This window comes from Hyaena hyaena, unplaced genomic scaffold (genome assembly GCF_003009895.1).
Source record: "Hyaena hyaena isolate Hyena2069 unplaced genomic scaffold, ASM300989v1 scaffold_784, whole genome shotgun sequence".
Lineage (NCBI taxonomy): Eukaryota > Metazoa > Chordata > Mammalia > Carnivora > Hyaenidae > Hyaena > Hyaena hyaena.
In genome coordinates, this window is record NW_024081419.1 from 137,703 (window position 1) to 209,791 (window position 72,089).

At 38.6% G+C, this 72,089-nt stretch overlaps 1 protein-coding gene and 1 long non-coding RNA gene across 2 annotated transcripts; both read left to right on the plus strand.

Annotated features, from left to right (window-relative positions):
• Positions 1–35,379: 35,379 nt before the first annotated feature.
• On the plus strand, positions 35,380–48,135 carry LOC120221580. The gene is made up of 3 exons (XR_005525836.1): positions 35,380–35,586; positions 46,314–46,376; positions 47,886–48,135. It is a non-coding gene; the product is annotated as an uncharacterized LOC120221580 (long non-coding RNA).
• A 13,433-nt stretch (positions 48,136–61,568) lies between these two features.
• ISL1 (ISL LIM homeobox 1) lies at positions 61,569–71,629 on the plus strand. The gene is made up of 6 exons (XM_039219063.1): positions 61,569–61,596; positions 62,447–62,636; positions 65,332–65,591; positions 67,407–67,693; positions 68,907–69,074; positions 71,184–71,629. The coding sequence occupies exons 1-6, from the start codon at positions 61,569–61,571 to the stop codon at positions 71,298–71,300; spliced, it is 1,050 nt and encodes a 349-aa protein (XP_039074994.1). The 3' UTR covers positions 71,301–71,629.
• The last annotated feature ends 460 nt before the right edge of the window (positions 71,630–72,089 follow it).

The following is a 72,089-nucleotide window of genomic DNA, read 5'->3' on the forward strand; positions in this document are numbered from 1 at the left end:
GTCACTACTGGTATGGAATAGCATTGCCTGCTTTTTCTTCCAGTTGTACAATTGTGAATTCTATTTCCCTAACATTGTCAAAAGTGCACTGAAATACTTTGAACCACCTCAGGCAATAACTTTTCTTTAATATTCATCAGGAGAAGGTTTTTTAGGTCACTGAAAAGGGAAATATGAAATGCCCATCTTTATTAAAATAGAGAGGAGGATATAGAGGAGTAGAATCAAGGTAAGGATTCAAGTAAGTAAGAGAATATGAATTTCCCTCCAGGAGTAAGTGTCTGGTGCATATCTCTTCCTTATGTTCATTGTTTTTGTTGTTACTGCTGCTTCCTTTCCCTTCCCTTATCCCTCTTTACATTGAAACTACTTGTGCTGGTATGGGGTAGACAGCACAGTATGTCTATTGGACAAAGGGCCTAGGCTGAGTTGGGGTAGACTAAGGTTTCCAGGCAGCAAGTTTTTCCTGATAGCTTTCATCAGGCCCTGGAGACCAACATTAGCCTACATTTCAAATGTGTTCTAAAGACACAATGCATGCAAGTAGGTCACTAATCAAAATTGCAAGAGAGTCAGAGTTAGCTTTTGATCCTGCTCATTTTTCTTTTTCGGAACACTTGCTTTGCTGCTTTTCTGTCACACAGATCCCTGAGAGTGGCTTATGTATGGCTGTCCAAATCCACCATCTTCACCTAAGGCGACTCTTAACCAAATACTCCACAGTCCAAAACAAAATCTCCAGTGTTCATTCAACTCACTGCTATCTAAAGTCTTATTATTCTCTGAGCTCTGTTAATGTCACAATGTATTTATTTGAATCTGGGATTATATTCATAGGCATCAAGTTATGAATAACTGATACACAACATGTTCTGAAGTATCCACATGTAAAACAAGTGCCTACTAACATAAATTATTTTTGACTATTAAGATACCAGATTGGAAGATGAAGAAAGAGTACATATATAAGTCATTTGATCACTTTTCTCCTTCTCTTGTTATATGTATTAGTTAAGCCGCTGTATTAAAAAGACTTTAAATATACAGATAGATAATGCAGGACTGATATGAAAACACTGCCATCATTGACATGTGGCTTCCATCAGATCTAAGTCAACTTTTTCATTAGTTGCTATCTCCCAGTAAGCAGAAAGAGAAGGAAAAAATACAGATTGTTTTTACACCCATTCTATTGACTGAAGCATAGTCAAATGGTCACATAAACTACAAAGGAAGCCAGGAAATACGCTCTAGCCAAGAAAACATATTCTTAGACAAACCTGCCATTCTTTAAAGAATGTGACCATTACATTATCAAAGAAAAGGAGAGTGGGTAGTGTTAGGTAAATATAGGCACTGCCACACTATTTTACACTGTTTTGTAAAATGGATGGGGAATTTCATCCAGAAGACAATACTGTTAGGAAGATTTGATGTTGGTTAAACTATTACCCAAAGAGTTTGATTCCTGTATTGATTGCAGCCTGGTAAGGTTATTTCTTGAGGTAAGCCAAAAAAAGCTTCACTTGGATACTACCTCATATACTAGATTAACCAAAGATAGAGAATATATTCTCACCAGTTTTGAAGATGGCATAAACGTAGTTGGGAAAGTTAGATTATAAAATGACTGGAATCTAAATTCCATAAAATCTGGGCAGACTGAAATAATAAGCTAGAATTAAAAAGATAGGAATTAATAAATATTAAATGAAAAGTGACTTTAAGCTCAAAACAATTGTCCAAGTATAGAATGATTTAGGATCCATGGACTCAAAACTTAAGAGTTAACTTAGATGTAATGTAATATGTACCTCAATGTTCATAGCAGCACTTTCAACAATAGCCAAATCATGGAAAGAGCCTAAATGTCCATCATCTGATGAATGGATCAAGAAGATGTGATTTACATATACAGTGGAATACTACATGGCAATGGGAAAGAATGAAATCTGGTCATTTTTAGCAATGTGGATGGAACTTGAGAGTGTTATGCTAAGTGAAATAAGTCACACAGAGAAGGACGAATAACATAGGTTTTCACTTATATGTGAAACAGGAGAAACTTAACAGAGGACCATGGGGGAGGGGGAGGGGAAATAGTTGGGGATAAGGAAGGAGGCAAACCATGAAAGACTCTTGAATACTGAGAACAAACTGAGGGTTGATAGGGGTGGGGGAAAGGGGAAAAAGGGTGATGGGCATGAAGGAGGGCACTTGTTGCAATGAGCACTGGGTGTTATATGGAAACTAAACTTGACAATAAACTATAAAAGAAAAAAATAAATGTAATGTAATAAATATTTGTATTGAGACACAGCTGCTCTATAAGCTAAACCTATTCTTAAAAATCAGGTAATGATTCTGCTAAAAGTGGCATCAAATTGAACACATCTGCATTGTTCTCATTAAGATAAATGCCACATTTGAAGAAGAGTTTTACATGGATCATATATATACATACACATATTTATTTCATCTATAGAATAAGTCAAAGAACTATGAATATTTTCCTTGGAGAAGACAAGCCTTATGAGAAACAGTGAATGATAATAATCAAGTATCTAAAGACTTGCCAACAGAGTATGTCATTCTCTGGAACATTTGGGCCAAACTGGAACATTTGGGTTATACACAGTGTAGAGTTCTGACTCGGTATAGGGAAGTTACTTCCAATAATAAAACTTTTTAAAATGGATACCTTTGGAGAGGGCAATATTTCTAACCTGTATTCTTTCATAACCTCTAAGGGTTTCTCCCAGCTAGGATTCTAGAATATCATGATGTATCTTTGAACAATGTGATCTCATCAGCTTCACATGATGAACATGTTCACATGAACAAATAGTTCATCAAACATAAGATAGGGGCACCTGGGTGGCTCAGTAGGTTGGGCGGCCAACTGAGATTCAGGTCATGATCTCACGGTTCGTGGGTTCGAGCCCCATGTTGGGTTCTGTGCTGAAGCTCAGAACCTGGAGCCTGTTTCAGATTCTGTGTCTCCCTCTCTTTCTGGCCCTCCCCTTCTCGCACTGTCTCTTTCTCTCAGAAAAAAAATTAGCTAAATGCTGATTCTTGGTGAAATTTCCTAATAAATTTATAAAAAATTAAAAATTAAAAATAAAAATAAAAAATTAAATTTAAAAAATAAGATAAATGGTCTTCATATTTAAGTATTCCCACCACCAACCTTTCATATTTGCCATGACTTACCCTTCTATAAGGGTTTGGTTAAAACATATTATGGCTGTGGGAAAGTGAGCCAGCCACAACATTGAATATTCAAAACCTAGACCTAGAGACTTTTCCATGTATGGGGATTTGGGCATGTTAATCATCTAGCAATGCTTACTTAACATATTTATACAGCATCTAGAAGGAGACAATATTTTGCTTTGAAATCTAAGGTACGACTGCAAGTTATTAGGAAGCCAGAAATCATTCTTCAACTCCAATCTTAAACTGCGATATGATCACATGGTTCTTATTTCATCTTGGGGTTGTGGTGGTTTAAGCATGCTCTTCAAGTCATATGACTTGAGTTTGAATCATTGTCCTTGGATATTTTTAGTCCTGTGAATTATGTTGATTCATTTAGTCTCTCTTTGATTTTTTTCATTTTTAAATGAAGATAATGACCGATTCACAGCATTATCCTGAATGTCAAATGAGATAATCACACCAAACCCTTTATAAATTCTATACAAATAAGATGTTAATATTTTCCTGAAACACTGAAATGCTTTCAAAGACAAAATTTTCTCTTATTCTCTCTTTCTTATTCAACCTTATAGATTATCTTATCCTCTTTTCAATTTCAGTGTGGCTTTTCCCTGCCACCTGTTCATATATCTGAGCCATTATTTTTCCATCCCTATATTTGTTTCCCCGTCCACTCTCACCAATTAAAATGAAATTTACTTTTACATCAGCCAGAGGAAAACAATAGGGGAAAAGTGGCTGTAAAATAGCATATAAGCAGAATGCCAAATACAACTGCTAGCTAGGGAAATGCTAGCAGAAAGCTAGCTAGAGCTCAAAAACTCAGAAGAGTTTAGAGGATTCAAAAGATTCCAACCTATTAGTACCTAGAAGAGCTGAGTAGGAAATCTCCTAGTAGGAAAGCTACCAGTCACTGCAACACCCCCCACATCCTTCCTCATATGTTATCACCTCTTCATCTATCCTGGCTTCAGGAGTTTGTGTGACTGACACCAGGTAATCACCCATACCTTCGGGGGCATGTGTATGATGTGTGTCTTCTGCCAGTTACAGAAGCAGATAGGAAAGCGGAAATCTGAGTCAGAGAGGGTTGATGATTCACTTCTTCTCCTAAGTGGCAGCAGGGGCCATTTTGGTGACTAGGATGTTCATGCCAAGAAACAGAGTCTGCTAGCAAATAGAGGTGTATGACAGACTAACTTTTACCTCTGTAGTAAGTGGAAATGGTTCCTGGCAGATAGGGAAGGCAAGCCAAGGAAAAAGACACGTATACAACCCTACCTATGGGACAAGCATGGCCAGCCAGAAAGAGCCAAAGTGCCTTCACGGTAGCTCTTCGTGACCCTGCTGGGCTGCTATGGAGACGAGGTGACTGAAGGAAGAATGAGTATTCTAGGATTCCCTTCCTTAAATGAAAAGTAAAATGAGTAAAATTTTGAATTCGAGTGGCTGTCCCAGAAGAACAGCTATTTAGAAAGAGATTCTCTCCTTCCACAAGTAACCTCAAGAAATGCTCTATGATTTAAAAAGGACAATTGAAAGCTGATGTCCACAATTGGTTACATAAAAATACTGCCTCAGTCTCCTTTAGATCAGGTAAAGTTGTGGTGCTTAGAGTTCAGTATGAGTGTGAAATTGTGTAGAAAAATGATCTACCCTATAAGTCAGCGTGTTCTTTATCTAGGGTGCAATGAAGGTCACAGTCCTTTTAAATACAAATAAAAAATTTCAAAATATGGAAGCATAAAGTGATATTGGCAAAAAGAAAAATGATGTTGGAAGTATTCTTTAAGCTGCAGATTCTTCTGTGTTATTAACCCCAAAAGTCATAGTTGAAATGTTAACAGAATTTATATTTCCCCAGAAAGAAAATGCTGGGGTTATATTGTACATCTCAGTTGTATGGGCCGCATTTTCTAAAACTTCTCAGAACAGAACTTCAGAAACATCTTAAGCTTCCCTCTCTTGACTCTAGTCAAAATTAATTATTCATACCTGTGTGTTCCTATGGTATTATATGTTTTTTATCAAAGCGCTTATATTGAATTTAATCATATAAAATTTAAGCATGTAGTTTATCCACTGTAGTTAGTACTACATACTGAGTATAAGGGAATTCCATTTCTTCAATGTGACCCACATTCAAACATTCCTTTTATCATTGACTCATTCATTACTCAACACATTGTGCCAAACATTGTCCTACATACTTGGTAGAGCTTGCAAGAGATATTTAAGCACTATAAAAATGCTTCTTTAAGCCTAAGTGTCCATCAACAGATGAATGGATCAAGAAGATGTGGTTTATCTATACCATGGAATACTACATGGCAATGAGAAACAATGAAATCTGGCCATGTGTAGCGACATGGATGGACCTTGAGGGTGTTATGCTGAGCGAAATAAGTCAGGCAGAGAAGGACAAATATCATATGTGTGCACGTATAGGAGGATTAGGAGGAACTTGACGGAGGAACAAGCGGGAGAAGAAGGGCGGAAATGGTGGGGGAAAGGGAGAGAGGCAAACCATGAGAGACTCTTGAATGCTGACAAAAACTGAGGACTGATGGATGTGGGGGGAGGGGGGATGGGCATGGAGGAGGGCACTTGTGGGGATGAGCACTGAGTGTTATGTGGAAACTAATTTGACAATAAACTATTTGAAAAAAAATAAAAAAATAAAAAAAATAAAAAATTAAAAAAAATTAAAAAAAATGCTTCTTTTAATTCAGAAAGATACAGAGTATTTTAATAAAGCAATCTTTATTATCTGGGATTGAAAAAGGCCTCACAGAGAAAGTAGCACTTGACATGACTCTAAAGGAAGGATAAGATGTTGCACATGGAAGAGTTTGAGGAGATCATGGAAGTATTATACACACGTTGCACTCATATTTACAACCAAAATATCACAGAATCTATAAAATTCTAGGCACCCAACATATGCTAGCTAAATAAAGAAATGTTCTTTCTTCCATCCTACTGAAATTCTTACACTGTCATTTAAAACTGTATAATTTAGGGGCGCCTGGGTGGCTCAGTCAGTTGAGCATCCGATTTCGGCTCCGGTCATGATCTCACGGCTCATATAAGTTGGAGACCCACATCGGGTTTTGTGCTGACAGCTCAGAGCCTGGAGCCTGCTTCAGATTCTGTGTCTCCTTCTCTCTCTGTTCATTTCCTGAGCATGCTGTCTCTCCCCCTCAAAAATAAACATTAAAAAATTTTTAAAAGCCTGTGTAATTCATTCTAGATTCAGGAAAACTGAGAAATAAATTGTTAATTATCATCCAAAAGTATTCAACTCACTTGAAAGTTATAACCCTTAGCCATGTTTTTCTCCAATTAAGTCATTCAAATACTCTTCCATATAAATCCTATTTTCTAGCTCTTCAGTCCCCTTTGCTATCACCCTCTGTATCCTAAAATTGAAGCTGCATTTTATCCTCTCAGAAATATATTTTGGGCTACTTTAGAACCCCCCAAAAATTTAACATGCAACATTGTTTTCCCAAAGCTCCTGTTCTTCCATTTGTAACATGTTTTCTCTATGTACAGAGCTCTCATGGAGACGTTGAATATTTTATAATATCATTAGACTTTGAATTTAATTTTTTCATGAGGAACTGTAAAACACATATGGCCAAAAAGTTCGTCTGTGAACTTGATGACTTTTTCCTTTTTTACTTTAAAAGGAGAAAAATCACACTGTGAACTATTGAAGTTAAACTGGCATATTTCACCTCACCTTCCAAGGTAACATTGTGTTTTATTAAAACCTGGGAGTCAAGGCGCTCTCTCTTGGTTCAAGGCTCTTGCTACCTATGGGTCTTATTTTACATCAGGAACAGCTGAATTTCACACCTATATTTGCCACTCTTCTAGATCCTTCCTCCTGAGCTTATTAACACCATCCAGCAGCTACCTTGAAGATATACTGTCAGGAAAAATAAATGTTTTCTGCAAAGAGCAGAAAGGTTTTCTATTCCCGTATGTCAGCACTTCAGTTCAGGCCTATTGCCAAAAACTAATAGCATTTAAACAATAGTTCATTCAGGTGAGAGTTATGAAAATGCTCCTCTTCTGAGATGATTCACCAGATATTATTATTCAAAAGTGAGAAGAAAATTGGTTGATTTTGCATCTAAAAACTACTGAAGCACATTGCAAATGAAACTAGAGACCTGATTCCCAGTCCAAGTTTCACACGTAACTTGCTACTTCACAATGAATTTTCACATGATCTTTCAACATCTCCATTTTCTCATATGTAAAATTAAGATAATACCATCTTTTCACCTAATCGTTTCGAGGCTAAAGAGACACTGCATGCAGAATCATTCTAACATTGTAAGACACTGAGTATATGTCAGATATTATTAATATTCCAAGTTAGATGTCTTAAGAAAATAAAATATATAAATTGAGAAAGGTGACAAAAGAAAGTCATTAGTGGTTAATGGTTATTCATTCTGTCTTTGCATTTTGGGAAATTAGCTATTTATGTTCTTTTTGTGTGTGAACTTTCAACCCCAAATATAATATGAAAATTTCATATTATTATTGTCTCACTTTGTTTTGTTTTGATGATTCTTCAGCACTTTGTGGGGAGACAACTATTTGCCAGAGAGTTGAGTTCAGGGTCATAGAAAGTCACGGACCTGAGCTCTTTGGCTGACAGATGAATAAACTGAGTATAACACTCATTCCTGGCTTGAGACTAACATCTAGAATTAAAGGTGTAACCTTGTGTTTAGAACCCAAACATATGTGGGACCAACTATGATCTGATCATAATAAGGAAAAGTAAAACTGCCTATAACTCTGAATGCTGGTTTAGTACCAAATCATTGGTAAAGTTGATGAAGGTCACCTGATTTTAGTAAACATTTGAGGCTGTGCATACTTTTTACTTTTATTATTATTTTAGCTTCCCTGTACTTACTAATTATGTTATAATGAACATTATTCACGCATGAAATTTAAATAAATGAATAAATACATAAATCACCACCACCTAATCTTTAGGCCAAGCATAAATGCTATCGCCTCCATGACACTTTGACCAATCCCTTAGTCAACAACAATAGCATCCTCATTTGAATTATAGCTATTTGATATATACCTTATTTTTCTTACAAACTTAAAACTGCCTTCACAAATTCAATTCAATAAATGTCCAGCATCTGTGTTATGTTTATATTTGTATACCCTGTGTCGCTAGCACAGTGCCCTGTAATAAATATTTATTGAATCTGTTGAATTGAGAAGGTCATAATGACAAAACATGATAAATCATTGGCACCAACTACAACCATCTGGTATTATTTGATTAAAGAATTAGAAACCTAACACGGGAGGCATGAGGTTTCTTAAAATGAGTGAACAGCCAGTAGAGTTTTTGAGTAGAGGACTGTTCTCTATGCATGCATTCAGCTTCAGATAAATACACTTAATTGTCTGACAGAAAATGTCACCATAAGATATCTGAATTCAGAGAGAATACAGAGATTCCAACTACTGAGAAATCAATGTGATGAGTATCCTTGAAAAGGTTAAGGCTCTCAAAAAAGCTATTTTAAATCCTTGTTAGCAATGTTATTCTAGAGGGAGAAATGTGATTGTGTGATGTTTTGAGGTGATAAATTGTTTTATCTGGGGTCTGTTAGGGCAAAGACAGAGTTCATAAGAAAAATGTACTTCTGATTTATGTCCCTAAACTTTGTGGATTTTGTTTTGGCATTTAAATAAGTATTAAAATACATGACTGTGAACAGAAGGTCTTATTCAGTGATAACCTTGCTGCTTCTTCAACCAGTCCACAAGATATAAAGAGGGTCATTTTCCAGAATAAAACCCACTCTTTTGCTCGTGATTCATCATACAGATTGCTGGCAACTGGGGCTCTCTGTTCTCTAGCATCAAACATAGACCCCTGTCTTTGACACTGTGAAGTGATTCTGGTCAGTATAAGATACAAAACACTGAGGTCATGTTGTTTAGCTCAATTAGCTAGCTTTGTTATATGGATATCTGATAAATAAAGGGACACACTGCTCATACCCTTCATCAATAATTAGTTGTCCCAGCTACTGACAGGGCTGTCGGCAAACAACATTCTCTTATGGTTCTTTCAGGCATTGCCTCAGCTGCAGAAAACCACCTTGATCAAGTTCACACCCTTCAGAGAGAGGGTCCCATTAACTGAAAGACCAAAGCAAGATTATAAAGACCAGACCATTCCAGCCCACCTCAGAACAAGTGTGATAGGTAATTTTAGACCCAGGATTCCCAATGGGATCAGCCTACTTTGCACCCCAGTTTCTCCCTTCACCTAATCCTGCTTCTTTTACCTCTATTCTACAGGAATTGATTTCAAGATCACTTCTTAATATACATCCTGCACATTAACCTTCATGTTAAAGTTAGGTTTGGAGAATCCAATCTGCAATAGGGTAGAACAGACAAACAGAGAAGGTGACTTTTCTTAAGTAACAACACAAACAAAGATTCAGAAGAAATGATCATAGAAGGCTAGGGAAGATCCAGGCAGTATGAACAGTTTATAGGAATGTTCTCAGCAAGTCAGAGCATGGCATGAGTGGAGCTAAGTAAAGTAAGCTGTATGAAAGAGTGTCAGAAAAGGGAGAAGTCGGTGACTCTGAAGTTACACAGACTACAGGCTGACTACAGCTGATCACTGGTGGTAGGAGGGTATGATGGTATCATTGAGAAAGCAGAACAATAACAAGAGAAACATGGGTTTCGTGTGGTAATAAATGAAAACATAGTGACTGTTTAAAATAGGAGACAAGAGGGACACCTGGGTGGCTCAGCCAGTTAATCATCCGACTTCAGCTCAGTTCATGATCTCACGGCGTGCGGGTTCAAGCCTGAGTCAGGCTCTGTGCTGACAGTTCAGAGTCTGGAGCCTGCTTCAGATTCTGTGTCTCCCTCTGTCTCTGCCCCTCTCCTGCTGGTACTCTGTCTCTCTCTCTCTCTCAAAAATAAGTAAACATTAAAAAATTTAAAAATAGGACGTAGGGAAAATAAAATAGGAGACAAAAATTATGTTTGAGGCAACTGAAAGAATCAGCATGGATGACAAATTTGAGAGAAAGATGGAAGTTGGAGAAGCACAGGATGACATTAGGAAGCTGCTATGCCTGTCCCACCATGAGAAAAGCAGAATGTAAAATAAAATTTGTGTGTATCTGTGTGTCTCTGTGTGTGTGGGTGAAGAGAGAGAGAGAGAGAGAGACAGACAGACAGACTTAGGAATAATTTAAAAGAAAAAGATGGCAGGAAGAATTTTATCACAAGAAGTTGCTATATGTGAATTAAATGGAGAAGCCATCATTCCAAAACATTTTCTACATGCCAAAGATTGTTTCATCACTACCATCTATTAAACATCCAAATATACTCGGAATTGTACTAAGTACTTTTAGATACATTACTTTAATTATCATATTCCTGTGAGATAGATATGTCTCTTTCTGGGTTGTAAAGAAACTGAACTTTAAAAGGTTGGACAACGTATCCATTGTCACCCAGCTAACAAGTGTCACAACTGGAACTTTAACACAGTCCTACTTCAATTTAATTTCAGTCCTTTTAATCACTGTACTACCACATATATAAAATATAAAGGTTTTAATATTTTTTAAAACATTTCCTGGAGCACCTGGGTGGCTCAGTTGGTTTGGCATCTGACTCTTGATTTTGGCTCAGGTCATGATCTCACAGTTCATGGGATTGAGCCCATCAATCTCCAGTGGGGAGCCTGCTTGGTATTCTCTCTCTCCCTCTCTCTCTGCCCCTCCTCTGCTCATGTACTCTCTTTCTCAAAAAAAATAAACACTGAATTTTTTTCCCTTTCTTATTAAGTAACGCAAGGCAAGAAATCTCGCATCTTGCATCCATGATCGCTTATTGCTCCCAACCTGTTTTTGAACTAGACTAACCCTCTGCTATTATGTCATATGGATACAAGAATCCACAGGGAATAAATGATTGAAAACTAAGCCTTCCAGGCAAATACAAGTTCCCTCTTCTCCTGGTGACATAATCTATTAGCACATATGGGTGTATTCATTCATAATCCCATCTTTCTATCTTCTTAGTAGGTGTAGACATTCTTCATCTTCTACTTCAGCAGTTTGGTTCTTCAGAGACTCCAGGCTCTCTTCACTTGAAAGTTTTAGTGTCATTGAAAAAAGTAGAAGCCCGTTCCCAAAATGCTTTGTATCATTTTCTCTGGTATTCAGTACTCAGTGGAAAAGCAACTTTGCAGCAGGTCAGTGTTGAAAATAGACAAAACATATGCATTCTGGAAAAACTGGAACTGACTTTGGGCCAGGAACATAGTTGCATAACATGTGTAATAAAGATATACCCAAAGGACATATAAAGCAGTATTCATATTACATTCTTATTTGCATCACATGTTCTCAATTATGTCTAGAAGGAGATACCAAGGCATATCTTGAAATACTACCTTATTCAGAAGGACAGTGCTATGTACAATAGAGTAATTTATTGAGTGATGATAAACCTACTCAAACTTGTTGGCCAGTTGCCTTCTAACAATCTTACTCAGAGAACTCTTAGATATTTGTATTATTCTTATAATCTGACCATTTACTCAAGGTTGTAAAAGGAGCCTCTTCACAAACTTCTAAAACACAATCACATATTTAAATAGTCCACATATGTCATTATTGCAGAAGAATCTGGTGAAAACCCTAGAAACTCTTTGACACATTTATAAAAGGACACTATCACAACGTGGGAGCATCTTATAAAGTCAACATGGATTCATAACAAGGCTTCTTGATCACCTCCCATGATATGTAGCTTCCAGGATATAATGCGTATCTTATACACATCCACCTTCACCACAATAACTTAATTCCCAAAATCAATTAAAGGCCACAGACAAACTACTATTTCAAGGCAACATTCCATACAAATAACTGATTGGTTTGCTGCAGGGAAGCACAAATAGTGGGAAGAGTGGCATCACAGAGAATTGGGGGACTGTGTTCATTCCTGTACTATGGCCAGGGCACCTTCAGATAGAGTGCTACTGATTGCTGAGAATAAAGACATCATGTTAGTCAATAGAGCTTAACATTCTGAAAAGTGTCATCATGATGACAGTTCAATTGCATGGAATAATCATTTCAAATAGGAAATCAAGCAGGTTAGCGATAATTGCATTTTGTAAAACACACACAGTAAGCCCTCCAAAAAAAAAAAAAAAGATTCCCTGAAGAAGCATTAGGTTCATGTTCAGGCTTCTTGAAATCATGGAATGTGTATATATTTTGGAGAAGTAAATATTAGTGATCTTGAAGTAGCATTTGGTTAATGAGCATTAATATATGCTCATTAGAGACTTCTAGAAATCTTTAAATTCGTCTTTGGAGGAACACATGATAAGAATGTACCTAGTTCGTTCTTCTCACTCAACATTCAACTATCATATCATTCCTTGTGTGGATTTCCTTTAAAGTACACCCAATTTAAAATACAGAAAACCTTGGTTTGTAAGCATAGTTCACTCCAGAAACATGCTTGTAATCCAAATCACTTATATATCAAAGCGAATTTCAAGAACTATTGGCTCAGTTGCGATCATGTGAAATTCAGTATCACATACTACTTGTATTGCAAGACATCACTTGTTTATCAAGTTAAAATTTATTAGAAATGTTTGCTCATCTTGAGGAATACTCACGGAACAAGTTACTCACAATCCAAGGTTTTACTGTAACTCTTTTTCTAAAACATGACTCTGCTTTTATTGTTCATTAACATATCATTGATATATTCTTATATATTTATGTAATTGTTTTCTTTCCCAGTTTAAGCTCCATGTAAGTAAAATCAACTTTGGTTTACTTCACCACTGTATCCTCAACATCTGGCACACAAGAAGATCTCCATAGAAGTGTATAGAAAAATAGTTTTTAATTACTTCAAGCCTCGATGTTTTAATTAACATTTATTAAGGACATCTAATGTGCCCAATTCTTCATTATAACATATAATTTTATACTTAATCTTCATAACAGCCCTGTGATATGAGCAATAGTATCTACCTTCTATAGATGAGAAACTCAAGGCTCAAAAATCTTTTCTTTAGATTCTAGTATCCCCCATGGTACATAGCCATACAATCTATCACATGATTATATACACTTTTATTTTGGTTTCTAGTTGATTGCTATCTATAGGTGTTACCAACTACAATTTTTGCTTTTCAACTACAGGGATAGTATCTTCTTTTGGTTTTGTCTTTACATTAGTATTCATCTCAGTGGCTGGCAGACAGATATTTTTACCAGGAAAGTAAAAGATGCATCCCTATAACTGGAACAGAATGTGATCCAGAGGTCATGGATCACATGACCCTTTTATTCTCCAGGGAATGGATCCCTAACTAGGAACTCAAGACCAACTGACGTATGTGGTCTTACTCAAAGCTAATAATAGATATCATGCAATTCTCTAAGTTTTGGGGTTCTTTGAGGGAGAAAACCATTTACAGTTGCACTGGACCCGTATTCCTATATTTCAATATACTTTACTAATTATTCACATTTTATACCTGTCCTCCCTCTACTCCCACTTATCACAAAACTTCAGGAAAATAAGAAGATGATATCATCTCAAAAAAATTGGCTATTGCTGATGCAGGCTGTCTCCTGATATCACAATTTTGGTTATGTTTCTTGTTTTGTTACACAGGATTTATAAATAATACAATTCCTAGTCCTTGATCAGTAGCATAAAAATATTACTAATTTAAGCCTGTACTGATGATTCTAGCTTCTATTCTAGGAAACAAGAAAGAAAGTACCTTCTAAATCTAGAGCATGGAAAGTACAAGACATAGGCATGACTGTGGTGTTAATAATGTTAGCAGATATTCAGTGCTCAGCAAGCATCAGCACTGCACCAAGCACTTTACAGGCACTGATGCTTTTAATCCACCCAAATATTAGTGTCTCTATGTTTACAGAGTAGAAAATTGAGGCACAAAAAGGTCAAGTAACTGTCCAAAGTCATAGAGTCAGCTAGTGGTTAATCCAGAATTATGACAGATGATGCTGTAATTGGAACTGCAATCCTTAAAAATCAAGGCTGGGGCCAGTTCGCCTGAGGGCACCTTCCACCTCCAAGATAAATTCAGAATATGTGGGTCCTTAGATAAAGTACATTTCTCCCAACTGGAAGTCAGACTATATGTGCTTTTTTAGAGTGCTTGGTTTAAAGTGACTTAAAATCCTAGCTTTTAGATTATATTAAATAAAGACAAGAAGCAAAGATTATATGCGTATTGAAATATTTTATGATAACAGGGGGTCCTGGCTGGCTCAGTCTATAGAGCGTGAGACTCTTGATCTTGGAGTTCTAAGTTCAAGCCCCATGTTAGGTATAGAGATTACTTGAAAATAAAATCTTAAAAAAAATTGTATGATATGTATGATATATAGTATACTATATTTGTCGCAAACAGGCATTTTTGAATAGCCAAAATTCTTAGCACTGAATTTTTTTCCTAAATAACTTTAAAATTAATACTTCAAAGTAGATCCAGGTTTTCTCCATGAAATAGTTATAAATTTGATAGAATTATGCATTTCTTCTAAATTAAGATCCCGGGGTGGGGCGCCTGGGTGGTTCAGTTGGTTCAGTGTCCAACTTCGGTTCAGGTCATGAGCTCATGGTTTGTGGGTTCGAGCCTTGTGCTGACAGCTCAGAGCCTGGAGCCTGTGTCGGATTCTGTCTCCCTCTCTCTGACCCTCCGCTGATCGTGCTGTCTCTTTCTGTCTCTCAAAAATAATATAAACAAACATTTAAAAAATATCTGATTAAGATCCCTACCCACGAGAAATTTTCTTCTTTCTGGTTTTTCTAAAATAGAGTTCTAGATAACTAGTAAAACTGGATTGGAAGAGACAAAGTCTAAATTACCTAGTTTTGCTTTTATCAAACACCACTTTTTTAATAGGTAATTTCTTCCTTACTCATTATTCACTATTCATTACTGGTATTCCCAGTTTAATTTTCTTTTTGCTCTCTAATAAAAGAATTTTGTCAATTCCAGAGGTTATTATTAAAATATTTCACTGTATTTTTTCCAGAGAATTTGAATGCAGTAGGAAAAGGTCAAAGACTTACCTTAAAGAAGTAAAATGAATTTTCTTGGTAGAAAAACATAGCCCTGTGTATAAATCATTCTTTTTTTAAATGTTTATTCAAAGCATTTTTTTTCTAGTGTTTATTCATTTTTGAGAGACAGAGAGAGACGGAGCACGAGCAGGGGAGGGGCAGAGAGAAGGAGACACAGAAGCTGAAAGCAGGTTCCAGGCTCTGAGCTGTCAGCACAGAGCCCAATGCAAGACTCGAACTCAGGAACCATGAGATCGTGACCTGAGCCGAATTGGACACTTAAACGACAGAGCCACCAGGTGCCCCTCATTTGAATTACTTTTAAAACCTATAAATATAGGCTGAGTAACATATTTGCATACCAACTAAAATATAACTGAAAACCATATTATCATACTTTAATTGCTTTATTTAGAACTTGCATCTTTTAAATTAACTATAAAGTATCACATTTAAATTTTTTTGTATGTAGGAAAATGTATGTATTAATACTCATGAGACTATACTAAATAGATGTCCTACTTGGAAAAGCAAGGTAAGCAAAATCTATTCTTTATTTTAATATTAAAAGAAGAAGGAAATCTGGTAAAGGAGTAAGCTGTCAAGTATGTAACTCATTTAAATTGCTACCACGTTTTCCTTTGTTTACATGACAATGGCACTCCCCCTCTGTAATAATACAGAACACTTTTCCCATTTTCAGAATTCTTATCTGAGAATCACACAAGCTCTAAAACTACCATGTGCCCTGTCACTCAACCAAACCTACATCTTCCCGTTTACAAATAAGGGGAATGAAATATGCTGTTAAAATCTACACTTTCAGAGCAGTTTCTTTTACAATACTTTTCCGGGATGTTTATAAGTGCTCAGCATGTGCTTAATATCTTATCCTAAGGTTAGATTATTTTATTTATACATCAAGCACAACACATTCATTGAGCCAGCAAAGCAATGAGGTGAATGTGCTATTCATCATTCGGATCTGATGAATTATTAAATCTTAACAATTTGTCCTGTATTCAACTTATTTAGAAATATGGAAAAGCCAGATTTCAGAGGTATGCTTTTAATGTATTCATTTTCCACCTAGAAAGTTATATCATTAGGTGCTGAAGAGAAGGTATCTTCTATTTTGGAAAAACGTAATTTTTAACTTATAAATGATCAGAGGAGGCTTTGAACAGTTTATAAAGGGACATGGACAGGAGTGTTAACAGAAATAAATAAACCTATTTACTAATTGTAATATAAAGTGGATGATCTAATACTAACTTAAAAGAATTTGATATCCTCTTTATGCACAGATTTTAATTAATACCACATTTTGTGTATATTCTGTGTATATATTTTGTGTATATTCACTGGTGTTTTTCCCCAGGAATTTAACACGGACAGGTTTTGACTCTCTTTCATAGGCCCTAAGTCCTTCAGATCAAGAAATTCTTTTCTTCACTTCAAGGCATCTAATTCCACACTCTAAACACAGTAGGAAATGGATTCTTGTTAATTAAGGTAAATCTGTATGACAGACTTCTGACACTGTAAGATATTCTCAATTCATGCAGAATTCAAATATTTTTAAGAAATCTTTTCTATTAAATATTTGCAGAAATCTGATGTTAGCTTTTCAAGGATTATGGATATGATCATCTAAATGTGGTCTTTATATAGGCTATAAGATGATAATACTGGTTTAACACTTTTTGTAAAGTGGAAGTTGTAGGGCTCCTGGGTGTCTCAGTCAGTTAAGCTTCCGACTCGTGATTTCAGCTCAGGTCATGATCTCATAGTTCATAGGTTCGAGCCCTGTAATAGGCTCTGTGCTGATAGCATGGGACCTGTTTGGGATTCTCTCTTCCTCTCTCTCTACCCCTCCCTCACTTGAGTTCTCTCTCTCTCTCAAAATATATAAATAAGCTTAAAAAAAGAGTAAGTGGAAAATGATGCTAATTCAACAAAGATTGATGGAATGCAGGTACAGTGCTACGATAGGAAAATAGCTTACAGTCTAATGGTGGGCGAATAATTCCAACATTAAATTATTTCAATATAATATAGTGTCCCACCTGAGTTTTCTCCAAAAGTCACAGCCTTGAATGAAGACTTGAATATTAGCAGTTTGCATGGGAATAAGATTCTGGGTAGTAGATGTACAGGATCAGGGACACAACCATGCAGGGATCATTTCAGGAGCCCTATAAAATGCATTTCACAACTGTGTGCACTGATGGTCAAAAGGGGGAAGAACTTATCTATCAGCTCCAGTTGCATGTGACTGCACCTGAAATAATTTCAAGAAAATTCAGGTGGCATATGCATAAGTGCTGGCAAGTGGCCATAGCCATTCTATGCAAAGACATCAGAGAAGTCCAGTGCAGTAAAGGAGAGAGGTAAGAAGCAGAGAACTAAGGCAAACTGCATCCACAGTAAGCCAGTCAAAGATTACTTGGATTCTGTCTCCTGCTGGAACATTAGCTGAAGTACAAGGCAGAGCAGAGAGAATAAAATATCCAGTACATATGGTGCTAAGTGCTAAGATCAAAGGTGATATAGAAGCAAAGAGAAGAAAATCTTTTAATGAAATTTGGGATTTAAGAAAGACTTCTGAGATAATATCATGCCCAGATAAAGAACATAAAAATGTAAGACGATAATATCACATGCTCAGAATGGAATTGTACCCTAAGGATGATGGTTAAGAATATCAGGCTTTAAGTACTCTAAGCAACAAATTCAAAAAGAACCGCTGGCTGTTGAGACCAGCCACCTCACCACAGGACCTCCTGAGATGACAGCTATTTCACGATACCATCTTTACTTCAACCACTGTCCACCTAATGTGGAAATGTTGCCTCTTGATGAATTACAGTGCTCATGAAGTAGGGAAGTTTTCTCTTATATATTTCTTGTAAAAGAGCAGTGCCTTTCTCTTCCAAGCCAAGGGTAAAAGGATCCCCAAAGTCACATGGTTATACATAAATTTATGTGCTGGATCTGAAAAGAGGATGGGGACAAATGTCATAATGGGGTATTTCTAGAAGTGATGTCCAATACCACCCCCTTCACTCTTGTTTTACATTGCCCAGAATGTAGTATGCAGGATTCTGAAGGTTACAATAAGCCCAGAACTGGGGTGATGGTAGACAGATGCTGTGAAGCCCTGGAAGGTAAATGAGATCGTATACTATAATCTACGTGGGACAACCACAACATGGAGCAAAGAGGCACATTCATCAGAGGCATATGACCTGAGATGTCTGGCTGGATGGGTGAGGGGACAGCCAGAAAATGTTAGGAAGTTGCCCAGGAAGAACTTCTCTTTAGTGAGTTGTTAGAAACATCTCATAAGAAACAAACTAGAACAGCAATATAGTCAGCCCAATAGGAGACTGCAATACTACAGCCTGTCTTCTCTTGCCAGGAATAAGGTAGGAAACTCAAGTGAGAGGGGGTGAGTGTGTACATGCATGTACAAGAGAAAGAATACAAACAAACTACTACTCTCAACCTTTCACTTGAATTATCCTGTGTTAAGGGTGTTGGAAAAAAACATGAAATTAAAGTTTTTAAACAAACAGTACTGAGTCTTAAGAACTTAAATGAGACTGTTGGAATCAATAAAGTTTAAGAAAAAGTTATAGAATTGATCTAAGATGGCACATTTAAGGGAACATATTACATATTGAGAAAAGGAGGGTCCACTAGAGCTGAGTTAGCATTAATTGTTAGAATAGAAACTCATTTTTTATATCCCAAAGATTCCTTAATAAATTGGTTATAAAGGTAATATTTATTGACTCTATATTTTGTGCTCAACCCTCACTAACACCTTCACAATCATAATTTCACCTAAAGGTATGGGTTACTTCTGAATTTATTTTACAGATAAGGCAACTGAGGTTTAAAGAGGGCAAAGAACCTTTCAAAAGGTCCACAATAGAGATTTAAAATCAATCTGCATGCCTGACTCCAAAGTGTACACTCTTAACCATGCTATTATGCTGTCACTCTTTGGGAAGGATATTGCAAGCAAATAGTAGAAGAATATAGCAGAAAGGCATGAAACTATATATATATATATATATATATATATATATACACACACATATATATATATACATATATATACACATATATGTGTGTATATACGTGTATATACATATATATGTGTGTATATACGTGTATATACATATATATGTATATATTTATGTTATATATGTTATATGTTATATATTATGTAACCCTATATAGGGTTACATAAAACCTGGCATTACTGAAGTTTAAGACTGAGGAGATAGGAGAACTGAGGCCAAGTCAACAGATAGAAACAATTTCATGAAGATCCTCTTGTGCACACTACCAAGCTCAAATTGTAGACACTAGGCATTTAGGGAAATTTGGAAGAGTTTTTAACCAAGGGAGTAATATGTTCCAATCTGTGGTTTCTGCCAAGGTTGATTCTCTCATATGTACTAACATTGCTTTAGCCGGATATCAGACTCTTAATCTTCGCCTAGTGACTTTAAAATTCCTTTAGGTAATAAGGAAAGCCAAGCAAACAATAATAGAGATTGTGGTTCATAGCCACAACCACTGCTAGAAAATACATCTTACAGAACTTCATAATAGTGTCCATATTCAAGAATTGAGTCACTTTGCTGAGAGCTTTTATCATAAATAGATGCTAAATTTTGTCAAATGTTTTTTTGTGTCTCCTGAGATGATCATATGATTTTTTACCTTTCATTTTTTTAAAATATAGTTTATTGTCAAATTGGCTTTCATACAATATCCTTCATTTTCTAATGTAGTATATCACATTGACTGATTTGCAGATGTTGAACTATCTTTGCATCCCTAGAATAAATCCCACTTGATCACAGTATATGATCTTTTTAATGTGTGGCTAAATTGGTTTGCTAATATTTTGTTGAGGATTTTTACATCTCTGTTCATCAGGGATATTGGTCTATAATTTTCTTTTCTTATGGGATCTTACTTTGGTTTTGCTATCTGGATCACGCAAATGAGTCTCAAAATGTTCTCTCCTCTTCTCTTCCTAAGAAGAATTGTTATTAATTCTTTGAATGTTTGGTAGAATTCACCAGTGAAGACATCTGGTGCTAGAATTGGTTGTTGGGAGGTTTTTGATTACTGATTCAATCTTCTTATTAGGAATCAGTCTGTTCAGATTTTCTATTTCATTATCATTCAGTTTTGGTAGGTTGTATGTTTTTAAAAATACATCGATATCTTCTAGGTTGTCTAATTTGTTGGTATGTAATTATTCATAGTAGTGTCTTAAGATCCTTTGTGTTTCTAAGGTATCAATTGTAACATGTGGTGAGTCTAGCTAAAGGTTTATCAATTTTGCTTATCTTTTCAACCAACTCTTAAATTCATTGATCTTCTCAATTATACTTTTAGTCTATATTTTATTTTTTCTCTTCTAATCTGTTATTTCCTTCCTTCTACTAACATTGGGCTTCATTTGTTCTTTTTTTATATTTCCTTGAGGTCTAAAGTTAGGTTGTTTAATTTAGACTTTTCATATTTCTTGAGGTAGGCATGTATTGCTATGAACTTCCCTATTAGAACTGCTTTTGCTGCATTCCACAAATTTCAGTATATTTTATTTCCATTTTTGTTTGTTTGTAAGTGTTCATTTCTCTTTTGTTTTCTTCTTCTACCCACTGGTTGTTCAGTAGCATATTGTTTCATCTCCACACATTTGTGAAGTCTCCAGTTTTCCTCAATGTAATTCTAGTTTTTTAACATTATGGTTGGAAAATATGCTTTATATGACATCAATACTCTTACATTTATTATGATTTGTTTTGTGACCTAACATATGATCTTTCCTGAAAAATATTCAATGTGCATTTAAGAAGAATGTGTATTCTCTTGCTTTTGAATGGAATGTTCTATATATATCTATTAAGTCCATCTGGTCTAACACATCCTTTAAAGTTGTTTAAATGTTTCTTCATTGATTTTCAACATCCATTTATGATTAAAAACTCTCAACGAAGATGGTATAGAGGGAATATACCTCAATATAATAAAAGCCATATATGACTAGTCTAGAAAAGACAACATATTCAATGGTGAAAAGCTGGAAGCCTTATCCCTTAGATCAGAAATAATACAAGGGTCCCATTCTCACCACTTTGATTCAGTATAGTATTGGAAGTCCTAGCCAGAGCAATTAGGCAAAAATAAACAAACAAACAAACAAACAAATAAATAAATGGCATCCAAATCCAAAAGAAAGAAGTAAAACTGTCACTATTTTCAGCTGACATGCTATTATATAGAGAAAACCCTAAAGATTTCATCAAAAAACTGCTAGAATTAATAATTTCAGTAAAGTAGCAGGAATCAAAATCAATGCACAAAAATCTGTTGCATTTTTATACACTAATAATGAACTATCAGAAAGAAAAATAAAGAACACAATCCTATTTTTCACTGAAAAGAATAAAATAGCTAAGAATAAATTTAACCAATGAGATGAATGACCCATGCATTCAAAACTGTATGACATTAATGAAAGAAACTGAAGAAAATGCAAATAAATGGAAAGATGTTTTGTCCTCATGGGCTTGAAGAACCAATATTGAGATGCCCATGCCACTCAAAGCAATCTACATTCAGTACAATCTCTATCAACATTCCAATGGCATTTTTCAAATAAAAAGAATAAGTAATATTAAAATTTGAATGGAACTACAAAAAACCTGAATAGCCAAAGCAATATCGAGAAGAAAAACAAAGCTCGAGGCAGTACATTCCCTGATTTCAAACTATTATCACAAATCTATAGTAATTAAAACATTATGGTATGGCCATAAAAACAGACACATGGATAATTTGAACAGAATAGAGAGCCCAAAAATATATATATATATATATGGTTAATTAATTTAAGACAAAGGAACCAAGAATATGTAATGGGGAAAGGACAGGGTTTTTAAAAATGTTTTGTTTATTTTTTGAGAGAGAGAGAGAGAGAGAGAAAGAGAGAGAGAGCATGAGCAAGGGAGGATCAGAGAGACAGGGAGACACAGAATCTGAAGCAGGCTGCAGGTTCCTGGCTAGCTGTCAGCACAGAGCCTAATGCGGGGCTCGAACCCATGAACCGTAAGATCATGACCAGAGCTGAAGTCGGACGCTTAACCGACTGAGCCACCCAGGCGCCCCAAGGACAGTTTCTTCAATGAATGGTCCAAATGAATTCCAAATGAATTGGGAAGACTGGACAGTTACATGCAAAAGAATGAAACTGGACCACCATTACACCATATGCAAAAATTAACTCAAAATGGATTAAAAACTTAAATGTTAGAGTTAAAGCCATAAAACTCCTAGAAGAAAACAGGTAGTAAATTCCTTGGCATAGGTCTCACTGATGATTTTTTGAATCTGACACCAAAAGCAAAAGCAACAAAAGCAAAAATTAATAAGTGGGATGATATCATACTAAAAATATTTTGTACAGTTAAGGAAACCAACAAAATGAAAAGGCAACTTACTGAATGGAAGAAAATATTTGCAGCTCATATATCAGAAAAGGGGCTAATATCCAAAATATATAAGGAATTTATATAATTCAATAGCCAAAAATAAACAATCCAATTAAAAATTGGCATGAGGAGTCTGGGTGGCTCAGTCAGTTAAGCGTCCAACTTCAGCTCAGGTCATGATCCCACCGTTCCTGTGTTCTAGCCTTGCACACAGGCTTAGTGCTGACAGCCAGCTCAGAGCCTGGAGCCTGCTTCAGATTCTGTGTCTCCCTCTCTGTCTCTGTGTCTCCCTTGCTTGTGTTCTGTCTCTCTCATAAAAATGAATAAACATTAAAAAAAACTGGCAGAGGACATTTTTCCAAAGAAAATATAGATGGCCAACAGGTACATGAAAAGATGCTCAATATTATTGATCATCAGTGAAATGCAAATCAAAACCAAAATGAGGTATCTCCTGACATCTGTTAGAACTAATACTATCAAAAAGACAAGAAATAACAAGTGTTGGAAAGGATGTGGAAAAAAGAGAACCATTAAGCACTGTTACTGAGAATATAAACTGGTTCAGCCACTATGGAAAATAGAATGGAGGTTTCTCAAAAAATTAAAAATAGAACTACCATAAAATTCAGCAACTCCACTTCTAGATATTTATCCCCCAAATGAAGAAAACATTAACTTAGAAGACATATATACCCCCATGTTAATTGTGGTATAATTTAAAATAGCCAAGATACAGAAACAGTCTAAGTATGGATGAATACATAAAGAAATTTTATTTTATACATACAATGGAATATTATTCGGCAATAAAAAAGAATGAAATTTGCTATTTGCTACAACATAGATGGACCTTGACCTCAAGGGCTTTATGCTAAGTGAAATAGGTTGGAGAGAGAAAGAAAAATATTGTATGATCTCTCTTATATGTGGAATAAAAAAGACAAATGATAAACAAGCTCATAGATACACAACAGATTACTAATTGACACAGGCAGAAGTTGGTGTAGGGGGTGGAGAAATAATTTGCTTTAAAAATACAATCTAACTATATTTTTGATCTAACATGTGTGCATGAGTGAGTGTGTGTGTGTGTGTGAATTTTTATCTATACCTATTGAAAAAAGAAAAGCCACTCATTTTTAAAAAGAATTAACTGTCATAACATTTCATTCTCAACCCTTAATTTAAAACTTCACAATTCACTTTTCTAGAATCACTTTCCATGTAAATATATGGATAACCATCTGTTTAAATATCTTCATAATTTAACAGCTTTTGAAATCTGACTTTAGCATTTATTGTTTGCAGGAAAAGGTTGGCCATGAGTTATTTTAAATGTTTATGCCTAGAATTTCATGTGACTAATTTAAAAGTCATACTTCTTAAGTGTTATGAACATTTTTTCTATGGATCTTTTGACATTATAAAATGAAATATAATCTTTATAACATACTAAAATTTCTTTACCCTGGGGATTTTATTTTATATTACAGACAGCATCACATCTTGAGAGTATAGAATTTCAAGCCCAATTCTCGGAATAAAATTAGCAAATTTTGTGAAATTGATAATAGAGTTAGCCAACATAAATAGCATGTAAACTCTCTTAAGTATCATATAAGGCAAAGACTGCTAAATTCAAGTCATTGGAAATATGCCAAAATGCAATCATCCCTGAATCTTAATCAGAATCCTTATTTTTTTAAAAAAAAGGTGTATTTAATAGTAAGAAAAAAACCTAAAAGGAGACATATCTGATTACAAAAGCAGACATTCTTGTGTTTAATACTCATATAAAATTCAATACAATTTCAAATTGCTAAAAATATGTTATCACATTTACTCATGTTTTTAATTTATAGAGTTTGTAAAACACAAATAAAATAGATATGAAAGGATACTCTTACCTAAATACACAGAGGTATTTATAATTTTCTAGACACCACAAAACGCATGGCATTCTGGTTGCATCATTGAAATTATAAAGTAATATCTTTTAGACGACATGTTAAATCGAAGTTTTCCAGAGATTAAAGATTACATGGTAAATCTAGTAAAGAGCAGGGTTATAAATCTAGGATCCCAAAATATGTCCAAAGGCCTCAATATAACATTAACTTGCAAACAGATTTTCTGTTCAAAAAAGCTGCCAAGGGATTATTGGACATTTGGTGTTGTAACACACATTGATAATTTGCAATTTATGGAATGCCACAGTTTCATGGTTATAGTCAAAGTCAGTTTTATTTCTTTTCATAACATATTGAAAAAATATGGGTTTGTTTTATCCTGTAGAATGTGAAAATTAGCAATATGAGAGTAAAATATTAAATAACACTGATTAAAAGAAAGTATTAGGCAACTGATTTGAAGTTACATATTTTTTGTAGAAATCTTGACAAAGGTATTATTTTCTTTTTTTTACTTTTAAAAATTGTATTAAAATAAAAAGTAAATAAATACAAGAGAACATGTAGCAAAAGATAAAATGCATGCAAAAAATCAAAGATGCAATGTGAGCATTCAATTATTTCAATAAACCATTACAATTTTATCATACAGACTCAAAATTATCTGGACCAGGTTTAAATTCTCAAATCAACAGTTTTAAACTTATTTGCAACCTTAAATTCTTTGCCTGCAATACACATTCATACTGTTTTCCCTCTCCTTCTCCCCTCTCCCTCCCTCCTCTTTCTCTCTATGTTCTTTCTCTACATTCCCCCCTCCCCCCCTTTTTTTTTTTAAGTTTTTAATTTATTTTTGAGAGAGAGAGACAGCTGAGCAGGGGAGGGTCAGAGAGAGGGAGACACAGAATCTGAAACAAGCTCCAGGCTCTGAGCTGTCAGCACAGAGCCCAACGGTCTGCTCTGTGGCTCGAACCCAGGAACCATGAGATCATGACCTGAGCTGGAGTAGGATGCTTAACCAACTGAGCCACCCAGGAGCCCCTCCTTTCTACCTTTAAAGCATAGAATAAATATTTTAAATCCTGATGGCTAACATTTTTAACTAAATTTTCATCTTTAATGTATTTGCTTATGTATACTCCATCTAAAAAATAGCCTCAACTAGACAATATTATTGAAATATATATACAGCATCAATAATTATATCATTAATATTCATTATGAAATTTTAGCCAAATATAAAGTTAGAGAAGGCACCTGTTTGACTCAGTCCCACACTCAGTGGAGTGTGGGACTCTTGATCTGATGATTGTGGATTTCAGTCCCACGTTGGGAATTGAGATTACCTAAAAAATCTTTAAAAAAAAACAAGTTAGAGGAGGTTTAAAATAATGTCCTATATATTTTGTAAACCTTAAAAAAATGTGTTATTTTAGACATTTTGGCATTTTAAAAACCATAAATATTGCATTAGGATCTTAAAATTCTGTAAAAGTAACTATTTGAGATAAATTAATAATGCTAAATAAAAACACCCTGATTTAGCTTACTGGTTGACATATATCTATTGGATAAATAAATTACTGACCAAAAAAATCTTTTAGCAAATGTTCAAAATAAATTCTTACAAAACTAATAATTATAGTTTTATTTATTATTTATTTTTTATTTTGGAGAGAGAGTACACATGAGCAGAGTAGAGGGGCAGAGGGAAAGAGAGAGAATCTTAAACAGGTTCCACGCTCTACATGATTGCGGGTCTCCTTCCCACAGCCCTTGGGAACATGACCTGACTGGAAATCAAGAGTCAGATGCTCAATCGACTGAGCCACCCAGGTGCCCCTATAGTTTTATTTTTACTTAAGTATAAAGTTAAGTGTTTTTTTCTGAGGTGATTTACACTGCTAGCTACTATTTAAAATAAAATTTTCCCCTTTATTTCCTTTGCTACAAGTTACCATTATGGATAATATAAGTTAATTTCCCAGTAATTATGCAAATTTATGAGAAAATAGTGTTTTTGCCTTTGTTTTAATTAATTTATTGTTGTGGCAATAATGAATATGTGTATTATAACAATGTTATGAGTCCCATCTGCCTTAAGAAAAAAAGTAATACTGGGGCACCTGGGTGACTTAGTTGGTTAAGTGGCCAACTTCAGCTCAGGTCATGATCTCGCGGTTCAGGAGGTTGAGCCCTGCATGGGGATGTGTGCTTATAGCTCAGTCGGGAGCTTGCTTCAGATTCTGTGTCTCCTTCTCTCTCTCTGCCCCTCCCCTGCTCATGCTCTCTCTCTCTCTCTCTCTCTCTCTCTCTCTCAAAAACAAATTTAAAAACATTAAAGGAGTGCATGAGTGGCTCAGTCGGTTAAGCGACCGACTTCGGCTCAGGTCATAATCTCACAGTTTGTGGGTTCGAGCCCTGCATCGGGCTCTGGGCTGACAGCTAGCTCAGAGCCTGGGGCCTGTTTCAGATTCTGTGTCTCCCTCTGTCTCTGACCCTCCCCTACTCATGCTGTCTCTCTCAGAAATAAATAAAATTTTTAAAAAAACATTAAAATAAAGAAAAAGAAAAAAGTAATATTGTTTTTTTAAACACAGATCCAAAAAATAATAGGTAGGTACATTAAATTTACTGTCATTTATTTCATTTTCTTAAGTTCTTCATTCAATCCTGGCAGAGAGCATAATTAATTTAGGTAAACTTATAATAACGGATTCTCATTTATTTATTTAATATATTTATTAGTATAAATTAACAAATTCTCATTTAATTCCTATTGGTCATTTGGCTACAATACAATAAACAAAATTTAACATACTTTTGAGAGATGCCACTTTCAAAGATGTGTGAAGTGTAGGTGTTAAAGCCAAAATGGGATGTGACTGGATTTTTCTATACACTAGCTGAGCTGTTTTTTCCAGAAGTGATATCCATTTAGTCATGGTAACCATGACCAAATCATTCACCTTAAAGATTTATTAAATGCATCAGTTCATATTCAATAGCTATTTATGTCTATGGCCTTATGTGAACCTGCCCTATTCTTTAGATATGGCAAATTGCCAACTACTTCAGGTATTTTTTAAAGTTAAAAAATATTCTTGGGTAGGAATAATAGAAAGTGATTAATTGTAAGTTAAAACTTTTCCTAATTCTGAGATCTGTACGTAGAAAAGGAGGGGAAATTTAGAGTGGGTAGAACTAACACAATTTATTGAATGTCAATATTAACTTGAAACCACTTTAAGTTCAGGATATTGTGATACCTCTCAAAGATGGGGGTGGAGTGTATATTCAAGCTGGAGACAAGGTAGTCTTCCAATTGGTAATGTGTGCAGATACAGCTTGTTCATGAATTTTCATATCCATATGATTGATCCTCAGAACAGAAGCAGTGCCTGGAGATGAGAAAGGAGAATATCACGGTGGTAGAGCAAAATACATTTACACATGTAGCTAACTAGGCTCTTTGGAGAATAGAAAGAAAAGCTCTTGAGGATGAGTCTTAATTTATAGTGTTTATAAGTGAAGTTATAAGGACATGAGTAAATAGTACTTTTCTAGTTTCTAGAAAGAAGTAAACACTAAATGAATGCCTTATTTGTTTTATAATATCTTGAACACCAATTAAAGTGAAACGATTGCAATAGAGGGTAAGAAAAAAAAACCAACAAAGTTTTCTTAAAGTTTCCAGACCAAACGCCAACATTAAAACAACAATATTAAGTATGTATAAATGGAGGTGCTTTAACCCAGACAGGCTGGCAAATATAACGCTTAAGTGAAAAAGGCACCAAAATGCTTCCTCCTCTATTAAACCCCCAAAGAATTTTAATTTAAACTTAATTAGAGTTTTAAGTAAAACGTTACACATTAATTATCCAGTCTCGAAGGACATGCAAAATAATGTCCTTACACAGGAAGTTGGTTCAGCATTGACCAGCTGCCAACTGTCAGACTAAGGAATTTTTACAGAGACCTGCATGCAGAGGTTTAAAAGGTAGAGGAATTAAAATTATATATATACATATATATGTATAAATAATTAGTATAACTTTTGTTACAATTCTCTGTGACTCTATACTTCATAATGAAAGTGAAGTGCATTGCAAATGGGGGAAAAAGTTATTCATTTAAATATTTTCAAGAGGAGAAAACAGAATCTTACAAAAATTACCCCTTTTTTCCTGTTTCAAAAAAATAACTTTAATCAAAAAAATTCAAGTTTAGAGATTCATGTCCTTATAATCCACAAAACTTTTCTAAACTAGTCTTAAATGTCTATTTGCTTATTGAAGTAAACAAGTGACAAATCTATACATTAAATACACAACTTATGAATAATGGTATCTCAATGAATTTATAGACTAAATGTAGAAAATTCTCAAATGTAAAATATATCATTTATATTTATTATCTTCAAATTTTACGTGTACGTTATATAAATAATTGAACTCAAAACACAGGAAATCATCACTCCTAAGGGTTTAATGTTGAATATTGGCCAGTCTTCAACAAATAAGAAGCTTTAATCGAGGTCCATTTGCAAAAACTCCAGACCACCATTAGCTGTTTGAGTAGAAACTGAAGTTTCCATTGGGAGAATTTCATGTTGCCTGAAATTCTTGCTCCCAGGAAAATAATGGAGTTGTAATCTACCTCTATTTTCTAATAGTGTTTAGCACACAACCATGTGGATATAGTTTTGAAGTATGAATTTTTACATGTGAATGGAAAACTACCTTCTAATTATGTATTTGTTAGGAATAGCAAAGTATATTTTATTTTTAAATATTTTATTATCATTCCCTATCCTCACTTTGCATTTCTTCCCCTAACTAGCCATTCTAAAATGTCTGATGCATTCTTATAAGATGTGTATTATGGTTTTATGCTTGTGTGTTTTAAATTTATAAGAATATTTTGCTCTAGAGTTCCTTCTGCTTCTTACTTTTTTTTAACACAATATTTTCAAAATCTATACATTTTTCTGGATCACATTTAGACTGAGGTAAGCCAGTCCCCAGTGATTCACACTGGTAATATGTGCATGTGTGATTGGCTCTTACAGTCAATCAGAGTTAGCCTGGTGTGTAAGTAATAAGGTGCAGTAGATGAGAGGCAGTGTGATTTTTGAGGCTAAGTCATAAAAGGCAATATGGCTTCTGCCCAGCTCTTTCTCTCCTGAGACTCAGGGCCAGGGGAGGAAACCCTAGCCAGAGGGAGAGGCCACACATTTACATATACATTCCAGCGAATAGCACCAACCAGGGTGCTGTTAGTTTGCCATGAGCCAGCTTCAAATGTCAAAAATGTGAGACAGTCTTTCAATAATTCCAGTCTCTGGTCTTTGAGTAGCCCCAGCTGAGGCCAAGTGGGATGAGATGTTCTATCCCCATTAAACTTCTTATCTACGAGTGTCGGTTTGGGAGCTCTGAGAAGTAAATGCTAAGGAGAGATCAGGTAGGCAAAAGATTTGTGGAAAATGTCTGTGAAGGATAAAGGGGGGGAGGGCAGAGAAGAAGGGAAGTGCCTTCAGACTGTGATGCAAATATGACACTTTTGGAAAGAGAGAAGGAAGACAGGAGACGTAAGTAAGAAGAGCTTCAGACTCTTCTTTTGCAGTTCTGGAAAAAATCTTGTGGAGACCAAAAGGGATATCCTAAGTAAAGGTTACTCACTGAGGGGTACTGTATTAGGCAAAAATGACCAGGCTCTAGTTCCCTTACCATGGTTAGTTATTGGCTCTGAGGAACCCTGAGAATGACCTTGGCATGAACACCACAGGACACTCAATGGTGTGGCAACTGGAGGCTCTCAGTCAGCTATGCTCCACGCTGAAGGTTCTCTCTATGGCTACCACACTATTCCATTCATGCACAGATCCACTTTTCTTTGGGAAGCAGCTCCCTCCTACGTCTCATGGACTTCACTTCCTGAGAGAACCTTCCTTCTTAAAACATTCTGTTTTATTGGCTCTGATGGTACTATACACCATTGATTTTCTATGGCCACTCCCTAGTCTCTTTGGCTGGTTTATCTTTCTCTGTATAACCTTTAAAAGAAGAAGTCTCCCCAGGAACTGGCTACAGCTCTTCCTCATACTGAGGAATCAATGGGATGAACTACTGCCCTCATCAGTGCAGATGCTCTCAGGGTCACAATTGGTATTCATTATGTCTGTTCTCCACTACCCACTATGTCTATTCATGTCTCACCTGTGTGGTTCTTGATAGCTGTATACATAAACAAAGAGAGAGATTATAAGGAATTGGCTCATGTGATTATGGAGACTGAGAAGGAGATTATGGAGGCTCAGGAAGGTTGCAGTACATTAAACTGGAGACCCAGGAAGGCCAATGTGTAGATGTATAATCCCAGCCTGAGTGTGAAGGCATGAGAACCAGTAGAGCCAGTGGTGCCAATCCAAAAGCCATTGGACTCAAGACCCCAGAAGAACTATTGTTTTGGTGTCACTCCAAAGGCTGGAAAAGACCAATGCTCTAGTTCAAGTCAGGGAGGACTGGACCCTACTGGAGACAGAATTACTCTTTTTATAATATTCAGGTCTTTAACTGATCGGATGAGTATCACTCACATTAGGGACAGCAATCTACTTTACTCAATCTATCTATTCAAATGTTAACCTCATTTAGAAACAGGCCCAGAATAATGTTTGATCAAATATACGGGCACCTGTGGCTTTGTCAAACTGACACAAAAGTCATCACAGTGATTAATCTGGTGGTGCAACTCACACCTTTTTTCCTGAAAGGGCTGAGTTCTTCCCAGGCCAAGGTTGCTATACATGTCCATTTGAAGTTTTAACTAACAGACATAGTACTTCAAGGTACAAAAGTGGATGACCTGGGTTCCATATGTATTGCTCCATCAGGATCACCTACAAGAGCAATCATTTTGTCTATTTGATATTACATTTATTTTAAAAATCTCATGCCAAGTGTATGTGGGTCTTCTTCTTTTTTAAAAATTAATATTTAGCATTAAGTCAAATTAATTCCTTGGTGGTAAGTTCTTTGCTATTTGAAATTAATAATTTTTCATCTTTTCACTATTTAATTAAAAAAATCTTTTTGCAAGCTCTAAGGATTTTTGCTTTGCATCAGCCATTTCCTAAAGCTTTGGAGAAGAGTGACAAATTGTGAGACACAGTGTCTTTCACATTTGTTCTTTAGATGTTATGATACATTTTGCCAAAACCTGAATGATAAGTTTTAAGGACCTTCTTGATGTTAAGGCTATTCCATAAATCTGTTAATGGAGTAGTATCACACCAGCTACTACACATTCCATTTGAGAGGCAAAAAAAAGACCACTTAGATAGGATCTTCCCAATCAATAACTACAGGAACTAAAAACACAACAGGAAAAAAAAAAAGAGGCTACTCAGATAGGATATACCTAATCGATAATAAGAGAGGAATGTCTGGAAACATTATCTGTTATCAAAAGAGGCTTGTTTGCAAAATTTTCCTTCTTCATGTATTCCATTATGAATAATCACAAAGATAACACTTCCTATAATCATTAAATGCTTGTTTCACAAAGCACTCTTCAATGACCCCTTAGGGACCATGTGGTTTGGGGAATGATAAGCTAACACATTTTTATTTTAGCAGTGCCTTATAATTTCCACCTAAAACCAATGTTAGCCTATCTTCGAAAGCTTCAGGTGTGTGGCACTGTCTTCTCCTACTATTTGAAATAAACCTACATGATGACATTCATCTCTAAAGACATCCAGGTTCATCAATATTGAGCATGTGCTTTTGCAGAACAACCATGTTATCAATAGTTTCCTGCAAGCTAGTGAGGGCTATCAGCAGCAGCGTCTTCACCTATGACCTTCAAATTACACAGTCATGTAAAATCTGTTGAAGTAGCTGACCCTACTCAAAGTAAGATCTTTTGGTGACTTTCTCTCCTCTGTCTCCTTTTTCTTCAAGTCTTTGAAGATGTTTAATGCCTTCTGCTCTATCAACATGGTTCTCTACAGCATTCCACAATGACTGAGGCTATTGGCACACAATGCATGGTTATTTCTCTAGTTTTTAGTACCAACAACACTTTTCATATTTTTTCTCTTTTTTTACATTCTCATATATAGAAAATCATTGCATTTCTGGTAGACAAAGACAAGTGCATTGCCAGGCTATGCCTTTCATGAGTTCTCCTCTCTCAATTCAATTTAACACAATTTTTCTTCCAATGGATGGCTTTTCTGGACTTTGGGCTTACCTAATTTCTTAAAAGACCTTTTCACTTAGTAATGTAAAGAAAACGATAAATAATGCACAATACTATTAAACAAAGGTCCTTAGAAGATTTAAGATATGGCTGAAACAATCCTCACATTCTCATTCAAACTCTTAATGCAACTTAAATGTTCTTATTGGTACATTAGACTATATGTTCAGTAATGAATGTGGAGGAATTTTTGCAAGTATTCATAGTGAATATACATGGTTATGGGTTCAGAGAAGTGACAACTAGAGATACAATGTTATGTTTGCAATATTATATGATTAACTGATGACTCACTCACATGAGAAGAGAACATATTTTTATTTGGACCTCTAATCAAGTGTGAGTGGCATACAGCTGTCAAGAGGATTTGAATTTCTTGAAAGTGTGGGTAGAACAATGTTTTCAAGCTCAGAAGGAAAATACTATTTACATTTTAAAATAGGAGATAGTGGGAAAAAGAAAGATTTATCTGGAAAGTAAGAAGACTGAATAAGTGTTCTGTCATAAAAGCAAAAAGAAGAGAGATTTTAAAATGAACGATGCCAAGAATTAGAGAAAATATTGTTGTATTTTCACATAGAAACTAAGAGCAGACTTAAGTGATCCTAGATTTTTATGATTGGATTGAAATAATTATTACTTCAAGTAACTTTTATACTTTTGATAAATATTGGAAAATAACCTAAATTATATAGCTATATTTTGTTAGTAAAGAACATTTTCATAAAACACATCAAATAGTAGCTTCAGAACACCACCAAGGAAGGAGCAATTAAAAAAAAAACAGTGTCTTTGGATTTTTGTTAATATTTATTTTGAAGTCTCAAATCTATGCTCCCTAGTAAGAATGCATCACCACCTTGTGGAAATTCCTTCAAACTACAGACACATGATCCCATGTTCCAGATGAATTCAACAGACTAGTAGATCAAAGTATTTTATTTCCATTTAATTTAATTTGACTGTTATTTCTATGTAGTTCACAATCCAGTATCAGTCTCTCTACTCTTCTTCGCTCTTCAAAGCTAGACTTATCTTTGCACCTGCTTGGTTCACTTTCCCACCTGATGCTTCGCAACCACTTAAAATATCATAACTTCTAAAGCAAATTCTTCATAATACTTCTATTTAAATTAGTGGACACTCATATCGTGTCCAGTCATCCAAGCTAAAAATTTTAGCGTTCTTTGACTTATAAAAATCTCCCATAAAATTCCACTCCAACTTAAAATTAATTGCTAAATGCTATTAGATATAATACCTTAATTTCTTTCCCAATTATCCTCTTCTTTTTATTTCTACTAACAAAATCCTAGTTTATACCTTCAAAATTGTATACGTTGGCCATTTTAAGTCTTATTCTAGTCTTTGTGCTTCTATTCTCTTCTTCCCCCGTTGCTACTGCTAATGCTGAATCTCTCCCCCTTGTTACTCAGTTTACTTGATTTAAACTGTTTTAGGCATGATGGTTTCTACTAGTCTTATCAGTGTCTGTATGTTCCTTTCCTTCTTTCCTACCAGTGTGCTGAACACCTGATGTTCCAACCATACTCTCTACTTACTATGTCCCAAATATGCTCTACTGCTTTCTTACCTCTCCTCCTAACCTCATACTTCCTCTCTTTGGTATGCCCTTACAGCATATCTGGATTTCAAAATCCTTGTGAGTTCGAATAAATTGTTTAAACATTTCTGCAGTGAAGTTTAGCAAATTTGAAGACAGTTTTCAGAAAAACAGTTCTTTTCATACTGAAAATGTATTCCAATCTGGATACACAGGCATAATGGGCATTCATTTGGCAAGCTAGGTAGCTAAATCCATATTGGTAATGATTGGCATTAAAAAAAAAAAAAGTAGACATATGAAGGAAGAGAGTATCTCCTCATATATCTTAATTTTGACTCACATAGTTTGCTATATACCTTTTGTTCCTTCTATGTAAAATACTGAACAGCTGTTTAATAGAGCTTAACAAGCATTTTGATCTTTCCACTTTGGTATCCTGAATCTCCTTACTGACTAACTTTACATTTTAATCAAATGAATTTTAATCTTTTTCAAAAGAGTCATGCATATAACTTTAGCATTTCAAGAGATGTTTCTGTATACTGGACAAAACAATATAGGGTGAGTTGATGACTGGTCATAGGACAGCAGGTCTGGGTGATGACTAGGGCTTGGCATATGTTTAGAATCAATGAGATCACAATTGGAACAGGGGTTTCCAAGAGATATGGTGGGACTGTGAGGAGGCAAAATAGATCACTTTTAAGCAAAATGTAGTAGAGACAGATCAGATAAGCAGTATCCAGAAGAAGATTAAACAAAGGAGGCAGTCTTTCATCAAGTTTTTAAGCAGCACCAGGGAGAGCTCCCAGCAAATGGCAGTCTCCACTTGCAGGAAACTGATGATGTGTTCTTTTACCACTGGCTAGGAAATTTTTAGATGGACCTGATACCCAAGGTAATCTATCTGAAAGCATAGATCTCTGGCCTGTCTAGTCAGATCTCAATCCTCAGTGAATGAGGCTTTATTCTCATAAATCTAAAAATTATTGGTGTACTAACCCGGGTTGATTTGGAGCTTGAGTTAGAAGATTAATATTAGTGGAAAGAGATTCTCCTAAAGTCTCAAGTTCATTGTGGTCAGTTCCCCAACCCCCATCATATAATCATGCTAGAGAAATGAGCTGAAGAGAGTCACCTGGCTCAAATTTATACCCTCCTTCGCAGGGTAGCCCACAGCCAGGTAACTCTTTTCCTAACTTAGAACAACTCTGAAGAGCCAGTAAAACTTCAAGCCTTTCATGGGGTCACCTGAAGCTTCACTGGGACTGTACCATAGCCCAACTTCTTATTTAGCTTAGTCCTGCTTCGTTCTCTTCTCCCACAAATGTTGACTCTGAGAATACCTACCATGGAAAAGACGCTAAACAACCAGACAGACAGAATAATTCAGCTAGTTCTATCTAATCTAAATTCATCATTAACTATCACAGTGCTGACACAATTGGCACATAAATATAGTAGCCATGGTGGCAGAGACGGAGGCTAAGCATGGGCTATAGATCATGGGTTCTCCTCACCAAAGCTCATACTGCTACTGTTGTAGCAGAATTCCAACCTGTTAGCAACAGAGACCAATGATGAGCACCTCATGACACTATCACTTGAAGAAAATAATTAGTCATTTGGTGGAAAGGCTATTATATTTGATCCTTTCTACCATGTTAAGGAGCATCGATATACCTTGTCGGTAACTGACATGTATTCCAAGTGTGAGTGTGGCTTTATTGTCCATAGTTTTAACTAATACCATCCTTCAAGGGCTTACAGAATGTCTGCTACACTAACACACCATCTGTTATAACTTTTCATCAGATATTTGGGTCCACTTCACAACATAGGATGTATGATAGTCCATGATCATGAAGTCCCTTGGTCCTGTCACATATTACACATGCAGTGGCTTATGGCCTCATTGAGTATGTAATGACTTATCAAAAGCACAGCTAAGGTGACAGCTTGAAGACATTACCCAGCAAGGATAATAGTATTATTCTGCAGGACACAGTATACACAGTGAACAAATGACTATTATAGAATGCAACAAACCCAACAGATAGAATGCATAAGTCTGAGAACCACATAATAGAAGTAAGCAGTGGCCCTGCTTACCACTGTTTTCAGTGGCCCACTTGAAGAACTTGTGCTTCCTAAATCTGCAACTCTGTCACCAAGGGACACACAAAGGTCACAATAAACTTTAAACTACAGCTATTGCCTAGACACTCCAGGTTCCTCATTCCAAGGTACCAGGAGGCAAGAAGAGAAATTGCCATCCAGGCAGGAATAACTGACTCACCTCATCAAGAGCGGGTAGAGCTTCCATTACACAATACAGATAAGGGAGAATGAATAGGTGTGACATTCAGGCTGTTAAGTGGGACGTCTCATGGCTACGTACAACAGCCTCAAAAGACCATGATAACCAGGAACGTGGACCCTTTAGGGATAAGGGCTTGGTCATCCCACCAGATAAGCCATCCAAAGCAGCAGAGTTGCTAACTAAGGATAAGGCAATCTAGAATAGACAATAAAGGAGGGAGAGCCTAAGTATCCACTGGAGCCTGGAGACCTGCTGCAGCTGCAGATCAACTTTCTCTTATCTGTCCTCCTAAGAAAAAGAGTCCCACCAGAGTCTTGAATGAGTTACATGTGGAAACAAGTCACTCAAGGGTTGGGGGTTGGACTGTCAGGGAAGCTGTGATGTCCTTCTCAAATCCATCTTCAAAATGGAAGAAATGATTTTTCACCTGCTACGAAGATGACTGAAGGCTCTTCTATCTGTTCTCATCTCCTTAAGAATTACCACAAGCTTAAGAGAGCCATGTTGCCTCTCACAGCAGCCCATATCCAATGACTGGTAACCATGGAGTTATAAGGGCTAGGCCTCTTCACCTTATCTTGGGACAGCCTAGAAGGGCCCAGCTCCAAGCAGCCCCCAAGGCTGGCTGAAGCCTTAGTTACATTTGCATCACCACCCAACTTTCCCTGCTTCCAAACCCTGCTTCCATCCTTTCCTAAGAACAAAGTTCTTGCATACTAATCTTCCATTTTAAAGTCTGCTTCCTCGGGCACTCGATTGATGACCTTTATTAACAGTAGGTGGATCAGATATAAACTTCTGTTAATGTCTAAAACAGGCATAACTTCATGGTCTGTGAAAAAAAATTCCAATTCTTTCATGAGTATTTAGTTATATCATCAATGTGTTCAGTTGATGGACATGTATAAGCTCTCTGAACTGACTCTCATTTTTACCCAATAGAATTATAGATATATAAATTTTAAAACATCCTTAATTTTTTGGAAAATATCTTAATTCTGAAGAGAACTGAAGTTGTAACGCTTTAATGTCTATAATCCTAGACATATTTAGTATATGTGTATAGTATATATATAGTATAATTTTTGATAAATGTATCCCAAGTTTTAGTTTCAGGAAGATCATTACTCAAGTACAGCAAACTATGATCTGTCTGATCAGGACAAGGAATGTGTTGATTAATCATATTCTCCTTCATAGAGATTCCATATGTACTACATTTGAATTAGCAATTTTCAAATGATTCAAACATATCGATATACATTTAATATCCAGGTGACTCTGAAAATAATCTAATACCTTTTTTAAATGAGTCAAAAGTCATTTTAGGATCCTCTTACTTTACAGGTTTACCAATATAGATACTGTAATTTAGACTTGCAGGAACAATTGCTAAGAAATACTTCCTATACATCTCCTGGTAGACCCCAGAATGACTATTATACTGTCATAACACATTTTGAACCACATATTCTAGGTGAAAAGACCACCAGAGACCAGAATGCTATCCTTTAACTGTAGCCCACAGTCATAAGAAAAATAGATGAGGTGTCTGTTTAGCTTTCAAGTTATAAACCAGTTGGTCGGTATGTGTGACTTAAGAATAACTGGAGAAAAAAAGTGAACAGTACTTATAAACAAATGCAAAAATGTGATAGGTCGGTGGTGAGTATCATGTGTACCTTTCCCTTCTGCTCCATGGAAATCACTGTCAATGAGCACCTCCTTCATTAGCATCTTTGTTCACAAAAGAATACAAGGTTGTTCTGATGTATTTCCTCTGAACAACTACAACTCACTTTATGAATACATCTGACATGCACTCAGTATCATTGCAGCACTCACCCTACCTAGTTGTCAAGGAAACAGACATCACCATCACTTAGGAAGTAGTGAAAAGAAATCTGTAAAAGAACAGAAATGTATTGTATATTGCAGGGTAAGAGTTTCTTTCTCTGAAGGAGAATTTGATGAGTTTCCTATTTTAATGAATTGAACTCAAACTCACTGCAAAGCATAAAATCTGAGCATGACAAATAAGATGCTAAAAACAATGCTCACTGATGGCAGAATAATAACAAGGGTGAATTGGCTTTATATTTACAGATAGATTTATTACAGAGTATATTCATTATACCCAACATAAGGTATGCTATGTCACATCTGAAAATTACTAAACTGGCTTAATTTAGTGAATTTGTCACTTTTTAAAAAAAAATTAGCAATTACAAACAAATATATAAACAGTTGACTAAATGCAACTAATTCATTTCAAGCTGTAAATCTATTTGCTTGGGAGATGTGTTTTTGTTAAAGTCAATATATTGAAATGATTAAGAACTCTGCTTTTAATTCAAATATCCTTGGGCCGCCTGGGTGGCTCAGTCAGTTAAGCGTCGAACTTCGGCTCAGGTCATGATCTCACGGTTCGTGGGTTCAAGCCCTGTGTTGGGTTCTGTGCTGACAGGTAACTCAGAGCCTGGAGCCTGCTTCGGATTCTGTGTCTCCCTCTCTCTCTGACCCTCCCCTGTTCCCTGTTCATGCTGTCTCTCTCTCTCAGGAAAAAAAATAAATTAAATAAATTAAAAAAATTCAAATATCCTTGTAATCAAACTGCAGCCTATTTACAAAAGGAGAGAAAAAGATGGCCCATTCAGAGGGGTTTAAATGAAAATAATGGGATTATTTACAGAGGTGTGGGGAAGTTGAAAGAAAATAATAACAGATGGTGAAGAACCCCAGGACCAGCAAAAATGAAAGTTTCTTGAGAACTCCCAAGTACTCAAGAAATGGTATTCCCAGAATTTGGTTAGAGTAAAAAGAATACCCAACAGAAACAACAGCTACTTAGGAAAGCAGACCCTCTATGCAGCAGGGCAGGAAGGGAGAGGGAGTGTAGAGTAATGAAAAGTAACACCATTTTTCTCTTCTTGCGCCATCAAGGTTGCTGAGCTTTCCCTTTCGTTGAAGCCAATCAGAAGTCAGAGAAAAAGAGAGCCTGGATGATGTAGTGTGTATAGTTCAACCTCCCAGAGCAAAGCAGAGTGGAAAACTGATCTAGGGAAGCAAATGGAAAATAATATCCAACATATCCTCTTATTAGTTATATTACCAGAGACATATTACTTCATCTATGTATCTGTTTCATCATCTCTAAAATATACTTGATAAAAGTATCTTTCTTACAGGGATGCCATGGGAGTAATATATGAAAATAGCTAGAAAATCATAACTCAATAAGTCTCACTGATTATTATTTTTCCATGTCAATTTTTTTAAATTAAAAATGTCAAAGTATTCATGCCATGAGATACAGAGAAGGTAACTTGAGAAGTTGAAAATTGAGAAGATATTCAAAACATAAAACCCTAAATATATACAACCATGTTAACATTAAACAGAATAGTAGCTTGACATTTTTTGCATTCTTCAAAAAAGAATTACTTTTCAAGTTATAAAAAGTAATTCGTTATTAGTTATAAAATGCATAAACACATTTCCTAGTTTTGATCTCCCTATAGCGGAGACATTAATTTCTTTCACATTAATAGCTTTTGCGGTCTGTGGTCTACAGACAGAAAGAGGGCTCCCCAAAGATGTCCATGTCCATATCCTAATCCTATCCTGGGAATACCTTACTTTACTTTGTAAAAGGGATTTTGCTGATAGGATTAAGTTAAGGATTTTGAAATGAAGAGATTATCCTGGATTACTCTGGTGGGCTCAAGGTAACCATAAGGGTCCTTAGGAGAGGAAGGCAAGAGGGTCAGGGGGAGAGAAATTGCTGAGATGACGGGAGCAGAGGCTGGAGTGATTAGAGGAAGGGATCGGGGTCTCTAGGAACGCACACAGACTCTAGAACTGGAAAAGGCAAGGGAACTAACTTCCCCCTAGAGCCTCAGGAAGGAATGCAGCCCTGTAGACACCTTAAATTTAGGACTTTTGACTTTCAGAATTGGAAGATAATACATTTGTGTTTTATTAAGCCACTAAATTTGTGGTATTTTGTTACAATAGAAATTTTAAAAAGCAAAGAAACTAATGTAGGGTCTGGGCTAATTGTTTCTCTCCGGCTTCCTAGATGCATTTTCTGTCTTTCTCCATCTTGATCTGTGCCACAAAAGGCTCACTTTTGGCTTCTAGCTGAGATCAACGAAAGGAAGGTAGTGGCTGGCAATGGGAAGCCTGGAAGACAGAGGCCAGCATATTTATCCTTACATGACCACCCAATCACTGCCATTTTGGCCATTGGCATCCGGCCTTTCAAAGCTTCCAGGATCCAAGGCACAGGGATGATGATAACTCCCCACTGTTGCTAGTCCCAGATGTTTTACTACCCTGTTGTTTCCTCTAACCCTCACCACACCTCCCTAAATAGTCTCTTCATTAATAACTCTCATTAAACCCTTTGAGTATGCCATCTCTTTGCTGCCAGATACACTGTCCAATTCAATACAAAGTATCTGTTTCATAACTATTCATTTAAAAGTTTAATTAATGGGGTCTTAAATTGTCCTTGAGATGCTCTGAAGGAATCCCAAGCATAAGAAAGTTTGCCAGGACAATAGTCTATCAGTAATTACAATTTTAAGTTGTTCATTTTTCTAACTGAATTATAACATCTGTCCCCACTAAAGAGAAACAAAATCCTCACCCATTAAGACAACAACAACAACACACATGTATAGTGGCTATTCATATTTGCATACACAAAGTAACATTTACAAAAAATGTTACAAAAATACCTTCAAAGAGAGAAAAAGGTGTTCCAGACACTTTTAAAACTAATTAGCAATGGCAGACAGAAGAATAGAGACATTTTTCATAAGGTAATATAATTCACTGCAGTATTGAAGGTCAATTAGATGTACAGATCATTACAGGAATAAATAAATGGTAAGAAGAATTTAATTTTAAAAGTATATGTGCCCATTAGGAGCACATTTGTTTTATTTATAGTCTATAAAACCTATTACCATGGCTGTTTTTAGAAACTATATCAGTGAAATGCCAAATATCTGGACTGATCAAAAATACTTAGTCAATCTTCTGGAAATTTGCTAATATGGAAAATAAATATCCAAATGACTGATATCCAAAATGCATTTATCACTTTACATCTGGCTCCTTTATACTGTGTGTATACATAGATCAACTTAATTATGACCAAGTAAGAGCTGGGTTAAAGTTGCTAATAGAAGGAACTTTCCTCTGTATGTAAATCACGTACTTTCACACTTCACTGAATTAGATAAATTAGGGAAAGCAATAAAATGAATAATTTTTAAAACGCTCCACCAGTGCCCTCAAATTGGTTAAATAACTGTACTTGATGCAAATCTTGAAGTTCTTTCTCCATCTTGCAAATCATCAAACCCTACAGAATAATTTCTGCTATAGGCAGATGATGAAAGATTGTGGGAAATAAAGCTAAAGTTCCCCACCGAGTGGGCTTGAGATTTTTCACATAAATTAAAATTGGTTGTGATTACCATTTTGCTATAAGTTTGACCTCTTCTCACTTTACTCATGGATGAATGTCACAAAGAACAGAGGACTGGGGATGGCGCAATACACATTACTGCTCCTGGAAATACCACAAAGAGTCTTAGATACAGAGACACAATAGTGTCAGTTCTATATTCTCACTGAAACAAAGATACAAGAGCAGGCTTCACTCTCTAGATAATGCATATTTTAAAAATGCCTCAAATCAAAGGATTATAAAAATACAAAACTAATTAAATATGCATACGAAGGTTATAATTTTAGCACTTGCTTTTCGCTATAAAATAGGTTCCTTTTTCTAAAGCATATTAAGAACAGAAAAGATTTATTATGCTCATGTTGTATGAATTAAACACTTGTATGAACTGCACTGAGCTGCCTTCATTAGACTTAAGGGTACTTGTTAGTAAAACATAATGTGCTTGAAGTACATACATATGTGTGAACGCTTGCATTTCCAAGGCCAGTTTAACATTTTTATACAATTTTATAATAAATAATTTATACTTTTTAAGAGAACTAAGATGGGACTCTAATCAATATATATGATAATTAGTCTGTCTTTGGTATGAGGTATTAGCTTCTCTTTAAATTGATGTGTACTGTATTATAATATGTCTGCAATCTAAGTTATAAGGTTGTGATATTATATAACACATTACATCATGGATAGTGCTTACAAAATCTATGCATAGCATTTATGAATACGGGCTCATATTAGTATCTATTGGCATATTACATACATACATTTAGACATATATATATATAGATACATATATGTGCACATATACACACATATATACATATATATGTACATATATGTATGTATGTCTATATATAAAACTTGCCTGGCATTGCTAAGAAAAAAATAAAGCTACATATTTCTACCTGGCTAGAAAACATATAACCATCAGCAGATTATTAACTAGCAATTAATTCTTAGTGTACTTCCTTCCCATTCTTTTTTTAAAAATTTTTTAATGTTTATTTATTTTTGAGAGATAGACAGAATGTGAGCAGGGGAAGGGCAGAAAGAGAAGCAGACACAGGATCTGAAGCAGGCTCCAGGCTCTGAGCTAGCTGTCAGCACAGAGCCCAACGCGGGGCTCGAACCCACGAACTGTGAGATCATGACCTGAGCCGAAGTTGGCCGCTTAACCGACTGAGCCACTCAGGTGCCCCACTTCCTTCCCATTCATAAGCCTTTTGCCATCTGAAAAGAAACAGATCTACTATATCCTTCCTAATGGTACTATCACTGCCACCAGTGATAATAACTATGTGTAAACACATTTTCTGTAACACATTATTACTATAACTATAGTAATAATAATGATGATGATGATAATGCTATCACTACTGCTGTCACTACAGTGCCTATAAAATCAATCTGCTTGGTATTTATGAACTATTTTCATATCAATTATCTTATTTCTTTCACATCAACCTTGTGATGTGAAAATATAGTCTTTAATGTTGAGGCATAGACGTATGCATTGAAGGTGGTAGAATAGGAAAATTAGATTTATTTGTCTCCTTATCTCTTGCAACTAAGACTTCCACTTTACTCTCTCTATCAGTAGGCCTTCTATGCATGTCTTTAGGAAATCTGAAGCAAGTATCTTCGAAATGCTTTTTCTGGGTTGGTGCTTGACAACCAACCAAACTTCAGCTGATGTGGGCCTGCCTCAATCCACCAGAAGCATCAACTGAGAACAATGTGGGTACCTTAAGGGCCAAACAGAAGTAGGGAACAAACAAAGAACGGATAAACCAAGGCTAAGAGAATGTGCCCTACTGTGTGATAGTCCAGATCACCTGGTTGGGCACGTGAACTCAGTCCGAACCGGCATGGGCATCCCAATGACTCTCACAGAGTTCAGAGTTTGGCAGGATATCTTCTCAAGCAACCTGGCAATGGTATCGAAAGATGTAGAAAGTGCTAAGAATCACTTGCTTCATCATGGTGCCTTCTCAAGGGGCAGCAATGCCCGTTCCCTTTCCTTCTGATTCACCAGGTGACCTGGATATGAAGCAACATTTCAGTTTACAGATTGCAGGAGACAAGTGTATAAAACACCCGGCAAGAACAAGGACCAAGAAACTGAAAAATGAATTTGGTGCCCTTTTGGCTGCTAAGCTGGTCGATGGTAATTGCTTACTCACCTCAAGCAAGAACTTGATGTAAATGCATGTTCTATGGCATCTTTCCAGGAGTTACAGAGAGGAAAGAAGGTGCAGTATTGTGCTTACATTACACCTTTTTCAACAACATTAAGTGGAAAGATTTGTGGAAGATTTCATCCTTTGAATACTGAAATTCAATCCAAACACTCAAAGATAACTTTCATTTTCTGACTTTCCCCCCAAGAAATTACAAGTTATCCTAACTAATTTAGACAAGCAACCCACATTTCCTTTCAGATAACTCTGTAATTATTTTGTAGACAAGGCTTGTAACACTTACTTGAAAGACTAGAAATCTGAGAAATGCACAATTCTCTAGCTGGAACTTCAGAAGGAATTCGGAAAGGGCCTCCTTCTCTAATAAATGGTTATTCAACCAGTGGGTAGAATCTCACTTCCTCCAACTTTAGGGAGAAACTCACCATAGACTAAACCTATTTTGGGCCAAGGACATTTTGATGAATAGATAATAAGAGACTTTCTGTAAATGCTAGAAGAGAGTTGAACTGTTCTTCATTTTGTCTCAGTTAGAAGTATTTATTTGCCCACCCAAAAAGCTTCCCAAAATATAGCTTATTGAGATTATTAAAAAAGATAAATATTTAGAAGGACACAACATACGCAACATATTTTTAGAAAATGTTGTTGATATTAGCAGCGGCAGCTGGTTGTTTATTTTATACAATTTTGAAACAAAGACCAATCGGGATAAATCCTACAAGTTCTCACTAATATACTGATTCAGGATATGATAGTTAATAATGCTTTCTTTTAACAAAGTAGATATTAGCTATTAGATATTATGTATTATAAGCAGATCAATGGATATCTTTAGAATAATACTTTCTCTTAAGTATACATATATATGATACACATGTAAAACCTGTATCTCATACATGTATGTATGTATGCATCCCATCAACATAGGCCATTTCAAACAACACTGAAATGTCTTGAAATAAAGTCTAGAATTATTAACTACATTATGTTCCTACATATATAATTATATGTGTCATGGATAGATTATGGGTGATCTATCCCCAATTCAATGCAATATGACACAACATTGTGTGTTGGAAAGAATTTAAAGTATTTGTGTCTTGGTTTGGTGATTTTGGGGGAGGAGTCGAGGAAATGGAGGTTTGCTTTAAATAGGGATAATTCTATGATTAGGTATCTTAACAAATCTTTTCTAGACGGAGGGAATACTAGAAAAAAATAAAGCTGTAAGGAAGCATCAATCATTTAAATTAACCAGGAGACGTTTGACATTTCTGTGGTTGGCACAGCACCCCATGCTTAGACAAAACTATCCAGTGGTCTTTTTCTTTACAGTCACAGAGAACCCTCACTTCATGATGACAGTCGGTGATACTGTTTTGGTGGGTCAAACAGGAGAAAACTGCATCTTAGCTGGGAGGGCTAAGTAAGCTCCTAACAACTAGCAGTACTGAGGGCCATTTGTAAGTGTCAGACCAAGTTCCTTAATGTCAGCAGCTACTTTTCTCTAGAAATAAATCTCTAGAGATATTCTATTTTCCTTCCGGAATGCCTTCCTTCTAGAAAAGATTTACCTTCTAATACCATTTTACTAACGAATTCCACAGTTCTCCATGGTGTGCAGTCTCCCTTGCTGCAATGAACAATAAACTCAGCCTGTTTGACTCCAGGTAAATTCCTAATGGTCTATTGTTGGGAAGGTATTAACGTACTTGAACATTTCATAACAATATCATGTGATGTGATTTTTTTGTTTATGTTTTATTAATTTTATTAATTTAATTTTGAAAAAGAGAGACAGAGACAGACAGACAGACAGAGCACAAGCAGAGGAGGGGCAAAGGGAGAGGGAGACAAAGAATCTGAAGCAGGCTCGAGACTCTGAGCTGTTAACACAGAGTATAAGGTGGTGCTTGAACACACAAACCATGAAATCATGACCCGAGCCGAGGTCAGATGCTTACCCTGACTGAACCACACGGGCTGCCTTGTGTGATTCAATTTTTTTTTTTTTTAAAATGCTTATTTATTTATTTTGAGGGACAGAGAGAGAGGAAGAGAGAGAGAGAGAGAGAGAGCATGCACACCTGTGTGCCCAAGCTGGGGAGGGTCAGAGACAGAGGAAGAGTGAGAGAGTGAGAGAGAGAATCCCAAGCAGGCTTCATGCTAGCGCAGAGTTCGACTCAGGGCTCAATCCCATGACCATGAGACTATGACCTGAGCTGAAATCAAGAGTCAGATGCTTAACTGAGCTACTCAGGCTCAATTTTTAATAATTATAGATATGTATATTTATAAATATATAATTATATGTTTTATTTTATGTATATATATAGAGAGAAGAGGGCTTTCACTTTTTACTCTTTTTAACTTACATATTTAATTAACATGTTTTTGTATTAATTTTGAAATTTCTTTTATTTTAAGTTTATTTATTTTGAAAGAGAGAGAGAGAGAGAGAGTGGTGAGGAGGGGCAGAGAGAGAGGAAGAGAAAGACAGTCTTAAGCAGACTCTGCACTGTGAGCGCAGAACTCAATGCAGGGCTTGAACTCACAAACCATGAGATCATGACCTGAGCTGAAATCAAGAGTTGGATACTTAACCCACTGAGCCACCTAGCACCCCTGAAATCACTTTTATTTTTACCTAATTATTCTTTTTGTATATTTTCTCTTATGTCTCCAGATCTTGTTAACAGTTAGAAATTGTATTGGTTGGAGGCAAGAGAGATATCCCTATCTATCTGGCCAAAGAAATGAGGGGTTGTTTCACTGAATGTAAAGGAAACCCATGTGTAGAGCATGGTGGTAAACAGAACTCTAAGATGGCCTCCACACTTCTCACCTCCTGATACACTTACCTTTTGAATGTGGATAGGACCTGTAAATATGATGGGACGTCACTCTTACGATTAGAATACAGTATGTGCGAAAGATGAAAGGACTTTGCAGATGTAATTGAGAACCAAAACCAGTTGTTTTTTTAAATTAATCAAAAGGGAGATTAGGGGTGACTGAGTGGGTCAGTTGTTAAGCATACAACTGTTGATCTCGGCTCAGGTCATGATCTCACGGTTCGTGGGATCAGGGCCCACGTCGGGCTCCAAGCTGACAGTGCAGAGTCTACTTGAGATTTCCCCCACCCTCCTCTCCCAAGTAAATGAATATTTTTTTAAAAGGGGAGATTATCCTGAGCCACCTGACATCATCAAGCAAAAGCCTTTAAAAGAGGGAATGGGCTCTTTCTGAAGAGAGAGATTCTTCTACTGGCCTTGAAGAAGCTAACAGCCATATTGTGAACTGTGGAGATGGCCATATGGAAAACTCCTGAACTAGATGCTGAGAGTGGTCCCTGACCCAACAGATGGCATGAAGATGGGGACATGAGCCCTATAACTACAATGAAATAAACTATGCCAATATCCTGAATGATCTTGGAAGCAGATTCTTTCCCCAGGCAACACTCTTGATGAAAATGCTGGCTGGCTGACACCGTGACTGGAACCTTGTAAGACCCTCAACAAAGGACTCAGACCTATAGATTCATGACCCAAGCAAACTGTGAGGTAATAGATAGGTGTTGTTTTAAACTGATAAACATGTGGTAATTTGTTAGGCAGCAATCTATAATAAAACAGTTCAGAAATCATATGATGGCTCTAGACAATAATCAGAGGTCCCGACAACTCTTCCATCTACGCATTGTGCGTAGCTCCCTCCTCAAGATTATCCCAACGACACAAAATGGCTGCTGGAACTCAGGCCACAATGCCAGTTTCTAATAAAGAAGAAGAGAGAAAAAAAGGGGTGCCTGGGTGGCTCAGTCATTTGGGCTTTTGACACTTGATTTCGGCTCAGGTCATGATCTCACAGTCACAAGATCACGCCCCACATTGGGCTCTGTGCTGACAGTGTGTAGCCTGCTCAGAATTTTCTCTCTCCCTTTCCCCCTGCCTCTCTCTGGCTCATTCTCTTTCTCTGTCTCTGTATCTCTCAAAATAAACAAACTTTTTTTTGAAAAAGAAGAAAAAATAAGAGCAAGGGAGGTACATGCTAGTTTGTTACCCTTTTAAAAGTAGTTTTCCCAGAAGACTCACACATAAACTTGGGCCTTATTGGCCACTCCTTTCTACAAGAGAGGCTAAGAAATAGAGAGTTTTACCTGGAAATATCTAATAAGCAAGCAAACAGAAATAGAATTCTTTTAGCAGGAAAGAAGGGGCATGGAAATTTGGTGAGCAAATAGCAGCCTCTTCCACAAAGAGAAAAACAAAGGAAAAACACATTTCCTAACATCAGTCTTTCAGTGTCCTTTTATTCTGCTTTAGAACTTTTCTGGTAGGAGATAATTGTCTAAGCATAATGCCTACAGAAGTTCAGAAGCATATTAAAAAGCAAGCTTCTGACCAGAGTACAAAGAAAGGTTTCTAATAAACACTAATAATCTTGATCTTGCTCCATTTCTTCTGCCCCCAAATGCCTCATATCCTTTCCTGTCTTTAACAGCTATTTGTTCACCTACTGGATTCATGCCCTGTCCTGTGGAAAGACCCACAAATATGAGCCACAGGCAAAGAAACTGCCTGATCCTTTCCTTGATCGGAGATGTTTAAGCCCCAAATCCAAAACACGCAGAGAAATAAATAGTATATTTAAGCACCATCATGTTTAAGTCATTTCCCTTTACCCTTCTCTCTGCCTCACAGCAAAGCCTGTGTGTTGCCAAATGATTAGACAGAACGAACATGACTATTTGAGGATCAGATGTGAAGGTCAGCTCATGGCAGTTTAAGTTTACAAGGAAGAAGGGATGACCTAGGAATATTCTGGAGACCCATCCACAAGGGAACGAAAGAGGAAGGTAGCTAACCTGTCTGGGAAGCCTTAGGCTGCAGCCAGGTATTGAAGGCAATGCCCAAAAGGTATAAAGAGCTCAGACATAAATAAGGTTGCCTCTAGGACCCACTGGAAGACAGAACAGAGTGTTCAGGATTTTTTCTCTGGTGAACCAGCCAGCTACTGACATCTGAGGAAATTCAGCCAAAGGCAGCAGGATTCCAACAATCTGGGAGATCATTTGATAGTTCATCAAAGATTTGCAGAAAGCCAATGGTTTATAAGAATGGCACAGAAATGGACTCTCTCCTTAAAAACTTAAGAGTTTCTGGGGATAGTAAAAAGCCTATACCTAAAAAAAGAAAGAAAAGAAAGAAAAGAAAAGACCTATACTTAAACAAAGTACCCAGGGGCCCCTAAAAGTAGAAAGTGATATAAAAAATTACTCCCAAAGTGCTGGAAATTACAGGATTAATTTCACTTTGGGGAAATCAGCATATTTGAGAATCCTTCTTCAAAGTGTATGCTGGGATCCCTAACCCTGATATAGAAGAGGACAGAAAAGTGCCTAAGAATATAGAATTAGGTCACAGAAAATTCATATTGGTATTCTTGAGCAATTACTGACAAAACACCAAGGAGGCTAATGGTTGAGGCATGTTTCTTCTTCTTTCTCTTTAAACACCTGATTTCATCACATACAATGCTGTGCATTTGCCCTCTGCCCTATAATCTCACTGTAAAAAGTATATAGCAATGATAATAATCATAACAATAATAATAAAGATCAAGACAATGTAATACTCAGTCTCTTCCTTGAGATCTATTTTTAATAGCTTTATGAAAGTATAATTGACATATGATAAACCGTACATATTGAAAGTGTATGATTTTGTAGATGGGTTGATAGATATTTGTGAAACTATCACTTCAGTTAAAATAATGGAACTGCAAAAGATATATCACTTCCAAAATTCTTCTGAAGCCCCTGGGCAATCCTTCCTGCTGCTTCTCTCTGTCACCAACCCCCGCCCTCAAGCCCTAATGGATCTGTCACTACACGTTAATCTGTATTTCCTAGAATTTTATATAAGAGGAATCACACAGTGTTCATTTGTTGGTCTTACTTCTTTCACTCAGCATATTTATTTTGGGCTATATCCAGGCAATAGCACATTACAATAGTTCATTTCAGTGTTGAGTGGTATTTCAATGTATACCACTTGTTTTTAGGTCTATCATTTTTGTTTCCTTTTCAACGTCTTTCTTTTTTCTTCCTTATTGTCAGCATGCTTATTATAAAAGCTTTCATAATGGTACAAAAAAGATAAAGAAATGGTAAAAAAAAAATCACCTAAAGAAAGCTTCGGTATTTAAGTTAAAAACCAACAAACAAAACTAAGCAAAAATACCTGAAGACTAAAGAGCCTTTATGAGTGTCAAAGAAGTAAGTCTCTACCAGAGTTAGTAAGTGAGGCTTGATGGAACCAAGGGATGCTATTTCGGTCGTGGTCCCCATGCTTAGAGCCCTGTAAACTGCTTAGGGCTACTTATTCATTCTTCCAAAGGCTGTCACGTAACGTGTTTTGCTTGTACAGAACGCATCTCAGTAAGGAGAGATTATGAAATAAGGCAAGATGCTAAATCTAGAAACACAAGGGGAATATTTAACAAGAAAAATCCTGGAGACCCCCAGGTTAATAGCAACCAATAATCCTTATAAATCAGTAGTACCCCAAAGTTCATGGCATGAGCACAGAGAGAGAATGCAACTTTGATTACCATGTGTTATCAGGAGTTTTTCTACTATTGAACCGCAAATAATTTCTTTTAACATTAAAAATCTTTAGGTGTTCCCCATTGGCCAGGATATACACTCAGCAGCTGCTGCTTTTAGCCTAGCAAAGATCAACCTGACCTTGGCCAATCGGCTTGTACTTTGAAGAGTGTGCTTTGTGAAACACGTGAGTGGAGAAGTATTCATGCTTGGCAGAATTTGCTGTCTCTTTTGCTCAGTATTTTACCATGATTAATCCCCATCCATCTCTCTCTGGTACTGCTGCTACCAATGCTGTCAGTCTCATATTTCTTCTCTATAGCAGACGCCTTTCAAATGTTGCTGGATTCTGGCTGGGTGTGACCTTTTATGGGGCACTGCTGCCTCCTATCAGGCTTTTATGGGCCTGGTGGTTTGTGCACATGTGCAGACATTCTGACCCTGTGACCTCCAGAATAGATTCTATGAGAACAACTATATCTGACCTTTTCAACATTTTGGACACCCAAACTCTCTCAAGTGCATGGGCGTGAAGAATGCTCCCTGGTGGTTTGAGCTTACATTCTTCTCACATCAGAAGAAACCGTCTACCAGAACGTGAAGCCAGGTCAGAAATGCTAACCTAACAGCAATGTTGCCGGCAGCCCTTCAAGTTGCTGGCATGAATTGGAACATAAGGTGGTGTTTTCACATTTCATTCTTCTCTTTATTGTGGTTTAAGTGAGCAGTTCCAAATATATGAATTACACTTTCTGTATAATCCAATCGGTAGAAAAAGCAATGGCTAACAAAACTCCAGAAAACTTTGAAGCAATTTTTTAAAAGTCCTTCTCAGATCTAGTCTTTTCTCTTTTCTGAGTCCAGAATCCTGTTGTTAAATGAGTCTATCTATCTATCATCTATCTATCAATATATCTACATAGATACAGATATAGATGATATAGAGACAGATATAGATATACATATAGATATAGATGTAAAGATAAGAATCAATTTTATGGTATTTCTAGCACTTTTGGTCTGCCTTTTCTGTGCTGTTAGTTTACCAACAGTGAGCTCACTTGTGTCAGCATTGTAGTATACGTTTAAAGATGGAGTGCAACTTTTAGAAACTACCAGTCTACTTTTCACAAAAAAAGAAAGAAACCTTTTAAATCGGAGTTATAAAGCTTTAAATGCCAGATTAAAGTAACTATATAAAGTCTACTTTTTCTCAGTCTTCACCTACTTTCCCAGCCTCCATCTACTACTAATAAAGATCCGGATTCTGCCCTTCAATGCACAGTCTAGGACAGACTGGGTCACTGAAGCCTGTTCCTTTCCTTTGTTTTGCTTGACATTTACCTCACTCTTCTCTTCCCTCAATAAGCTTTCTCTTTACCTTCTCAAAATTGAATACTTTTCCTATCTTAGTCTAACGCCTATTTTCATCCTCTCTTTTGATGGCTGACAAAGTCATGTATGCTCAATTCATTCTCTGCCACCTTATTCAAAAAGAGTGATTTTCCATCCACTCACCTTGTCTTCCACTTTGAGAGCTGTACTCATGTGTCTTCCTCACTGCTGGCATAATTCAAAATAATATATTTGCCCTGGCACAGCATACCAAAGTCACGTCAGCAATTCTGCAATGGCTTGGGTACAGGATTATGGAGAGGCACATCATGTGACATTCGGGACAGCTAAATCAACATCTCCGCATTGGAAGGCATACACCATCAAGACCTATAAGATACGATTTCAATTTTTTCATACACCATACAAAACTCCAAAACCAGTGAAACTATATACAGTGCTTCTCATCACTATCACCAATGGTTTGCCTGGCTCATAAAGAAAGAGTGTGTATAATAAATTCTAAGACTAGGCCAAGACGATAAAATAGCACATTGGACCACATTTCTGAAGTGAGATATAAAGTAATTTGGGTCCTGATATTTAAGTGAAAGTCAGCAGGATGCTAGTTATGAGTAATAATAAAATTTCTGATTTAGCATTATAGTTCAACATGCAATGATCTTTCTAGGCTGTTACGTGTATCTAGGGAGTAGGGAAAGGGTTCTTAAAATATGGCAAAACATCAATTTAGTTAGCTACATTCAAGTAAGAGCATACATCCTATAATAATAGTTCAGTGTTTTTATAACTAGATTGAACTTTCTGATAGGAGACTGAACAGTAACATATTTGTTACACATATGAGTCTCATTATTACATTTTGATAATAGATCCTAAACAGCCATTATGCAAAGTAAAGAAGTTTATACTTGCTCTTTTCCTTCACATTAATTTCTTCTAAATTATGACATGGTGATATTATCTAGTCATACAGTTATATTAACTTTAATATATTAATATTTACATTTAAATAAAGGTGAACACAATATCATCAAATCAAAAAGATTAATTATAGTAATTCCTTCAGCATTATTCGGACCTCTTCAGATTTGATTTTTTGCTGTTATGAGGTAATCAGAGACTTCAGAACAGTTAAACAGTAAAATACAAATTTTAAGTGCACAACTAAAATAAAAGGTGATTGTGCAAAACAGGAGACTTATTGTCTTCTGTTATTAATCTGGAGCAACCTTGTTATGTACCACAATATTGGTGGGATTTCAGTTCTCAGAGTTTCAGATTTTGTTCTCTATAGATACACCTCCTAATATCAGTTTTAAGCCTACTAATTATTTCCTTGAACAGAGGGTGTTATGCGTATTAGAACTAGCATTTCAAACTTTCCTTTATGGCATTAACTTATAATATAAAAATGATGTTGCATTAGCATATAATTGTAAGTATTATACATAAAGGATGTGCTATATACACTTTTGATATATTTCATATAGAAGTGTATAAGGTATATACAATTCATAAACAAAGCCACTTAAAATAGGCGTTTATTACCATTATTATACTTCTACTTAATTAAAAAAAATTTTTTTGGATAGAATTTTGTACAGTGTATGGAACTGCAGATATAAGTCAACAATAGACAATTGAGAAGAAGCATCAAGGTAACTGTTATATCTTGGCTGGTGAACTCTTAAATCAACAAAGGAGCCCGTCTCTCAGCTAATCAGCCCCTGTGGATTCCCCGCCTGACAGTTGAGCACAGAAGTGAATCTACACCGCCGCGGGGGATTCTCTCTTGTTTTCCAATTCAACGTTTGCAACACAGTGAATAGAATAAACTTGGGGGGGGGGACGAATGGCAACTAATACTTCACGGTGTGTGTATTTTGAGGATGATATTAATTAGTTAAGAACTGAATTATTCTCTTAAATGTTGTGCCCTAGAAACTATACTGTCCTTTCCCCGACGCTGCCATCAAAATGAATACAGAGGGGAAGTGTTATCCTTACAATTTTCTGGAATGTAGGCACTCAGAGAAAGTTGAACTTCTGGCAGATGGCATAAAGAGGTGATTTGACAGAGTTTGAAGGAATTAAAATGGTACCTTGGTTTTCTCATTTCCACAAATGTATTCATTTTGGGGAAACCCGGGGTGTTGAAGCACCAGCAGAGAAGGAAACAACCAAGCCCAAAAGTTTAACCTTCACAGAGGGTTGCATCTCTGAGGCCACAGCCGGGAGGTGGAACTTTTTTTCTCCACTTCTGTTTAGGAGGTTGGAAGGTCCCCCCAACAGACAGCCCAGGTGGCAGGCAGGCAGGCACTCCACCTCTATTAGTGATCAGAGCTACCGGTGACTGGATTCACCTTTGTTTTCTCGTCCCCAGCTGGGCCCACCAAAAGGCGACCAAGGCCAACCCAACCTGGGCTCTGATCCCAAACGTGGGTGGCAAGGAGATTCACACTAAGGAACGGAGTGGCCTCTCCAGGAGCTGCTTTTGCCAACCTAGGAAGGAGGGAGGTCTGGGAGTCTTTGATTTTCCCCCTCAAGTCTAGCAGGAGTGAGGGCAGGGGGTGTAGATTCAGTTAGATTTTCCCTCTTTTGTCAATAGGAAGACGGAAGCGAAAAATGCCCTTGAGTGCAGAACTCTGTGGGGGTGGGAATGGGGGTCCGGTTAGAAGGCTGGCAAAGTCGAATTCCTGGAAGCAAAGGCCCAGGGAATACGGAGGGGCAGTGGTGGGTGGTGGGTATGGGGGTGTCTCTTTGTTTCTCACTTCTCTTATCCCAGGACCCGGCTAGGCTAACTATCTAGAGACAATGTGCTTGAACACAGAAGCATGGAGGTTTCTGGAAATACCAGAAACTTGATCACAAGACTCTGAGCTGAAAAGAAGCAGAGGACAGGAGATCCTGGGACGTGGCTGAGAGGCCACCTGGGGTAAAGAGGTTGACCAGGGCGCCCCGCAGCTGCGCCAGCGGGAAGGAAAGGCGTTCTTGACCTTTTCCGGAGCAAGTCATTAACTCAGTTGAGTTGATCAAATGACATTCTTTCTACAAGGGGTCTTCTCCAGAGCCCCTTTTCTCGGTATTTAGCAGGTAGAGGAGCAGGACAAATCCGCCTCTCAACGTGAAGTCTCAAAGAATGGATGAGTTTTCTTAACAAAGTGGATCCGGAGGCGCAGATAGTGCTAAACGCACACAAGACCCGAGCTCCATCCTCTCATTCGCCTCTGCGGAGTTGAAGCAGACAGCAACCTTCAAAACTGTCGCTAAAATCTTACCTCTCGAACTGATCAATCATTTACTAAGATTTGAAGGTTCTTCTCCAGCCCGGAACCCACCTTTCTTCCACTCACAGAAATCTACTTGTAGGTGCCACCGACGATTGCCTCTCTCCTTAAAAACAGCCCCGACCCACGCATCTGTCAGCTACACTAAACAGCTCCACACACTTTAGCCATCAGTTAAATTCATCGGAAGTAGCTAGAACTCCTGACATCACCTCCGCAACCCATCCGAGGACTCCAGCCCAGGACACCTTGCAATGTTAGGCTGATTTTTGAGCGCTGAATTCTGAGAGTAAGGGAAGGTTATTTGAAGCATCGTGATAGATTTCCGGGCTTCCTATTCCCTCCCCCGCTTCGCTGGTAATTTTCTGCTGCTGCTCCTCCTCCTCCTCCTCTTGACCTCCTCCAAGGTATCTTGGCCTCCCCTCCTCCACTCGTTCCCAGTAAACCTCCAGCGGGCGGTGGAAATCAATCCTTTGGCGCTAAACTCAGAGCTGCCCGTAGGACAAAATTGCAGTGGGGGTAAGGGTGTCATTTCTTTGAGAAAGAATGTCATTTGATCAACTAGACTGAATTAACTTGCTCCCGGTTTCCTGAAAGCTGGAGTGGGCCCGTGGGTGTTTTGCTAGATTCAGTGCAGATAAGGCAGCTTGGAGGAAACATCCACGGCTTGGGAGATAAAGCTTCTTCTCTCCAGACTCCAACTACCCCTGCGAGAATCTGATACATTTAATGAGAGCTTTGCCAGATGTAGGTTTCAGGGAGTCCTTGGGCCAGAAGCTCTCAGTCAGCAGATTGCACTCACTGGCTCCAACCTGGGCTCTCCACAGAACTCAGGTCCAGTTAAAAATGACCTGTTCTACCACTTAACATTTCCAAAAACAAAAACAAAATACCTTCTCCCCAGAAAAGGTAAGAAAAAGATTTCACCTCACACTACCAGCCACTTTTGTGCGAGCATAATATTAAATGGTGTAAATTTCTGTCCTCAATTGGTGGAACTCCTCTCTGCAATGAACAGCGGAACCTGACATTCTCAAGCCTGATCTGAGGTTTGTGGCTTCCCCGCTGCTGCCGGGAGCGTGGAATTCTATCCAGGCTGGGAATCGAGCAGCAGACCGCACGAGAACGCTGCCTCCTGAGCTGCAGTCTGCGAATATCGGGAACACTGGTGACAGAAACAGCTACCTGCACCCAGAAACGCAGGCTAGGAAGTTCTGCCTGCAGAAGATTCTGGCTCATTCACCCAGATTGTTTTAACTGGTTAATAAAGCAATTGACACTCTCAAAACCACATTAGCAGCAGGAGTCCTCGTCAATAAAATGAAAATCACAACTGAAGGTTTGTTGTTGTTAACAACTGCCTTTATTATTATCATTGCTTGGTATTTGCTTTTAATGAACAATTAAAGGAAAGAGAGACAATCATTTCAAACCCAATGGTACAGAAAGATCTCTTCTCTTTTCCTCTGAAATTAGAGTGCAGATTCTTTGGATTTCATCCTCGCCAAGCTGCCACCTAAAACAACTGGAAGAGGGGCAAATTGGCCCAAAGCACCCACACCCTAATTCTAGTGTGGAATATAAATGGTTAACCATCGTTCCCTTTAGCACATAATTCTATCTGACCCCTGGATATAATTTAAGATACTGATGGTTTATCTAGCCTTATTCCACATGATTAAGATTACACAGAAAAAGTAAAAATGAAAAGGGGAATGGTGTGTGTGTGTATATATATATACACACACATATATATAAACACACACACATATATACACTCATATATATGTATATATTCTATAACTATTTCCTGAGGTGAATAAAATAGGCTCATGTTTCATTTTGACCCTCAAATTACAGGTTTTGGGGATCTCAGAAAAGATAAATCCTTCAGTCATATATGTATTTTCTATCTGAATACCTTACTTATAAAAACTGGCAGTCAAACTGTTATTCTACTCTTCCAAACCTGATTCTGATGTGGGCTAAAGAGAGCTTCACCCCCCTCAGAATAAGTTTCCAAACAAATCCATAGTTCAGAGAAAGCTGATCAAAACTCCCTTTTCTTCCCAATGGGAAGGAAAAAGCTTTTTCCCTTTCCGCACATAATTTCCTGAAGAATGGACTTAAAATTCACTTATATCTGCCAGAGTTTCTTGAGAAATAAATACATTCAAAATGTGTAATGCCATTTCTCAATTGCAATTAAAACCGGTTTAGATTTTTGAAAAGGAGCCTGAGAACATATTTGCTCAGGACTCTATATCTGGCATTAAGTTTGATACGGAATGTTTAAATTTTAAAGCAGAGAAAGAAAGCAACAGCACTCAGACCCATGGGCTCAAGAGTCCACCAGTTTTAGGTTTAACAGTCGTATTTTGGAAGGTGCATACAAGTGCAAGTGGGCGGATGCCACAGATTCAAGAGAAACTTACTAAATCTCAGAATATCTTTTATACTCAAAGACACTGTGAAGTATATCGGGGTAATGGGGGACTAACGGGCAGTATACTTTGTCACTACCAATATGTCACTGCTTCTCTCATCAGTGGAGGAGCTCACAGCAGGGGATTCAAACAATTGCTGTTTTCAAAGATATATTTTTGACCTAACAGAAGATGCAAAGGTCAAAATAAGTCCGTTTTTGTCAGGAGAGGGTCTAATCTCCCCTTTGAACACAAGAGGTCGCTCCTGAGATCAAGTACGGGGGGGGGGAAAATATTGCTAATCATAATTTTGTTATATTCCATAAAAACATTACAAATATTTTTTACAGATATATTTGATACATTAAATGCACAGACAGTAACCAGCTAAGGCAACAGGAGAATAATCTGTGGTCCGATATGAGCTTCAACGTGAAGTGAAAAAATAATGGCTGCTCCCCTAACTTCGATTTTAACGCAAAATGTATTAGCAATAAACATAGAACTCTAGAGCACACCCATCACGGAACCACCTATCAGTGGGTTTCTTCAAATTTCTCCCTTAACAGGAGTATCTTCTGCTTGATTCTCACCTCTATCGGCTTAGGAACTTATTAAGAAAATACTTGTTTATACTAACCGTGTGGGCTGAAAAAAAAAAAGAAAGAAAAGAAAAAGAAAACGTGTTTTCACCATTACGACAAAATTGCCCAGTAGTAAAGGTTTTCCTCCATGCCAGCTTTTCTATTTGGAATTGCTACCATCATTGGTAATAATTCTTTGGGATCGGTTATTAGTTTCGGAAGCTAAAATATCACACTGTGTGTGACTGATTTGAAGGAGGATGGATAGTGAAGGCGCTTTGTGGATCTCATCAGGCTTCTGGTAGCTTCTGTTGTTTAATTCCATGTTACAAAGGTAGCATGATGGAATATGATTGGTTAAAACCCACTATTTCCTTTCTGGCATTATAGTGGTATCTGTTTTTTTCTTTCTTTTTTTTTTTTTTTTAACTAGAGTCAACTTGGTTATCTATAAGGGAAACATGCCCTTATATCAGGAAGACTTGCTTGTGTTTTGATTACCAGCATCAGTTTGCAAAAGCAGCCTGACAAAAGGCTCCATGCATATAATACAAGAGATTAGAAACTTTAAACAAAACACATTTTTAAACAAAAACCTGATAAATTTATCAACCTATGTCTATTCCAACTTTCAATTTCACACACATACGCTAACTTATAAAACTTAAAAAAAAAAAATAGAAGGCATGAGATCCAGTTAAAACTCTTCTTTGAGAGAAAACAAAACGAAACAGATACGTGTTCTTGGTAAAGCCCGGTTCGGTCAGGAGGAAACTCAAACATCTTCGCTTCCCTTTGCGCTCTAGAAAAGCATAACCGTGCGAACCGAGCCATAGAGGCCAGTTGAGAGCTCACCGCTCTTATCAAGGGTTAAATCTGGCGAAAAGTACAAAGAAAGGAGTTTGCTCTCACACTGGGTTTTCTCGCCGCGGCAGCAAGACACCGAAATTAAGCCTTCTACTGTTTGGGTTTATGGACCTTTTAGGAGAAAACTGGCAGTCCCATTAGAGAAGGAAACGCTATTTAGAAGCTCTGGGAGACGTGTGGGTGTTCTTCGTGGTCTGTCCTGTGACTTTGCTTTTGGGAGACTGTAAAGGGTGACGGGAACGTGTCAGAAATTATTCAAAAAGGTCGCCGGCGACTTGGCCAACATTCTTCTCTCTCCAGGTTGTTTCCCCGAGAGAAAAGTATTAGATAAACAAACCCGGTGAAGTGAAATAGGCATTTCACCGCTCTTCAGTATCAGATCTCTCCCTACTCGCGCCCTTAGACTAACACATTTTTTTTTTAATCTCTAGACTAGAGACATGGAGACCTGTGTCCTTATAATGACAGAAACACCAGCAGCAAACTGCACACGTCTGCTTAAAAACAAAGGGCCGGAGAGCAGCAGAGAGAGGAACTGGCCAGGATATAACCGCTTTACAAACTTTCAACTACTGGAAGGTCATTTCTCTCTTGGGCTTCGGGTTAGTGCGCTTCCAAACGCGAGCGTTAAAACTGCAAAAGTAGAACTCAAGGGTCGGACGAAGAGACAGGAGTCCGCGGAATCAACTTGATTTTACCTGCGTGCTCCCAACCTGATTCTCCGCTAAGGCAACAACAAGCGCTCGTTCCCTCCCGCCCCAGCCTTTTGGAGACCTGAGGTCGGTGGGTAACGGGGTTTGGGGTAGCAGCAGAGAACACCTCCTGTGGGTCTAGTCCTCCGATTGCCGGTTCTTCTCCCACTAGGCAGCTCCCAGCGCGCCAGGCGCAGCCGGTTCGGGAACTCCCCCTCCCCAGCAGCCAAGCCGGGCCCGGAGCTGCGCGCCACAGCGCCAGCCCAAACCGAGCCCAACGGCCTGTTCCAAGTCGCCCCTTTTCCTAGAGTTCTGGAAGGACCTCGTCATCAGGAAGACCTACCCACCAGCCACTCGCCACCGGCGGCAGAAAAGTGCCCCGCGCGCAGCACGGCCAGCCGGATCGCGGGGACCCCAGGAGCGCAGGGCCGAGGAGCGGCGCGACAGAAGGCGAGGGCGCTGGCGGCGCGGCCGGGAAGGAGCAGGGGAAGGGGGCAGGAGGAGGAGAGGCAAGCCAGAAGCCAGAGCCGCCGGGCAGCCCGAGCTTCGGGCGAGAGCGGCCTGAGCCCGCAGCAAGTTGCCTCGGGAGCCCTAATCCTCTCCCGCGGGCTCGCCGAGCGGTCAGTGGCGCACGGCGGCGGCGAGGCTGAAATATGATAATCAGAACAGCTGCGCCGCGCGCCCCGCAGCCAATGGGCGCGGCGCTCGCCTGACGTCCCCGCGCGCTGCGTCAGACCAATGGCGATGGAGCTGAGTTGGAGCAGAGAAGTTTGAGTAAGAGATAAGGAAGAGAGGTGCCCGAGCCGCGCCGAGTCCGCCGCCGCCGCAGCGCCTCTGCTCCGCCAACTCCGCCGGCTTAAATTGGACTCCCAGATCCGCGAGGGCGCGGCGCAGCCGGGCAGCGGCTCTCTCAGCCTTGGCAACCCCAGGGGCCACTCTTTCCCACTTAGCCACAGCTCCAGCATCCTCTCTGAGGGCTGTTCACCAACTGTACAACCACCATTTCACTGTGGACATTACTCCCTCTTACAGATATGGGAGACATGGGAGATCCACCAAAAAGTAAGAGGCTATTTTACCTTGTGGGGCTCGGTGTGCTGTTCTTGTGCGCGGGTCTCTCTCAGGCTCGGGTGCCAAGAGCTCTTCAGAGTTGGAGTCATTGCCGGGAGAGAGAGAAAAGGTGGCTTTTTTTTTTTTTTCCCTTGTTGCCGCCACGCCTGCATGCTTGCTGTCGGTTCTGATCTTCGGGAGACTGATCGTACCTTGTGTTTGAATTCGCCTGTGTGACCTCCAAAACCCTAGCCTTCTGGTGCTAAGCGGTGGTTTCCTCCTCGGGAATGTGGAGCTCTCCGAGAAGGTTATTCTGTTGCAAAGGTCTGCCCGTACATACAATACCCGGAGATGTGAATTAGCATTAGACTTGCAAAAGAGAACGAGTGACAACTGTATTGATGCCTGCTCTTGCTAACAATATCCAGTCCTATGTGCTATTTAAGAGCGTGCTTCCTGAAAAATATAAGCGTTCACTTAACGCTTCTAGTCAAAACCTTTTCTTTGACTTGACTTATCCATAATCTTTCCCGATGATTATGGCAGAGAGGGAGGGAGGAAAAAGAAATACAAAATGAACGGGTTTGATTGCGTGCTAGGCTTACAAATGTAGACTGTTCAAATCTGCATTTTACATATATTCCACCTCCTTTTTTAAAAAATGAGTCAAGGTTTTGATGGCACACTTCAATTACCATCCCAAAGTGCAATACTCTTAAAAAGAAAAAAAAAAAAAGAAGAAGAAGAAAGAAAGGGGGGGGGAAACTCCCAGAGTACGCCCTTTAAGAGAACGACACTAAAAGTGTGTTTATCTCTGTAGGAAGTAAACGGTTAGTCAATCATGTATTTATTTTCATTTCAGAAAAACGTCTGATTTCCCTATGTGTTGGTTGCGGCAATCAGATTCACGATCAGTATATTCTGAGGGTTTCTCCGGATTTGGAATGGCATGCGGCATGTTTGAAATGTGCGGAGTGTAATCAGTATTTGGACGAGAGCTGTACCTGCTTTGTTAGAGATGGGAAAACCTACTGTAAAAGAGATTATATCAGGTACGCCATTTATATTGCTTCCTTAATTTTTGAGATTTCTCTGTTTCTCCCTACTCCTTTTTTATTATTTGATGTGGCTTTGTCTTTTTGCGAAGTTTGCCTTAGTGGGGTCCAGTGTGCAAAAGTTGCCCTTTAAATGTGTTACATAAATTAAACTGTTCTGTTTATTCCACTGTTTGGGGGGGACCCCCACAACTAAATGATGGCTTTTATAAATTGTGTGTTCGTGAAGCTCGTTTAATTGCTCTTGGAATTTGCGATGCTCAAATTATTTTCTTCTTTTACCCTCCCCCCCTTCCAAAACAAACAAACCAATTTAAAGATGGATAACTTGGGGTTTCTAAGCTTTCTTTCTTAAAGGTCGGTTTTTATTGTATCATGCGGATTTTTTCCCCTATTCATTTATTTTCATAGTTGGGTATTTCATTAGTAACTCACAATTTCTGTGGAAATGTCAATGCAATACGCAAAATGAAAGTTTGAACTAAGGATTTTAGAAGTGCACTTTGAAAGTGCAAATAGAAATATTGCCCCTTTTACTTTTAGGGCAGGAGTCCCTTCTTGGAAAATTTCAAAACCAACCCAAATATTCCCAGCAAAAAGACCGGAAATTTAATCTTTTTAAATATTAACCCTTTGGTGACATCTGACTATCTTTTCTTTCTTATCTTATCTGAGCTGATGAATTAGACAGAGCAGATCAAATTGCCCATCATCTGTCTACGAACAATTGGTATATTTAGATAATTGAACAGCTTCCTTTCTCACATTAAAATCTGGTAACTGATAAAATGAGTGAATTGCCCATACTGGCAAGACTAGTAAAAAAACGACACAGGGAACTTTATGAGTTTTCTTTTTTTTTCTCTCTCTCTCTCTTTCAGTTTATTCTGTGCATAAACTTCATGTTCACAAATCTCAAATTTTCTCTAACCTGGGTATCTATATGTCAGAAATTTCATTTTCTGCCTTAGGAAGCAAGTAGAATTCCTAAAGAAAATTTTATTGCTTTAATAACAAACAGAAGAGTTAACATCTTCACTATATGTTAAATAATATCGAAGTATATATATGTATTAAAAACTCTCCAGTGGCTATTAATAAGTAATTGGCTTTTGTAAGTTACAGAATTTCTGGAGCTGAGAACTTCTATTAAAGTTTAGTCAAGATTTAAGCATGCAGTCACAATTTTACCTGTCCACTTAATGTCTAATACTTTTTCTTATTGTAAAATCATGAAATAGTATAATCTTGATAAGTAAAACTGAGCAATTGGGGGAGGTGTTAATACTTTGCAGGGAGAGAGTGGGAGGAAATAGGGGAAGTGGGGAACTAGAGGAAAGGGGAGGGATTTTCCAAATTGTTTGGTCACAGGCAAGGTAAAGTCCTCATCCTATGAAATGGAAGATCTCACATAGAGTAGGCGGAGGGAGGAAAAACTTTTGAATCTACCTTCTAACCTCAGACAAATGAGACGTTTTCATTGTTTACTTGATTAGTGTGTGAGCTCAGGATTCTGGAGAGGGAGAGCTCACTTTGCACCTCTAGGACTATCTTTCCTCCTATGGAGCTAGGGTCTTTTGCATACAGACCTTCCTGTACCTAACTCTGCATACACATTTATAAAAGGAGCCCACTGCTTTTACCTTTTCCCTCCTCTCTCTCACTCTCTCTCTCTTTCAGTTGTGTGTGTGTGTGTTTGTGCATGTGTCCCTTTGAACTGTCCTTTTAAAAGTAGAATGGGGGACAAGGTTTCTTAATGCCTTGCTTCCCTTGGGGGAGCGAGGTGCCCGCCCCCCCCCAATGTATTTTTTCCACCAGCCCATTCTGTTTGTAGGAATGCCCCCACTTCTGTTATTACTGATACATGGAGAGGGGGCCAGGGTAGTGCCCCCTAGGTGGAACCGACAAGGATTGTCCCTTGTAGGGAAAGGTCAGCAGCGAGAAAGACCTTAGAAGTGGGTCTTTTCATTTTTCTGGCTGGTCGTGGTTCTCAGGCAAACTGAAATAGAAGTAGATGCTTCAATAACTTGAAAAAGATTGAGGGAGCAGGGGCAGATTTCAAAGATAATAAAAGAAAGAACGGAGAGGAAAACTTTCTGTTAACAGTGTTGCCGGAGGAAAAAAGTTAGGCAGACTACGACGTGCTTATTGTGCAGAAGGGGATCTGGAAACCCTCAGAGGTTTCATTTTGCTACTCTGCTTGTGCATTGGTGTATATTTACAAACGAATGCGCTGACAGTCTCATCCCCTAACCTCTTTTTCTCTTGGAAGGACTCTTTGTAGCAGTTTGAGAGACATTTCTGGCAGCAGAAATTGGGGGGGTAGGAAGGCGAAAGTGTGGGGCCAGTGGCTCTAGAGCTGCCCGGGACTCCTTTCTGCCGACAACTGTAAGGGTTACAGAGGCCCAGGTTTCAACACATCGAACATTTTTATTTTGCGGCTGTTCTGAACTGGTAGGTACGGACGGACAGAGACTTCGAGGTTCATAGGAAAGGAAAGGAGGGGAGAGGAGAAGAGAGAAACCTAATCATTTCTAGCCTCCCATTCTCAGCTGGTCAGCGGATGCTGACTTCAGTGTCCCAGGGCATTGTGGCTGGGCTCTTGCGCAGTTTGGGGCCCGGGCCATGCCCGCTTGAAGTGACCCCCCTCTGTGTTTCTCACCCCGCTCCCCCCGCCTCCCCCCGCGCGCAGGTTGTACGGGATCAAATGCGCCAAGTGCAGCATCGGCTTCAGCAAGAACGACTTCGTGATGCGCGCCCGCTCCAAGGTGTACCACATCGAGTGTTTCCGCTGCGTGGCTTGCAGCCGTCAGCTCATCCCCGGCGACGAGTTCGCGCTTCGGGAGGACGGGCTCTTCTGCCGTGCGGACCACGACGTGGTGGAGAGGGCCAGCCTGGGCGCTGGCGATCCGCTCAGCCCGCTGCACCCGGCGCGGCCGCTGCAAATGGCAGGTACTCCGTGCCCGGAGGGAGGCCAGCTGGGGGAGGCTGGTGCCAGGCTAGGCCAGCGCCGCCCCGGCCGGCGGGACGGCTCCCGACCGCAGCAGCCCTGGCAGCCACAGGGCAGTCGCCGCGCAGCGGCAGGCAGCTTAAGGAAGCGTTCTGGGAACAGCTGGCACTGCGCTTCGCTCTTGCGCGCGAGGTTCAGTGCATTCACTGCCTCCCCTGACTCACCCCTGCCCCCCTGCCAGCACACCTACGCGGCTGTGTGTCTATATATGGGTACACATAAATGTACACCGCTTGCGCATACGTGTACACACACGTCCAGACAGGACTTCCAGTTCACCTTGGCCTCCAAACTTCGGCTTACTGAAAATGGGCTTCAGCTTCCCGCCAGGTATTCTTCCTGCCGCTGCCTAATTAAAGGGGTGGAGCTCTGGGCCCCCGGAGCTTCCTCCTTTAACCCAATGAAGGAAGCGGAGGGGGCCTTAAGTCAGCCCCTCAGATCCTTTTTCCTTGCAACTGGCCCACACTCTGAAACGTTTTTAAAATTTATTTTTAGACTTTTGTGAAAGAATGGAGGGGAAAAGATAACAGTCTTCATAACTTCAGGCCACTGCACAGAGCTGTGATTTAAAACTGTCAACAAGCTAATCTGCAGTAATTGACTTTTAAAGGGAGCCTGCCTCTTTAAACCTTTCGTTCTATGTGATTTGGTGAGAATTTCATCTTCAGGCCTGTCGCTGTAACACTAAATTGACCCAGTAGGTTTTGACCTGACCCTAGGGGTCCTGGAAGGTGCAGGATTTGTGCCGTACATTTCAGAGAGTCCTTCCCCAAGAAGGAGAGTTGAAACAGAGCAAGATTGGCCAGGAAGAGGACTTCCCTAAGAAGGCAGCTGATGTTTCCCAACCTTTCTTCCCCTCATGAGTAGATCTACCTGGTGCATTTTTAAAGTATATCAATTCTCACTGAACACTGATGTCGAGGAAACCCGGATCTTCCACTCTGCTTTTTCGGAGGCTCTAAGACTCCTGTTCTGGGGGATGTGTGACCAGCTTCCACACGGGCAGAGCCAGAGTGGAGGTTTCTATCCTGTGCAACCTGTGCTCTGCTTGTGGGGAAACAGAGCAGAAGTGGAAATATTGAGAGGAAGTCAGGGGACAGAACACCTCCCAGCTGTCATTTACTTAGAGCGTAGACAGCTCTACAGTTTCGGTTTTCCTTTGCATGGAGTGAGCCCATCTCAGGAACGGCCAGGTAGATTAGTAGTCAGAAAGATCAAGGACTGCAGTGATGGCTGAAATACTGAATTTCTTTAGCCCCTTGACACGATTGCCCTCTCTGGAAGGAAGTTCAAGGCTTTCTGGCAGAATTCCCTTCGGCCTTTGCATTAGATACCTCTTGGCTGGTGTAGTGTCTCTGGCTGATGCCGGGGTGTACTGTGTTTCCTTTCCTAGTACCTTCTGTGCCCTTTGCCCAAGAGTCTAGAGGTGGGGGTTCTCCTTAACCTGGACCCAGTCTGGGTGTAAGGAAGGGCGAGGAGGAAAGAGAATTAATGCTGAAAGATACTACCCCTGAGACGTGCACCCCTTTCCTAAGGCTGTGTCAGCTAGATCAAGGGTGGAGGCTGTGTTCTGGGCCTGAATTACTCAGCATTGACCTCTCAGACTAGAAAGCCAGATTTTATTCTCCCTTTTGCTTCCCTGGTCCCCACCTCTGCCTCCACTGCTTTGTCTGTGGAGGCTGCAGGGGCCATTGTCTGGGTGCTGCACGGGAGGGCGAGCAGCTGGCACTCACCTCACCGTGCCCCTTGCCTCGCAGCCGAGCCCATCTCTGCCCGGCAGCCGGCCCTGCGGCCCCACGTCCACAAGCAGCCGGAGAAGACCACCCGTGTTCGGACTGTGCTGAACGAGAAGCAGCTGCACACCTTGCGGACCTGCTATGCCGCCAACCCCCGGCCAGACGCGCTCATGAAGGAGCAACTGGTGGAGATGACAGGCCTCAGCCCCCGCGTGATCCGGGTCTGGTTTCAAAACAAGCGGTGCAAGGACAAGAAGCGGAGCATCATGATGAAGCAGCTCCAGCAGCAGCAGCCCAATGACAAAACTGTGAGTGGCCCTGGAGCCGGGTAGGGGACTTGGGGGCAGTGGGGGAGAGCAGAGCAAGAGTGTGAGGTGCTTGGTGGCTTCCCAGGTTGGCCTGAGAGTGGGTGTCATCCTGTTCCAGGGGAGGAGCCTGCAGCCCCTTACCTCTACCCACGCCCAGGAGAGAAGCAGCCAGCACCAGGCCACCTGCCCAGTGCTGGCCCACAGGGTGGGCTTGTGTCCTTCAACCATGCCCCTAGGCTGGCACCAGAAGGATGCAGTCACCCCTTCATGGGCAGGAGGCAGCAAGGCCTGGCTCCACTTTATCAACTTCCAGGTTGTCGGTTCCTCAGGCACCAGACAGAGGGACAATTCCTTGGTTCTCTGTCTAATGCAGAGATTTGGTGGGCAGGTCACCCAGGCAACCCTCTGGGCATGTCCCAGCACCGTCAGGTCAGCGAGGTTCCCCAAGGTGACCTGCAGAAACAGGACACCCTCTGCTCTAGGTCTAGCCCAGGCTTCCAGAGATACTATTATCTACTGTCATCCCAGGCCCATGCCAGCAGCCACTTGGCAGGCCTCCTGATTGAGTTAAACTAAAGAGCTACTTTTTTTTTTTTTTCTTTTTACCGCTTCAGCCCTATTTTTAAATGCCATAAAACCCCTGCTGTCATTAAACTTGGCAGGCCAGCCAAGCCTGGGCTGGGGCACTTTTCACGTTGGTGAGTGCTGGTGAGTGCCTAGTGGCACAATAGCCGCCAGACCTAAACCCTTGGGGGTGGGGGTTGGTGCTGTGAAGAAGAGAAGGGCCTGTAGAAAATGTAACCGAAAATCTAACTGAAACTGCCCAGAAAACCACCATGTCTGGTGGCTGCCGGCGGCGGGGGGGGGGGGGGCCTCTTTTGCCTCAGCTTTCTGCTTCTGTGTTGCTATGGCCTGTGAAAGCAGATGGGGGAATTGGGATATGCTGTGAATGTACAGGGAAAGGAGAAAGTCAGAATAGAACTCCGCTTAATAAGGTCCAAGCCGACCTCCTAGTCCTGCCCACAGAAAAACAAAATACAATAAAACAAAACTGCACTCTGGCTAATATCCATACATGCAGCAGATTAACCGAGTCAATAATAGCCACTATATAGATAAGATAATGCCAGGGTTTATTTGCTTAGCCTGTGCAGACAATGGAGGGAGGGAGTTTGGTCATTAACATGTTGGGGTTGGGGGGGCCTATTCACAGAATATCCAGGGGATGACAGGAACTCCCATGGTGGCTGCCAGTCCAGAGAGACATGATGGTGGCTTACAGGCAAACCCAGTGGAGGTGCAAAGTTACCAGCCGCCTTGGAAAGTACTGAGTGACTTCGCCTTGCAGAGTGACATAGATCAGCCTGCTTTTCAGCAACTGGTAAGTCTCAGCTCTCGGAGTCAGGAGGTTGAATCTCCAACAAAAAGAAGATTCTGGCTTAACTGTCACACAAGGAAGGATTCAGGGGGGGAGGGTGCCTCCCTGGCCCCAGGGTTGGGGAGAGAGGAAGGAGGCTTGGTGAGAGGAGCTAAGCACTCAAGGAAAACAAACCTCTTGTGAGTCTTTTCTGTGAGTTCATAACATGACCATATAGGTTGAATTTCCTATCAGCCGGGCCTTCTTTGAGGGATAACTTGAAGGTATCAAACAAACTAGACATGTGTGGGAAGGCGTGCAGAGTTGCAAAATCATACATCTCAGACTTTTGGAGCTGGAAGGGACTTTAGAGATCACCTTGACTTTTTGATCAGCAAGTAGTAAATTTATTCTCGCCTCAGATCCTAGGGAATGGTATATTTAAAGACCCAAATCTAGCTGTTTGTAATAATAACAGATGTAAGACGTTACCAATGTTATTATCAATGAGCAGCGGGCACTTGGCTGGGTACGGTTTTCAAATATATCAGTAAAGAGTTCAGTTATTTAAGGATATGATTGATACTTTGTTACTCACATTCCTTTCTAGGACCATCTTAATCTAAAATGTAGAACTGCTTTAACATTTTAAGTGTATGAGTTCAGACGTTATACACAACCACATACTCTGGGGGATATATAGCAAAAGAAGTATGAGTTCTCCCAGTCAAAGAGACAGCACATGAGAACCTGTTTTCACATTAATATGTTTTACACATCCAGAAAAGAGAAAATGAACTCATCCTATGCCTACAAAAAGCTTGAGGAGCAAGATAAATAAGATTATTAAATATATGTACTTTGTGATATGGTATATATGTGTGTGTGTGTGTATATATATATATGTACACACACATACACATAATTTTCTTTTGCTTATAAGAGTCAACAGTCCTATAGAATCTTGTTCTATAAAACAAGATCAATTCTAAAAACTTTGTTCCTTTCTTTGAAAATAAAACTTGTGTCGGGGTTAGCTTTTCACCCTCACATTTACCTGGAGAGCATTTTCTTTCTCTGTGGCAACAGTTAGGTCATAGGCCAGAGGCAGTGGTTGCAAGGACTTGGCCCAGCTTTACATCTGTAAGTGGGCCAGTCTAGAGGCTAGATAAATTGGAGGAGCCCCTTAACCTCACCGTGGGAAAGTTCAATAGGTTAGAAAGGAAGGTAGACTCTGGAATTAGGAAAAAGAACTTATTTTAAAGTGAGATTCATCTTACGTGTTATTTAAGCAAAACCCGATCATAGAAGGCAGGTAAGAGGGGCGTTCAGGGCAGCCAAGTGTTTGTACCTTCTAAAACTTTCGTGTTAGATGAGAACAGTGGGAGGGAAGCCAAGGCAGGAGGGCGGGGGTTGGGGACAGAGTGGAGAAGGTTTCCAACAGCAACACAATACTTTCGGTTTAAAAGAAGGAGCCAGATATTTATAATGCGATGACGTTATAATGTATGGGGCTCCTCTCAGAAGGAAGAGCCTGATTTAAAGAGAGAGAGAAAGAGAAAGACAGAGAAAGGCCAAAAGGCATCAGGACCAACAACAAGGAAGAAAGCCCACGCTGTGAACCCTCTGAGGAGTTAATCATTGTTCGGTGGAGCCTCCTCTGAATCTCCTGTCACACGATCTGAGTGATCTGAGCGTGTGTTATGGATTTTCCAACTCCAGAAGAGAGGCTTTGATGCCTAGAGACCGAGAAGTCGCCTGCTCCCGGGGCAACATGTAGCCAGCAGGATAATTTTATTTCGAGCATGCATGGTAGAGTTGCGATGCCATTTTACAGTGGGAAACACATTTGTTCTTAAATAATTTAACGCAACATAATGTTGGGAATTCAGTTTCAGTTAAAACAGAGATCTCTTGAAAGATGGGAAAGCCAGAGGATTTCTTCTCAAGTTCTTTTCTTTGAGGGCTTTCTTTAAGACTGTTGAAATTCAATTATCTATGTGGATATCTTTATCTACGTTTCCATCTATACACACACACACTTGTTCATGCATAGACACATAGGACAAGCTTATAATCCTTTTAGGAATACAATCGCAGCCTCCTTTATTCATTTCTCCACCTTCTGTGCAGGTGAATTTTTCAGAAGGAGGACCGGGCTCTAATTCCACTGGCAGTGAAGTGGCGTCGATGTCCTCTCAGCTCCCAGATACACCTAACAGCATGGTAGCCAGTCCTATTGAGGCATGAGGAACATTCATTCAGATGTATTTTTTTTTTCCCTGTTGGAGAAAGTGGGAAAGTATAATGTTGAACTCCGAAACAAAAGTATTTAACGACCCAGTCAATGAAAACTGAATCGAGGAATGAATGCTCCATGAAATGCACGAAGTCTGTTTTAATGACAAGGTGATATGGTAGCAACACTGTGAAGACAATCATGGGATTTTACTAGAATTAAACAACAAACAAAACCCAAACCCAACATACGCTATCCAATGACCTTAGGAGTACTGAAAAAAAAAAAAAAAGACGTTTTTAAAACGTAGAGGATTTATATTCAAGGATCTCAAAAAAAAGCATTTTCATTTCACTGCACATCTAGAGAAAAAGCAGAAATAGAGATTTTCTAGTCCATCCTATTCTGAATGGTGCTGTTTCTATATTGGTCATTGCCTTGCCAAACAGGAGCTCCAGCAAATGAGCAGGAAGAGAAAACTGGCCTCCTTGGCTGAAAGAGTCCTTTCAGGAAGGTGGAGCTGCGTTGGTTTGCGATGTTTTTAGTTGACTTTAACAAGGGGTTAATTGAAATCCTGGGTCTCTTAGCATGTCCTGTAGCTGGTTTCTTTTTTACTTTTGCCCCTCCCCCTTCTTCTTCTTTTTCTTTTCTTTCTCTCTTTCTTTCTTTATTTTTTTTTTTTTTTGAGATCCATCCTCTATCAAGAAGTCTGAAGCGACTTTAAAGGTTTTTGAATTCAAATTTAAAAACCAACTTATAAAGCATTGCAACAAGGTTACCTCTATTTTGCCACAAGCGTC

Excerpts from the sequence above, each read along its gene's own strand:
- ISL1 (XM_039219063.1), top strand. The coding sequence starts at position 61,569 with ATGGGAGACATGGGAGATCCACCAAAAA. Across the intron at positions 61,597-62,446 it reads CATGGGAGATCCACCAAAAA|AAAAACGTCTGATTTCCCTA; the intron begins GTAAGAGGCTAT and ends TTTTCATTTCAG. Across the intron at positions 69,075-71,183 it reads AGCCTGCTTTTCAGCAACTG|GTGAATTTTTCAGAAGGAGG; the intron begins GTAAGTCTCAGC and ends CCTTCTGTGCAG.